Raw genomic sequence first — 72,089 nt, 5'->3', positions numbered from 1 at the left:
CTTATCCCTGTATTTCTGTGCACCAGCCTAGTGTCTGACATTCCTGCTAACGTGGGAACCCAGGGTCTGAGCAATGACCGTGTTTGGCTGAGATCAGTCCCTTGTCCTTGGGTATCCGCCTCTTTTAGGCCAATGCCCTGTTTTGAGGGAAGAGGAGCTCCTTGCAGCCTCCAAAATTCACAGCACAGCTCATGTTGAATGCTCAGAAATCCTCCTAGCTGGAGTTTCCTAGCTAATGCTATTTATATCAGCTTTTCCCTTCTGCTTTAACTGAGACAGGATCAAAGCACTGGGAGCAGAGAGCTGTCATTACACAGGCTAGGAATTCTGTATTGCCACCTCAGATTTCAATTCAATTTGGGGATTGTGTGGAATTCCTCTGAGGCCAAGTGTGTTTGTTAAATCCAAAAAACCAATTTCCCTGTTTCATGTGATGTGGGTGTGTCACAATCCCTTTGGCCTTGCCCCTCTGTTACCTGTGCTCCACCTCAGCTGCACTTCCACTGAACTTGAGCTCAGCCTCAGTTCCTGTAAGGAACACAAAGTCCAGCCAATGCTGCTGCCTTTCAGGTTCCACCAAGAGCACTTCCAGTAGCTCTGCTAGCAAATATTAAAACCTACTTACTGCCAATAAAGCACTGAGGATCTGTGCTTCAAGGGTACTTTTGATGTGATGATCTCAAAGCAAATCAATTCAGGGTTATCCCACGCTGTGGATGGAAACATTGGATGCATGCAGAAATAAATCCTAACTTCACTGTGCCCTAATGGATGGTGCCCTATCCTGAGGGCCCAGAGCCTGGCAGTGATGGAGGTGGGAGAGATCCAAACTAAAAGTGGTGTTATGGCATCTTCAGCAAACCATCTTTGTTACTCTAGTGAGTCCAAGTCAAACACTTCACTTTAGAGTTCCCATATAGAAAAGAGACCCCAAGCAAACTTTTCCTGAAATTTGTCCCAGAACAAAGTCAGCTCCCCTTGCAGGCTGTGAGCAGCAGGCTCCATGTGCAGTGCTGCAAACCTCACAGAAATCAGAAGGTGTTTGCAGCACTCATCTGGAAGGGGGGTAAAGAAAAGGGCTGTACTCACTTTATTTTGGCAGGATCTCATGGCTTATCAGGCCATGTACAGCCCCTGGACACAGGTCCCTCTGCAGGAAGCTGTGGCTCCTCCCACCAGCAGGCAGAGGTGGAAATCCAGCCTGGAGGGACCCCAGTGCTGAGGGGCTTGGTCCACAGGTCTCTGGGAGAAGAGAGGCTACACACAGCTTCAGTTCTGGGGTCTGCAGTGGGTTTTGGCTGGGGGACACTTCAGCCATTTCTGATTAGGCTGAGTGCTCTCGTCCTGTCCCATGTCCCTGAGTGGTTGCATGCACAGGGACAGATGGCTGGAGAAGGGTGAGAGGCAGGGCTGTGAACATGTAAGGTCAGCACCCAATTTTTGGTGCAGTACACGTAAACTCTGCAGGATTACGCAAGAAAAGCCTTCTCTCCCATGTCATGCCTTGTCCTGAGCACTGGTGGCAGTGGGACCTACACCTTGGAGCATATTTGGAAGTATTTAAATGCACAGTTGTGACAGAGGAAGGGGAAAATGGCTTCTCTCCAACCACCCCAGGTGAGGAATATTTTATGCAAATTGCCATAAGATGTGATGCTTTAAGGCTCACACCTCCCTGAACATGTGTCTCTTTCTAAGGGATGGATTTCCCTCCATGGTGAGAGAGTTTCTTGCAGTGCATGATGGAAAATGTAGGCAGTTAATGGGAACAGTCCCTAAAGCTGAGCAGACTGTGCCACTTGTCCAGCTGGGCAAACATCTGCATGTGACCAGAGGCTTCTGCGTTAATCTCACCCTCTTGCAGTTCTGGGTTATCCTTTCATGTGAGTCATAGTTTGTATCTATACAAAGAGAAGCTTTAAACTGCCTCAAGTGAGGTATTTTTCCAGTGCTTTAGCACTAATTAATCATTAAAGTGCCAAGATCAAAGGATGGGGAGCTACAATGTTGGTATGTTCTTATGATCACACTGCAGCCAGTTCCTCATAAATCCTGGTATTTTGTGAGTTTCAAATCAAATCTCCCATGGAGAATGATTTGGCAACAAGATGGTGGGCTGCTTTTCTTTGCATCTTTCAGAAGTGAGGGGAGCTTTGGCCCCATGAGCAATGTAGGGTCAGCCCCACAACAAAAAGACCAACCATTATTTTGGACGTCTTGGCACCCAAACAAGCCAGTGATTTAGGCACGGATATTCAAACCCAATCTTATGGAGAGTCCCTGTCCTGAAGATCTGGTAGCTCAGTCAGAGAAGCAGAGAAATGGTGGGAGCCTGGAGCCTACCCCAGGGGTAACTTAAGGCAGTTAAGGGTGTAAACCTCACTGTGAGCCAGCAAGACTTGCTATTGAAGTGCTTAAGTTACTTCTGAAAGTGAAGCTTTTAAAATAATGCTGCTGCTTTTGAAAGAAATGTAGCCTAAGGCCGTGATTCAGCCAAGCATGAAGCTCCGTGCTCAGCGGCTGCTGCTGCTCACCGGGACACCAGCCCTGGCACCTGGGCACGCTCCAGCTGCAGGCAGAGGCGTGGGCACGGCAGGGGCTGTGCCTCGGCTCGCTCTGATCCCTGCGCCCTGCCAGGGCCGGCTCGGGCTCCTGCCTCCTGCAGCAGCCACAGGGCTCACCGTCCCTCTTTGGTGGGGTTAACTGGTGTGAAATCTGCAGCACCCAAATGCTTGCGATCTGCAGAAAACTGGCTCTAGTGCCCATGGCTTATTACACATTGGGAGAGGAGCACAGGGAGTGCAAACAGGTCCTGCTGCTGGTGCCCAGCCGTGCATGGGAGCACCCGAGTCCTGCTGCTCTGGAGGAGAGGCAGGGGGTGGTTTTGCTTCTGTGGGGACTGAGCAGGCCAAAGGCCTTGGTGTTTTGTGAGACTGGGGAGCAGCAAACCAGAGGTGAGGCTGGGATTGAAGGAGGGGCAGGGTAAGACAAGCACAAACCAGCAGCACAAGTAACAAAGCATCTGTAATATTAACGGCCAGTAATGGCTGTCCTAGAAGATGATGGAATGGAGCAACAGCATTTCTGAAATGTCCTTTTTTCCATAATATGGGATGCTTGCAAAGGCCACTATTCCACCTCTAAAAGAAAAAGAATTCCTTTTTGCTCCCTTTCATTCCTTCTCTTGCAGGACGCCTGGGACTTGACAGCATGGGCTCTTGTCCAACATTTGTTCTGACCTAGATTTTAATCTCTGCTTTTTTCCCCTTACCTTCTGCTTAGCTGGCTACTACCTCTAGAAGACACACATATAATCTATAAAACATTTGTGTTTCCCAATCGTTTTAATTTCTGTTTTCAGGAGATACTCAAGACTGCAACAAAATCTTTTAAATTGCAGTGACCATAGATGTTTTGGGTTGCCAGGGCCACCTTAATAAGTATAATTGTCAAGGGATGTGCAGAGCTTTATTTTATAACCCACTGGCTGGGACAGATCAAAAGCAAAGACAAAAGGAGAGAACAAACTTACACCTGTCAGTGATGCAGGGCAGGTTCCTGGAAGAGCAAAGGTGCTATGCGAAGTCACAGGTCCTGATAACCTGTGCAGTTTATTAAAAAAAAATTTTGGTGGGAAGCTGGAAACACTGTTTTTCATAGGGAAAGGCAGAGCAGGCCATGCCCTGCTGGGGGTTAGAACCACCTGGTTGGCACATCTTGTTGCTGCCAAGGAGCACAGCCTTCCCCAGCAAGGAGGGGAGGGCTGAGGGAGAGCTGAGCTTTCCCAAGGCATGGAGCTCCGTCCTGCTAGCTCACCTGGCCCTTCTGCAGCCAGGCAGGCCCATGGGGACAGGTGCTGGGGAGGATTTCCCAGAGAGTGCCATGCTCATGGCAGCCCTGGTCACACAGAGCAGCCCCAGCACTCGGGGCTTTGTCCCTGTGCCTCCCCTCCAAACCCACACCCTGCATTCTGTGGTGACTCCTTGCAGAGAACCAGGTGATGGTGCAGCCCCACGGCCCCTCTGCTTTAGGTGTGCACCACCCAGTGCAATTCATCCGCTAATCCTGGTTGATGAGCCAGAAAGAATGTTTCAAGAATGTTTCATCCCTCGGTAATTTTGTTAACCTCTCCTGGCAACAAAAAAAAGGGCAGGTAATGAAGTTGTTTGAAAGAGTGTAAAACCTAGAGAGCGTTTGGGAAGGGTTGGGAGGCGGACACAGGACTTCTCCACATGGCTCCTCACTTCATCTGGGACATGGAAAAAAACCCCAAACAACCTTGTGGGATACTAATTCAGTCCTTGGTTTCTTTCTTGTATCAATTCCGCTAACTGTGCCTTACATTTGGGCCAGATGCACGATGGTTTTGTGATGTGGTACTGTGGGGAAGTCTGGGCCGGATGTAACAGAGGCTCTGCTAACAGGGCTGTTCCTTCAGGGAGCTTGGCATGTTCCAGCTATTCCCAGGGGAATGCCTTCAGCAGGAATGAAAGGTTGGGGGTGCCAGGTGGGTGAGGTGACTGGGGCTCTGTCAGCCTGGTGAGGGGAGCAGAATACTTCGTGACACACTGGCTTTTGCAGGCCTTCCCTTGTCTGGGCAGAAACCAGCAGGTTTAGTTCAGGCTCACTCCTGAGTCTGCTGTGTGCTGCTGCAGCACCATCCATCCATTGCCAGGGCACGTGCTGCTCCTTGTCCGATGGACAGAACAGGCCAGGGGGATCCTGCCCATGCCGGGGCTCATCCCCCAGCACAGCTCACCAGCCCAGCAGTGCTCAGCACCATCTCACAATCAAAACCTCATCACGAGACCGTCCTGCTCCTTTCTGATCATGTCACATCCCTAAAGCTTTGAGGAGGATCAACCAAATCTCCTGTGTTTTCATTTGCTAAGCTCAGTCAAGTGATACAAAGCCCAGAGTGCTTTTTCTGCCAATCTGAATTTGCAGTGATTAAATTGCATTCTTGTGAGGGTTAATTTTCATGGACAGATATGAATAATTATCTGTTAATATGCTTAAGAATCATAAGGAATATTTGGTAGTCTTTACAGCTACTTAGCTAACTGAAATTGGCATAATTCTTTTGAATTTAGGCTCTGTAATTCAGTGTTGTCTCTTTTTTGTTCTCTCCTAATAATCTGATCCCTGTCTTCAGATCTTTTCACTGCTTTACCCATTTTTTTCTTAGCTCAAATTGTTTTGTCATCACCTTTCTTAAATCTGCCAGATGATACAGAGATTGAGAATGTTGAGATGACTGAAAACAAGGACCCTGTGAGTGTATTTATAGGTATAATTTAAAAACAAAATTCAAAAATACCCCCCTAAGGCAGTGAGTTCCTCACAGTATAAAATTCCTACCCTTGCTGCCACTGTGCAGGAATTTGGGGCTGTGAGTGAGCAAAGCCACCTGAACACCAGCCTGTTGCACTACATGTGCTTCATGTAATAAATAAATGCATCTTTATTTATTATATATTTAAAAGGCAAGTTATTGGGGTTTGCACAGGACTAAATGACTGAATTCTGCAGCTACTGCAATACAGGGTGGCAAATTGGGATGCAACAGTTTTTGTACTGTGCACAAACCATTCCAGTGGAACACAGAGTTTGCCCATTTTTCCTGTGCTTTTGATAAATGCAAATAACTTGAAGAAGCACAAATTGCTGTGCTTCTGTCTCGATACAAGACAGAAGGACAGCAATTTCACTAAATTTACTAAAAATTAAGGCAAATACAGTAAAATATCCTCAAAGAGTAGCATAAACCCATTTTTCTCTTTATTAGAAAAATCTATTTCTGCCTAGGATTCATCTAGGGAAAAAGTTCTTTTATAGGAGAAACAGCTTAAAATACAATTTAGCCCCTATTTTTATCTGTCTTGAGGCCATGTTAGCTGAGCAGCTGTGGTGCTGATGAGCTCAAATTTCTGTGCTCACAGGGGCATCAGCCATCGCTGTGTTGATGTGCCTGAGGTGGTACCAGGTGAGACCATTACCCACAGCTCATTTCTTCTCCCCAATTGCTTGGTCCTTGAGTCCCTCAAGGAGGCCACCAGTAACTGGTCCCTGAGAGGCTGACACCCATGCTTCCCTTTGGGATGTGATGATTCCAGCAGGGTCTCACTGAAGCCCTGCCCACACAGCCCTCTGTGCTGTGGCAGATGGGAGATGCTTCCCAGCTGCTTTCCAAAGCCTGGCTCAGGAAGATGTGGAGAGGCTGTATTATCATTTCCCTGGCCACTGCAGGTGCAAAGAATTCCGTAACAATATTTGTTCTGGAGCCAAATTGCTCTCAGACTGCCTCTGATGTTCATTCAGTTGAGGAGAATTACCCAGCTCTTGGGCTGTGCAAGTCTCTGGGTAAGAATTCCCAGACAGGGTATTTTTCTTCCTTTTATTTCATTCCCTTTTGAAACATGTGTCTAGACAAGTGACAGGCAAACGTCAATGGTTTGGTTGCATAGTTGAATCCTACCTGAATATTTCGTCCCTCTGAAGGAAAATCCATCCCCTTGAATGCACTGGACCTGCCCCAGTTCCTGGAAATTGGGCTGGGAGCCTCAGGAGAACTGCCTGTCTTGGGAGCTTTTCACCTCCTCCTGGTGTTGGGAGTGCAAAGACCCTGAAGCCACAGAGCTTTTGCAAATACTTTGCTCTTTGGATTACAGATTCTGTTGCAAACCAAGAAACAACCAGTAAGCACAAAATGGTAAAAAATTAAATACGTATGTGTATGACTGGCCAGCCCTCCAAACTTTAACATAACAGAAAGCTGTTCTTATTTCAAATTAAAAATGCAGCTTGATAACAGGAGAAGTGTTTGAATCCCCTTTAAGGCTCATTTAGACTTGGAGCTTACTGCCAGTAGCAACCTGCTCTGGTGCCTGTGGCACAGAGCAGTGCAGACATTGCAAATTCCCACGGAATGGGCCATGCAGGACATTTTACTGGAAAAGCTCATGGTCATGGTCCCAGGCTCTTTGCTGAGCTGGACAGATGCAGTTTGACAAATCCATTTGATTCCAGTAGGATTTCACATGGGTGAAGTCTGTGGCTGGGCTGATGGCAATATTTGCAGTACTGGATCACTACCTACCTGCTCTAAAATAATGGCAGAGTCAGGGCTATTTACTGGACACCGTTAATTAAGGGTGAGTGAAGGCATCAGGAGTCTGTTAGATTGTCTGTCCATCCATTTGGTTACTTATTTGTCCAGCCAGTGCTGCAGCTGCTCCTACCCCCTGGGCAATGGACAACCAAGTGTTTGGTAGAGTCTGTCTTATTTGTACTATGTCATAATTAAAAAAATTATTTTGGATGCAGGTTTTACTTTAGTAAGTCCTCCTAGGAACATGCTCCACCTCAGCTGGGGCACTTCCCTCGGGTTTTGTTCTGCCATGGAGGTAGAAGGGGCTGGGAGAGGTCTGGTTCAAAAGGCAGAGCTTTGGCGTGGCTCTGGGCTCTCCACCTCACGCTGGCTCAGTGCTGACACACTGCAAGTACCTGGGCTGAGCCAAAGCACCTAACTCAGTGTGGGAGCGGAGCTTCACTGCCATAAATCAGGTAGGAAAAGGGAAAACCACTGATTTCTGCCATCCAGCAGCTCATTGCTGTTCTTATTCTCCAGCTAACAATCTATAAAAAAACTATAAAAAAACTGGCTCTCCAGAGCCAGCAACATCCCCTGTGCCAGGCAGAGCAATAATTCAAAATAGGGCAGACCTAGGAGAGAGTTAGATGGAGTTAGGAAGCAAATTCCAGAACTCCAGCTCCACTGCACCTGGCTCCTTACTGTTAAAGGCTGAGTAAGGAGAAACTCAATATTGCTGCTCTGCAGCAACACTGGAAGATTGTAATTTCCATTCCATTCAAATTTTAACATGAAAAAAAGTATTTATGTGGCTTGATAAGTTCCACGCGTCCTTCCCACCTGTTTCATTTTAATGCAAAAATAGAAACTCTTTAGTTCATCTCTTGTTTCCAAGTTGGCAGAAGTCCCTGGGTCGCTCAGTGCTATAACTTAGAGTGTGATGTAGCTCTGTGTCTTGAATAAAGAATGAAAGAGGAACTCTTTAGGCAAAGGGGTGCAGTGGTGCAGGACTGATAATAGATGCCATAGATGGGCTTAGGCTGGAATGAGAGCCAGGTTCCCAGCTACTGTTTGGAAAGGACAACAGAAAATCTGTTTTTCAGGGAAAAAAAGATAATATAAAAATTATGTTTCTGCCTAAGAAATGAATGCTTAGCCCAAAAGAATGCACGTAACCACAAAGACCCTCCCAAAAAACCTGTCCTTAGCTGAGTGTTACACATCCAAGGGAAGCCACTGAGCTGCCCCATCCTGACAGCTTGTCAACATGGAGAAAAGTTTTTTCTAAACTGTGGGGGGATGTCAGGAATAAAAGACTTCAGTGAATAATCCTGAATAAGGAGCAAGCATTCAAACAAAGAGGCACTGTGGGATTTACAGACAAATGCATTAATTGGTTTGTTGTAAAATGGATGGCATTTTACTCAAGGGTGCAGTAGACACTTCCAGCCTTTCAAATTTCCACCAGGTGTTAGAGGCTAAGTGCTAAAGAAGATAAAAAAAGGAGATGCTAATCAGTGATGGGATTGGATCTGTCCTGAGAGTTTTGATAGGTTCAGGCTGGACATCAGGAGGAGTTTCTTCAGTGGCAAGGTTGGTAAACATTGCAATGAGCTGCCCAGGGAGCTGGTGGAGTCAGGGTCCTTGGAATTGTTGAAGAAATGATGGAATGTGGCACTCAGTGCCACTGTCTGGTTGACAGGGTGGTGATCAAGGTTGGCTCAATGATCTCAGAGGTCTTTTTGAACCTCAGTGATTCTGTGATAGGGTGTGTGATAATTGATGCAGCACACCTGCACTGGCTTCAGTGCCCTGCAGCTGGTGAAAGGCACAGCAGCAGGATGGGGAGATTCAGCTGGACAGTCTGGAAGCCCCTGCACCTCCATCCCTTCCCACCCAGCCACGTTAGACCTCCCTCTCTGTGCACAGGAATAACAGCTCCAGCATGGCAGGCTGCTGATGTCACATGCAGTTCCTACTGCACTGCAGGAACACTGATTGCTTTTATGCTTTGGAGTCAATGAGGAGGGGAAAAAAAAAGTAAAAAAGAACTCATTCTGCCTCAGCTCTTTGGCAGAAGAGCAATAATTTCAGTTCACACCCCCCACCAGTGCTGTGCTGGGTTACAGCAGTGCTGTTGCCTGCCATGAAACACCACAGCTGTGCTCTGCTCCGCCTGAGACAGGAATGAAATGTTCTCTCCTCCTCTTCTGTTTGCAATACGGGCAACAGGATTTTGGATTACATTACCTGAGTGGTCAACATCCAAATTATTTGTCCAGACATAGTGCAGCAGGGCAAAGAATCCCACCCAAAAAAACTGTGGTGTTACTTCAAATATGTATCTGAGTATTTCCATGCTTGCAGCTCTCCTGTGTAGGTGTCTAGTGATTCCCACTGATTACATAACCAGATGTTTTATTTTGCTCTTAAAATAAAAGAGATTCAACACATTTTTGTGACATGTTAGATCAGCTAAAATAACACATACAATAACCCTGCCCTGATTGAATTTAATGCCATCATTCCCTGATTCAGGATTAGGACCCTGTGAGGAAAAGTGGAAGTGTATGGAAGTAGTTGGGGCTGTAAATGCAGTCCCTCTACACTGGGGACACACTGATCTCATTTAGTACAGAAATAATATTTTTCCATGACCTGGATGTACACAGATGGTCCAGTCCTGCACAGTACAGGAAAAGCTCCTGCTGAACTAAGAAGAGGAAAATCAGGTTGAAGATTTGGGATTGTAATTGAGGTCACTACAGCAGGATCAGTGTGGTTGGAAATATGCAGATATTGTAGTTTTTCTTTGGAAAAAGTTGTGGTCCAAACATGGTGCTCAACTCTGAAGAGTCACAACAAGAACTGTACAATTCCTGCAGTAAATCTTGGCTCCCCTTCCACTGAGGCTCTCTGCAAGCACCAGGGTCATGTTTGTGATACAATTCTGCAGTGGATTATCTGCATGTCCAGCAAACAGGTTCTGCAGGTGCAGAGTGGTGCACGGAGCAACACCCAGAGAGGGAACACTCAGAAACTCCTGATAACTCCACATGGCACCACAACAGAGCCAGGGCAGGGTCACAGCGCTCAGGGATGCTTCCTAAACACAGGGCTTTCAAGGATGAGGCACAAGCTGAGGTGAAGTTTATCACAAGTTTGGCCCTTCCTGCCAAACCCTGGGGCAGCAGACTGACGGGGAAGTGAGAATGACATGGGGTAACAGAGCAGAGGTGACATTTAGTGACATAAGGAAATGGCCTGGCAATGCTAACTGCCCTGTGGGGTTTCACACTGCCATGAGGGATAAGCCTCCAGGAGAACTGGCAAAGGGAAAAATCTCTTCAGCCAGAGTGTGCAAGCAGGGCAGTTTCAGGTGAGCTCACTTCCAGTGCAGCTGAGAATTCCATGACAGGAGGGATCTGAGAGCAGCACTGGGCATTTTCCAGCAGCACCCCAAGCCAAGTCCACCTCTCAGCTCTCCTGCAATTGGGCATTCAGGACACATTCTGGGGGTTTGGCTGGTGAACTTCAGCAGTTCAGTGCCAAAGGTGTGCAGGTCACCTGTAAACAGGAGGGATTCTGTACCTGGTGGAGCTGAGTCTTTCTTACCGACCTGTGCCCATGGTCTGCACAGCCAACAGGGACAGACTGCGAGTTATTAAACATAATAAACCAACAAATGACACATCCCTGCCTAGGGAATGAAATACTTGACACACCAGATGGGCCTTCTTATCACTGATTTCTCCTGCTTACCCACGCAATATTGATAACATGCTCAGAGGAGTTCAGAGACTTGTGCCAATAAACATAAATGCCTAAAAACTGTCTGCAACAAGGCTTCATGATAGGAGATGACAAAAGAAAGTTCTTTCCTGCAGCTATAAGGGGTTAAAAGCTCCTTTTTGGAGGATGGGTATAAATCTCTGAACCTTCACAGTCACTGGAGGTCACTGGTGGGTCCCCTCAAGGCCTTGGCTGGTGTCTGCCACACGTCTTTGTGTGAGAGAGGTTCCATGCGTTACTTAGAACTGAGCTGTTGTTGAAATACTAATTTGATAGTCTTCATATATATTCATAAACAATAAATAGTCTGGTAAAAGGATGAACAGAGAGAAGAGAAATTCTGCAGATGATGCAAATGTGGCCACAAAGCACGGCTGAAAGGGTCCCTGGTGCGGAGTGGCTGGGCAGTGAAATGGCTGATGCAGGGCAGGGTCAACACAGGCAGAGCACGTGCACAACACTCACCCTCTCTGTACTTCCACACACAGAGCCCTAAAAATAACACTGAGCAAAGAGAGCTCTGCAAATATCATTTAAAGTCCATCAGAAGAGACAACAATCATGTTAGGAATGACCTGGCAAAGAGGCAGGAACAAATCAGAAAACATCATTACAACACTCCTCAGTGAAACTGCATCTCCATGCTGGAGTTTTCTGGCCACGGAACTCCAGGAGAGTTGGGCTGAACTGGAAAGCACAGGAAGGAAAGCATTCAACATGAGGAGAGATGGGTAACAGCTTCCACAAAGATGGAAAAATAAGCAGATGAGGAGCCTTCAGGCTGGAAAGGGGTGACAGAAGCAGGAGGTTCAGTAAAGGTCTGTCAGATCATGACCGACACAGAAAGAAGCAAATAGGAGCTGGCTGTTCACTGGTTCTCCTAAGAATTAGAGGGACCTGGTGGTGCTGTCACACAAGAAGGTTTAAACCAACAGAAGGAAGTACTTTTTCATACAAAGCATAATTAAATTGTGGAACTCATTGCCACAGGATGTTGCGGAGGCCAAAAGTTATAAATGGCTTGAGAAAGGGATCAAAAACATTTGAGGAGGATGGATCCATGGGTGGCTGTTAAAACACACTGGTCTGGAGGCAGCCTCTGCCTCGGGAAGTCCATAAACCACGGATTGCCTGGAGCAAGGAGGGTACAGCAGGGGAGGGATGGATTCTGCTCTGCCTGCATCGCCTCCTGGCTATGCTGGGAGATGGATACTGGGAGATGGATACTGGGAGATGGGATACTGGCCCATGTGGCCTTTTGCTGTGACACTGGTCAGGTCCCAGCTCTGCTGTCTCTTCTTACCTTAATTCTAAAAAAACCCCAAAAGTAACCAAAACACAACGTGAAACAGAAGAGGGGGAAGAGGCAGCCCCAGCCCTCCACACACTGTTAGTAGGCAGCCTGGTAGTTGTTTTATTTTCTTTAGAGTGGACTTTGTGTTGCAAGTGGCAGGAAGCCATGAACCACAAAAATAAAATAATTCTAACCCTAGTGCTAAGTAAGGAAAACAAAGATGGCTCAGCAATTAGCAGCATTATATATGTTAGTACTAAGTAACAACAGATGTCAGGACTCGAGCCCTTCGCATTCCTCGCAATCCTTCGGAAACCAAAGCCTTTTGACGTCGCTATACATTATTGCAGTTATTTTGGGGCTGGGAGAGCAGCAGAGGCTCTTTGAGTGCAGAAATGTGACGGTTGCTAAGACTGGTTGGGTCTTACCTGCATGTCCCTCCCCATGCCGAGTCCCTGTGCTGCCTTCCCGGGCTGGTGTGTGCTGTAAACCCTGCTCTGTAAAGACATGCGCTGGCCATGAGTCATTAGCAAGCATGCGAAGCTAATTGGCAAAATACTCATAAAAGATTTTGAAGGTGGGTTAATTACAATTCATTACACTGTAAACTGTCCCCAGGCTATTGTTAAAAAATGCAGGAGTTTCAAGGTCCAGTATTTTATGATTCATTTTGCCATGCAGTGAAAAACAGACTCTATATCAAACTACATTCATTATAGTTAAGACCACAAAATCTTTATTGGTTTTCCCAACATTCCCTCCTTGTTATATGCATTCATATGGACTGCACATTTCTAGCAATTGGCAAGAAGGCATGAAATAAAATTTATTATATTTTCTTACCTTCTACTTGGTGCAACCTTAAAAACTGCCTGTTGTCTTTGCTTTACCTCTTCCCAACTCAATTTGAGCTGATAGGATGGGACACTGAAAATAAACAGAGCAATGACTGGGAGCAGCTTTGCCACACTGATGATTTAGTGTGACAAACCTGAATGCTGCACTCAGGAGCCTCAGCTCCAAAAGGATACTGCCAATGAAATGGAAATAGTTTCTAGTATAATAGATAATTTTTTAAAAATTCAGAATAGACACATTTTTACCAGTCACTGGTATTTCCAGATGGAGGCTCTTGTAGCTAAACCCAGGATGCACCTTCAGAGAGACAAAGGTACCACTTTACTTACATGAGTGATACTCCCCACATGCTCTGCTGGACCTTTGTCTCCTCAGAGCCAAATTCTCCAGCTTATAAAAAAAGATAACAGAGCCTTTGACTGTCTTTGCCGATGCCAGGACTGTCAAACACTAATGAGTAACTTGGTATAATTCTCAATACTGCTGTGTTAAGAAAAATTTAATAGAGGACCCAGCTGTGACCCCTGTGGGAGCAAAGCCAAGCGCTGCTCATCAGTGCCACCTTTGTGCCCTTCTCCAGGGTGCTCCTTATCTCCTTGTGCTGGCTGGCACTTGGGCTCTCCTTTCAGGCCTAAATGGTGCCATTCAGCTTTGCTGAGCTCTGCTTCTGCAAATCCAGGGCACTCTCTCTCTGGGACTGGCCCTGCCTGTGTGTGACTGCACCCAGTCCTGCTCTGCAGGTACAAATCTGTCCCTCAGAGACTCCTTGTGGGCATTCCTGGCTCAGCCAAGCTAATTCTGGGGTTAACACGTAAACATATCATTATTGCAAATAAATGATGGAGGTAGCCAGGGACTGTGGCTCTCCCCAGTGAAAAACGTTGATGACATGGATGGATTTGGTTCTTTCAGTTAATATTTTACTTTTTGACTTTTTTGAGGTGATGGGGAGAGGGGGGAACACTGAAGAAATCTCTCACTCAGGCAATCATTGAATTGCTGGTGTTCGTTTTTTCTTGTTGAAACCTCTAAATCTTTCAATGAAACAGGACATTTTTGGAGGCAAAGTTTTTCATTCAATTGAAAAATGCCTTCTCCATTACGAAAGAATATTAATAGCAAAAACCAACCCAAACCCTTCCAGCTTGAAATTGGCCCCATGGGAATATCAGTTTGTTCTGGTAAGACTCCATAATGAATTTATTGCAGCGTGCAATGTTTTTGTTTGCATTAATGTAGTGTGAAGTGATAAATATCTTGGGTTGGCTCTTTTGTCTGAGGTTTCTCTAGGAAACTGAATTTTCTTAAATGACAGTCAGAACTGCCATATTTATTAGCACCAGGACTCTGGTTCCCAGCAGAGACGTGCAGATAAGAGAGAAGACTGACCTGAGCACTTGTGACACTTGGCCTGGGTGCTTTGCCAGGCTTTGCCAGACATATGCTCTGTCACCCTGGGGCTGATCCCTTCCACTGATGCCACTGGAAGCTGTGACATCGGGAATGGAGCTCGAGGGGTCACCTGCAGGATTTACACTGGGGGCATTTTCCTACTGGGAGATGCACCACATGGATGTGCCTCTTGCTTCCCCTCCTGAAATGGTCTGGTGGGGACCAAGAGCCGGGCAAATCCCAGTTCTTGGGATTGGTTTTCCCAGTGCAGCAGCCAGAGCTCAGCTGGGTTTCAAAGCTGGCGGGTGTTGGGAGCCAAGAACTTGGAAATCAGAGTTTCAGTGACAGTGATATTTATGGGTACTCTGAGTAATCCCTGCGCCTGGGACCTAACAACTATATCCAAAAACATTAGCAAATATTCTTTTGCCTTGTTTTGTTTTGTAAGAATTATAGCTGTTCCTGTTGCCTTCTCACCTGGGAGCAGCACATGGAGCAACTGTGGCAGCTTCACTTTGTGACATTTAGCAATGTCAGTGCTGTCACTGGACAGATGGAGCAGTGACTGAAATGGAAACAAAGGAGGAACAAATGAGTGACCAAACTTTTCCAAACTCTCCCAGATATTTGTTTCTAGTGGTGGAGATATTTTGCAAGTGGCAGGTGTCAGTATATTAAGTACTGAATTCTTCATTCTCCCTTTGGCCTCATTATAAATGTGGTATTTGTTTTTAAACTAGGCTGACCTTTTTCATCACTCCTTTTTAGGGTCATACCTCTGTAAGGCTCACAGATGCTGAATTTGGGCAGGCCTTTTTAGCCACAATATAATCTATAGTATATAATACATAATACATGAAGCTCCAAAATTTCAGAGGTTCCATTAACAGTACTGTGCAGAAATTGGGATTTTTGCCATTGGCTTGACTGGCTCCAAAATTATACCCTTGCTGCTCCTTGGAAGTCATCTCTGATTTGGAAATGATCTTGACAAGTGCTGTGATCCATTGCTCTCCAAGGAGATTCCTGCTACTTCATTGTTTCGACAAGGCTGTAAATAAGAGAAGAGCTTTACTCATCCAGTGCTCCTCTGGTCCCAGCTCAACTCAGAGTACTCAGCAATGGGCAACAACAAAATGTTAATCAAATTCCTTTGAATCTCAAAACAAAAGTCGAGTAGAGCTTCTTCAAGGCTGCAGAAAACTCTCCATGGGAAACTGTCAACATTTCTATTTAATATATTGTCTCAACATTTGGCATCTGTGAATCAACTGGTGAAAGGTTCAGGAAAATAAAAATTTTGTAGATATTAGGAATGTATCTATGTGAGTTTATACACATAAAATGTAAACATCCTTCTATCTCAGACAGACATACCACCTAGATACGGTTTTTCCTTGCCAACTATGTGTGTGTATATGTGACATTTATATATGATAAGATGAAAGTTTTCAGCCAGCTCCAGCTGGGAGCCAGTCACCTTGAAGGCAGAGCTGCTTTTCACTTGTTTGTTTAACAAAGTGCATTTTGACAAATGGGCTCTCCTCACCAGGAGCTGGACTCCCAAAATCTGCTCTGGGATTTTCTGCCTTTGGGCTTGGCCATCCCTGTAGGTGCTTCCAGTCTCTGCCACGCCTTAAGGTCTCTGGACTTTTCCATGCAGGTGTTTAGGGAGAGAGCTGCGCCCACCTGGCCATCTGGGGCAAAAATCCCATTGACCTCAGCAAACCTGGGTTTCACTCCCAGTCCCTGAAGATTTTTACAGATATGCCAATAAACATTGTTTATTCCATCTCCCTTAATTAAAGCCTCCCCCTTTTGCACTGTCCATGGTATTTAACCTCCAGTTCTTGCAATCCCTGCTCTCATTCCAGGCCCAGTGGAAGGACCCCCTTTCTTTGCTTCCACTGAAATTCATCCAGGTTGGTGGAAGTACCTCACTGAAGGTCCCACATATAAAGTGCTTCCTCCAGTAAATTCAAAGGGATATGACATCTCACAATTGGCTTTTATGACCTTACAAAGAGAAAAGTCTGACTTTTTCTCCAGCAGAGAGAGCTGCTCAGGGATGTACAGCACCTCCCCTCAGAGAGCCAAACCCTGCAACTCAGAGCAGGGAAAAGTGTCAGAAATGGCTGCACACACGAGGCACCGCTGTCCAGCTGTGTGTGACAGCACAGCCACCACGTTTGGGCCCAACAGCTTGCCAGCAGAGATGCCATCTTTGTCTTCTTTGACAGCCTTGATGGGATCACGCCATGAAGGTGCCTGGAGCCCTTCAGTGAATTCAGGTGTGACCCTTCCCACTGAGGAGAAGGAGCAGCAACACTGGATTTGCTCACCATGTTTATGTCTTGAGGAGCGCCTCCAGGCAGGGCACTCTTACAGCACTGCTGTACAAAGTGACAGAAGGCCCTTGCCTCAGCTCAGCCAGTGATGCATGGAGGCAAATAGCAGTGCTTGGCAGGCTGCAGATTTCCAGCTAGAAATCTAACACCAAATAGTTCTCATTCTCTCCTGCTCTTGACACTTGGCCTTATTCAGGACTGTTTTGTTTTGGTTTGTTTTTCTAAAGAAGGTACAAGAGCAGATCCTGAGGGGCCTCTATCTCCGATTCCCATTACGGTTTACATTTCACTCACTGGCAGACTGTCTCACAAGTGTCCCAGGGTTTCCCCTTCAGATTTTAAACCAGCAGAAAGCAAGACAGCATGACCTCTCTCTGGTCCTGGAGCTGCAGCTGTAATCAGAAGCTTTATGATGAAGTTCAGCTGGAAGAGCAAAGGAGAAGCAAAAAAAAAAAAAAGCCAAAAAAAAAAAACCAAAAACCAAACCCAAAATGCAAACCAAAACAGGGGAATGCCATCAAAGTCTTTCAAAGTCAGAAGTCAGAAATTCATCTTACCTTTGTCAGTGGCTGTGGTTTTCAAGGATAAAGATCAAAGTGCTGACCGTGGGCAGAGCTCTGAGGAATGCCAAGCTCAGCCTGTGGAAGCCTGGCATTAGTGCCACAGTTAGGCTGTGTCTAGACGGGCACAGGCTGCTCGTGCCAGCTTTGGCAAACTCGGCACCCCAGCGCTTGCATCAGAGCTGGAGCTCCAAGAGTGAGGCATCCAAACTGCAGGGGAGAGAGCAATCAGGCTCCAGCAGACTGCAACTGGACAAAGGACGTTTAGGCAAAAAAATGGACAAAACCAAAAGAAACCCCACCCCCAGAAAGACAGCTGAGATGCACCCCATCTTCCAGGCTTTTGCCTTGTGATTAATGTACCCAGAAAGCTTAGATAACTGAGGGAAAGTAATGCCGAATTTTTATCAATACAGATGAGCTGGCTTCATATTTCTCCAGCCCTTTCATGTGGAAATGAGACTGCATTTGATGGGGCCAAGCCCATGTTTGAAATAGCTCAGCTGGGATGTGCTTGTGGTGAGGGTTCAGGTGCCTGTGCAGAGAATCCTACAGGTGGACCCTTCGTGGGGGCAGAGAGTGCCTCCAGCTTCCTGCCCTTTCCTCTTCCTCCTGAGGAGGACAAAAGCTCTTGCCCCGTGGGATAAACACCCAGCAAGCCTGAGCTGATGGACTGTGCAAGGGACAAGGTGGGTTTGGCCACTGAGTTCCTCCACATTCCCTGGCACATTCCCTTACAGATACCCCACTGCCATGCGCCAAAGGAGCAGGTGGGTAAATGGGGCAGGACACACACACAGGTTCAGCAGCTCAGCTTATTGCACCTGGGGCCCTGCACGTGGCACCCTGTGCCTGGCTTAGCCCGAGGCTGTGCTGGCCCGAGCATGGCACGCAGGCTGGCACGGGGATGAGCTCGAGAAGCGCTGTGTGCTGCTGTACAGCCCCACACCATCTCAGAGCTCCCCAGGGCCTTCAAACCAAACACTGCTCCTCCAGCTTCCACCAGCCACAACAAGTTCAAAAGGAACTGCAGATTGATGTGGGCAAACATGCTCTCCAATGGATGGAGACAGAGCAGAGGAGATATTTTCACAAAGCAGCCGGTTTCAGCTGTGCTTCACACCAGGGAATGTGCTGCCCATCCAGGAATACGGGGCAGGACTTGCTGGAAACAATGAGCTCAGAGCCTGCGCATTGCTATTCTCAGGGCTGCTCTTGACTCACCTGCATGGCCTCGGGTCAGTTACTCCAGATTTGTGCCTTAGTTTACCCAGTGGTAGTGGCAGAGATAGTAACAGTCTCACAGAGTGCTGAGAATTAGTTAATTAATATTTGGAAAACAGTTTGTGCCTTGACGTCTTTGTGCCTTTGCTTACCCATCAGTAACATCAGAGATAATAACTGTCTCATGGAGAGGTACGAGCATTAATTAATTATTTGAAAAGCAGTGTGAGATTCTTGGATGAAAGGTCCTATGTGAGTAAAACATATCATTAAAAACATCTCCTGCTCCTCTGTGAAGTAAAAATAAAGCTGTAGCTTCTTAGTCATTCAAATAATTAAACCATAAATACTGTTTATTTTAATCTTCCCTTTAAAAAAATAATCTAATCTAGGCAGTGATACCAGCCAAATAATGAAAAATGTTTCAAATTCAGGAGACCTATCAATTTGAAGAGCTTGATTCTTAATTGCTTTTTGATGTCTATCAATGGAAAGTGAGAGCAATTGTATTTACTGATGCTGGGGCAGCTGGAAGGATGCCCACAGCTCCTCTGCCTCACTCTCTCCTGGGCACAGCAGCTGTAGCTACGCAGGGTTTCTCACACTCTCCTATTTGACTTGCTAACAACAGGGAGGAGCGGAGCAGCCCATCTTACAGGCATATGCCAAAGGCAGCTTCCCCCAAAACCAGGGGTGCACTGAAGCAGGGCTGCAGGAACAACTTCTCCTCCCAGGAATGGTGGCAAGGGGACAACTGGACCAGGAAACGGCACCATCAGCCCTCGATCCAGTCAGCCCTTTGCACCTCACACTGCTTGTCTCTCCTAAAGCTCAGCACTGAGTGGGTCCTGCACAGGTCCACAGGGAGAGAGACCCCCTGCAGTACTGACCAACACTGCACAGGAACTGCAGGGCAGGGGATGGGGTCTATATTGAAAATAATCTTTATTTAGAGAGGTACGTGCTAAATGTGAAAAGCCGTCTGGGGACTTACTGTAAATTGGGGCATAAAATACTTGCATTTGGCCCATGTACCTCTCTTTGTCTCTAGTTTTTGTGCCTGCTTTTGTTTTACAAAGTGCATAGGTGAAGCAGAGGCTTGAAGGATCAAGTTTTTAGTTGAAAGGAGCCTCTTTTAAGGTGTAACTACTGCTGGGAACCTGCTGTGCTGGTCACCCCAACCACCACACCACAGAGCCTTCCCCAAGCTCCGAGGGCCTTGTCTCACCCTTTCCATGGCCTCCCACTCCTCTCTGCCCCTGGAAGATTTTGCAGCAATCACCAGTAGCCTGTGTGGGAATAGCAGGAGAAAGAAAGGATGTAATTGCCTTCCTGAGCCCCAGCGCTTTCATTAGTTAAATGTCCTCCCATCTTTCCACGCTAGTCCAACTTCTACTGAATTTTCATCAGGCCAGAAGAGGCCTTCAGGGCCCTTTGAGAGCAGCCATCAGATAAAAGCGATTGGCACCCTCCTTATGCGGCAGGCAGGGAAGCAGACACGGGCAGACTGGTCCCACAGGAAGGAGAGAGAGGAGGGACCCGGTGACTCAGAGGTTTTGACTCCCGGCTGTCAGCTTGAGACGCTGCTCCAGCCAAACCTAAAAGCACATGGTTATCTCTCAGCTCATGAATAATCCCACTGATTTAAGCCATAAACTCCAGCATCCAGGTCTTCACTGTCTGACTACACTTACAAAGAGTGGATAAACAGGAGTACAGGCCCAGATATTCCTGTTGATGTAGAGGAATTGCAGCAAATAGTAGTTTCCCTGGTTCAGGTTTCTAAGAGAACCAACAATGGGGATGAAGAAGTGGCTTGGTCCCTGACGGAGGTCTCTCCACACTGGACATGAGTGGGCTCCGCACCTCCCTCAGAATCATACTGGATGTGTGTGTGTGTGTGTGTGTGGTGCTGTTTGGTGACATTGGCCTCAGTTGTGATTCCCCAGGCACGATGCCCAGGTGATGTGATCCCAGTCCCCAGGTTTTGCTGGAGGTGAAAGTGGCATTTGCACATAGGACAGTACCCAGTGTCTTCTCCCAACTGGGGTTATTGAGTTCTTCATCCCTGTGCCCATGGGAAATGTCCTAATTGTGAAGGAATCTCACTCACAATCAGAGATGTCTCTCAAAACTCAAAAAGCCAGTTCAGGGTACAGTTCACTCCCCCACAATCCTTCTGGCTTTGTCTTTCTAGCACAGGGCTGAGAGATCAAGGGAAATGAAGGAAGTTCTGTTCCTGTTGCTGATGGGAGAGTGAGTGAAGCAACCTAAATTATGGTGGTGTTGCTACCAGATGGTCGAGCATTGTTCCCTTCTATCAGGCAAAGTAATAACTTCACAGACAAAGTAGAGAGGACCAGAGATACCAGAGCTTTTGGGAAACACATCCCATAGCTGACTGAAAAGCGTGTTTTACCTTCATCTGTTGACACAGGATTTTAGCTGGATGTCTGCTGTTCAGCCCTTCCCCAGAGAGGAAAGGTGGAAACTCTGAGAAAGACACTGAACCCAATGAAAATGGGGTAATTCTGCTAGCAATTTAAAGGCCATGGTGTGGGGTTATGCAGACTGGGACAGGAGCTGGTGGTTTAAATAAAATGTTCAATAAACCTGGGCAAAGCCCATTTTGCTTCTATCTATGAGAAGCTTTCAGTTTGGTCCTTTGCCGCCTTGTGATCTCTCAGCTGGAGCTGTGTGAGCTGAATGGACCAATCCTCATTGCCTAATATGTCCAAATATTCTTCCTGCTCTGCATCCATCTGCAGCCTCATGTCATTATGGCATGCTGACATGAAAGCAGAAGGTGTGAATGGAAAGCTCCTTCTGCTGGCTTTAGCTCACGACAGCTCCGATATGGGTGCAGTGCTCCCCTGGACACTGTGAGGCTCAGCATGTGCTGCAACACATTTCTGGGGCTGAGCTTCCAGGGGGACTCCAAGGTATAAAAATAGGCCAGGCTTCCCTTGTGGCTTCCCAATAACTGGCATTGAACTCGTCAAACCTCAGTTAGGAAGGGTGGGCCTCGTCCTCACTCACAGCTCTGGGGTCTCAGCTCCTGGCTGGTTTCTGAACCAGTTCCCTCTGACACAAGAAGTTCTTTAAGAATCAGTGGCCAGTACTGGATCAAATTCATCCACCTGCATTTGGCTGCAGATTCCCCTAGCACAGATGCTGGAGTTTATAATCTGCATTTCATTTCCCCCTCTTTCATTTTCCCCCCTAGGAATACAAGGGGAAACAAAACCAGGAAAGGACAGAAAGGATGGAGGAGCCCCACTTGTGCCTGGCAGCTGGGGACTTGGCAGTCTGACTCCTGCTCCAAGCCCTTCCTTCAGAGTTCTGCCTGACCTCAGGTAAACTGCACCACAGCTTCCCCATTGCTTAGAAATAGTTAAATACACCACTCATTCCAGAGCATTTACAAACCAACAGGTGGGAAGCATCACCTTGGAGCCACGCATCTGTAAAATTGCTTGCTAAGGTATGTGCTCCCAAATTCAAGGCATGGAAAACCCAAGGGTTTCATAACAAAATGTGGAAAACCCCCTACAAATATTCCAACACTCCCTTTTTCAGGCCACACCCCAAAAGCAAGTGAGACTGTAATGGACAAATCCTCCTCTGGCAAGGGGCCAGAGCCAGAGCACCCTTTGCCCACGCAAGATCCCTGTGGGAAGAGGCTGGCAGGGCCCAGCACTCCATGGCCCTGTCCCTTTGCTCATGGCAGCAGTGCCAGCTCACAGTCTCGCTGTCTGCCCATGGCAGACGGCTGTCTGAACCTGGGACCTGGGAAAGCGGGGATAACATCAGGAAAAAACAACACCACCTTACGTAGCTGCTGCTCCATCTCACCCTGTGCTGGGAGATCCTCCTTGCCATGGACTGAGTCAGCTCCTGTCCTGTGCTCCTCAGCTCTCCATGGAGCTGCTGCTGCTCCACGCTCAGGGCTCCTGGCATGTGGCATCCCACGTGCTGTGTCCCATCCGCTGCCACAGGCAGCACTGGGCCAGTGGCTGTTTGCACCCTGTTTGGGCTCTTTGGCCCCTGTGTGGGTGTGAATGCAGCTCCCCAATGGGTCAGGATGGAGCAACAGCCTCTGCCCAGGAGGATTCACTGCCTCCTTTGAAAAATCTCCCCAGATGTTCATCGCATCTTAGGTTACCACAAAGTATCTGCCTGGATCTGGGCTTTGATTCTCCAGCTTTATTCCAGGCTGGCTGGGGCAGTGCCTTTCCCTCAGAGACCACAACTGACAGTTCTCCTCTCAGGGAGAGGGAGGAATGGGGCAGCGGTTGCATTTTGGGGGAGAGGGAAAGGCTGTTTGAGGCCATGAGGCAGCTGTAGAGCTGGTGAGGATGATCAGGAATTACCTTTTTCCTTCTCTGGGTGGGATGGTGAGGTGGATGTCTCACCTCTGCCAGCTGTAACAAACATGGGGGGCTGAGCTCCAGCAGTAGATGTGCCACCTCCCCCATCTGCTCTGCTGGTGAGAGTGGCTCCACACTGCAAAATAAGCAGAGAGAGAGAAGCTGAAATTGCCAAGTGGGAATTCAGTTTGTATTAACTCTGAGAGCTGGCCAAAGAAGGAGAAAACATCCATCTCAGGAGGGTTTTCAAGATTTGGACACTTGGCTTCGCGTTTTGGTATGTTCAAACATGATCTGTCAACTCCCATCAGGGGAAACAAGGAAGAACAAACAGCTCAGTCTGCTAAAGTCAGGGCTGCCATGGTTAGAAAGTTCATGATGCACATGGCTAAAAATAGGTTAGTCTGAACCCATGATGTGAACACAACTCCACAACTGGATATTGTGGAGTTCCTTTCTCTCTTGTTGTGCTAAATCCTGGAACATCAGGAAGTGAAATGCAAAAACAGGTCTTAAAAGTAATAATAACTGTCCTACCAAAATTAAAGCTCAGCTGTGCAACTTCCACATTCCTCAGCCATGCACTTGTGTTTGAGAAAATTCATGGTAAAGATCTTACTTACCTGAGCTTTGGGTGCCTCCATTATTAGTAGGCCACAAACGAATTGAGTGGATGATGCAAAAATGAGTGCCAATAAAATATTTACACCAATTCTTCATCCTGTGTGAAACTTCTTTTATATATATGTATATATGTAATATTATAAATAATAGGAATTATGCTCATATTTTGTACTGGGGATGTAAACACTGGTCCCAACAGCAGTGGCAAATGAACCACTCACATTTTGTGATTGCATAATTTGCCTAGAGGATGGATACATAATTACACTATAATTAAGTATAATAAACAGAGAAAATGATTTGAGAAGGAAAAATTATCACAGCCTCAACCACATCAGCCAGAAGCTCTCTTCTAATTAAGTTATTTTATTAAACAAAATGTTTTTAAGGTGGGTCTGCTTTGAAATTGTACTTTATAGCCCATGTAATGCAATTTACTTTATAAGTAAAGCACAGCTTGTGTATGGACAGATGATACCTGATAGGACTCATGAAACACAGAGCCATTGGGTCCAGCCCAGCCAGGTGCTGAGTCTCTCAGACCCCTGGTCCAGGGAGCAGACCCTGGGTGCTGCTCTGGGAAATTGCAGCCTTTCATGTGCACTCACTCACTCATGGGCTCTTGGTATGGTACCTGTTTGTTTGGGTTTCTTTCTGATTTAAGGGAGAGATGAGAGCGCCAGGTAATTCTGATGCTGTCATCCTGTAATGAAACAGTGGAGGCAAAGGAGAAGAGGCAGCTCAAGCTGGCCCAGGTAACTGATGGTGTTTGGAGTTGAGCCTTGAAGCACTATTCCATCTCAAAAGCTTTAACCCCCACTGGTGGGGCTCAGCACTTGATGGTATGAGAACATCAAGTTGGCTTTAATGCTGCTGCGGCAGAAGAAATCCAAATCATTGGATCCTGAACTGCAGGACTTGGAGGATCCCCTCATCTGCTCCTGTTCATGGCAAAGGCCACCACACACCTCCAGCTCATTCCTCTTACAACTACAGCCTATTTTTGCAAACACTTGCCCCATGCCACTCAGGGACTACAGGAGCCTTGGGGCATTACTCTGCAGGAAGCTACTGCTCCTGATCCCCACCACCACAAAAAATAAAAAATGTTCACCTTCAAGTTTCAGCCAGAAGATGTCTGCCTCATTTCCCTTCCTCCTGTGAGATTGTGATCAAGCTTCTCTTCAAGCCTCTCTCCTGTAAGCTCATTGCCACCTGATACCCATCTCTGCTGGTTTCCTGGCTCTTCAAGGCTCCTCCAGCCTTGCAATGTTCTTTGGGAAGATCTCTGTGTAGCAGCAATCTGACTTCTTAGCTATTCCCTCCCTTCTTCAAGGTTTACTTGCAATAATTTAGGTTTTCTTTCAAGCCATTGCAAGAAATAGTGTAACTTCAGCAGCACATACTGTTGGTACCTGCTTGGGATGAGATTTAAGAATGGATTTGCATTCCAGCATAGGAGAAATTCCCTGGACAAGGCCAGGTTGGATGGGTCCTGACCAGCCTGATCTAGTGGGTGACATCCCTGCTCATGGCAGGGGTGGTGTTGGAACCAGATGATCTTTAAGGCCCCTTCCAACCCAACCCGTTCTACTTTGTGATTCCAAGGACAATCAAGGAAAGAAGTAACTGTGTCCTAAAATATCAGAAGTGCACAACAGCACAAGGTCTTTGAATTCCAGCTGTTGAACATCATGTTATGAGAACATCTCCACATGCCCAGTGAAGATCTTTGTCCAGGTCTGCCTGCTGCTCACCAGGATAACAGAGCAGTGTGGTGGTCAAGAGGAATCTTCTCTTGTTTGGAGTTTTCCACTCTTAGGTATTTGCAGAGCTTTGAACCACAAAGTGCTGTGGGTTATTGATGGATTGTTGATGTGTGTGGCTACAGGATGCCCCGGGGTCTGTATCCTCCTGGTGCCCACTGCAGCTCCTCTGCACATCTCAAGCACTCCCAGGTGAGTGGTGACCTGGTTTCCAGGAGGAGCTGCCATGACACGTCACGTGGCAGTCCCAGACATTGCAAACTCCAGCCAAAGAGTCATTCTCAGCTGCTTGGCAAACGCCAGACCACAGAAACTCAATGTGTCGTAAGATTCTACTTGGTCCCATAATGATGGGTGGGAAAAAGGAGGAGGATTATCCGTAGACCTCAAAGTGTTTTACAAAGGGAGACAAATGCTGCTATTCCCATTTATTGGATAGGGCAATGGCAAGCTGAGACTTGCACAAAGTCGCCCAATTAATCAGCCAGAAAACTGCCACTGAAACCCATGTTCTGGTCTAAACAGGTTCTCAGACTGCCCTCATCACTGGAATATCTGAGTACCCTCCAGTAGCACATGAGGAGAATTTGGGCATGTCCATGCTGGCCGAGGTGAACAGCTGCCTGTCCATCCAGCCCCCTTCCCAGCCAGCTGGACAGCAGCCATCTCCAGGTGGAATGTAGCCACATTCCCACCATCCTGAGCCTGGACATACGAACCCCACCACAAGGCACCCCACCTAACTCAGCTCTGTGGCTTCCAGGCTGCAGCTCGGCTATGGGGCACAGACAGAGCAGATGTGAGACTATCTCTGAGAGCAGACAGATATTTCCTTATTCTAAATCCAGTTTCATCATCTGCAGTGCCCTTCAGAATACTTCCTCATGCTTTAGTTCCTACTGAGACATGGAGACAGAGCACAAATGTTTTGTTATCTGGTAGTGGCTCATTGGAAGACAGATTTGGAAGATGACACCTAAATAGGGATATTTGGATGCACTGCCATAAAAAAAAGAAGAAAACATCCCAAATATATGTAGCAAGTCAGGAAAAAGGAAGGAGAAAGGAGGGCATCTCTATACTCAAGATCTATTTGTCATGAGCAAGAGTACTAAAAAATAGGTAACTTAATGACCTGAAGGAAGACTAGGTGTTATTACAGGACATTATACTGGCAAAGTTCCTGTACACCACAACAATAACTCTCTCCAGACTTCTATTCCCTTCCAAAGCATGAGGAAACAGCAGTGCATTTAGCCTCAATTCCCTGGCAGGCAGCATCACTTCCTTGTGAGAGCTGACACAGCCATGGGAAGGCTGTTCTTTGCAGCAGTCACAAAAGCCCTGTGTGACCCAGCAGGCCTGACATAGTGCTGAAGAAATGAGTCCTGCTCCAAGGAAGCTAAAAATCCCAAGGTGCCCTGAGAGCTCATCCTGGACTACTCATGCTCCTGGGTTTAGAAATCCTTTGAGGATTGCTGAGTTCACACGAACCACTCCCAACTCTGGAAGTCCAGCTCTGCTCACCTTGACTTTGTTTTCTTCCTTGGGCATCATCTGCCAGCAATGGGCCACTGGGCAAGGTGGGCTTTGCTGTGACACTCTCCCACATTTCTGGATCCAATCCCTGCTCTCAGGGATCCAGTGGCTTCACAAACTCATCCCATTTTCCTGGATAAAGCAGGACAGCACACGGCTCTCTGCAGTTTTGCATTTGCTGGACTTTTGTGCAAAGCCCTGAGTGAACACACAACTTGTGCCTGTGCAGAGAGGGCACAGGGGCTGCTGGAACAACAGACCTGGTTCACTTGGCCACAATCATCCAGGAAGTTGGTGGCAGGGCTGCAAATAAAATCCAGACATTTTGCCTTTTGGGGCTGTGTCTTCACACCAACACTGCTCTTCCTCTGGGCATTTGTGCTCGTTGTAATATCGGCTCAGCAAGTCCTCTTAAAGGGAAAGAGCCATACTTTCATTCTTTAGACCTACATAGGAAAACCCCATAGATTCTTGCAATTATTGCCCCTTTGTGATCTTTACCACTTCCTCACCATATGGAAAAGGCCTGATCCTGATGGAAATAGTCATGGTTCCAGAAGCACCACCCAGACAATGTTGATTTACCTCCACAAAGGATGTGGCCCAGTGCCTTTGGCCAGACTTTCCTGCAGGCAGCCAGTCCCATCCCTGCCTCCTCCACCCAGAAGGCTGGGGAAGTCAAGGGACAATAATTCTGCTCAGCTTCACCTGGCCCACCCAGGGAACAGCTATTTCTGTACAGACACAGAAAACCCAAGCCTTGTCCCTTTAATCTAACATCTCATGCATGTTGCTAAACCTAATTCGAAAAAAACCCAACCTGAAAATAGAATTAAAGGAAGCAGAGGATTTGAACTGCACTATATTTTAAAGATAGTCTTTCTGGAAAACACTGTATTTAAAAAATGCCCCTTTTACCATGAAGTTTCTGAAACTATAGAGCCATCCCAAGCTCCTGTGAGATAACACTTGTAATTGGGAATTGAATAATAGAGTAAACACAGTTAGCTTTGCATTAAGAGGCAACGTGTCTGTCTCACAGTGCCCCCACTCCAGAGGGGATTGGGACTAGTTGTGCTGGAAATTAAAGCTAAGAGCAATGATGATGGTGGCAGCTCATCCTCCATGCCTGACAGAGGGATGGTATCTCAGGATACAAATCTCCCAGGGGCTTTGGAGGAATAATGCCCACCACTTTCGAGAACTAAAGCTCCGCTGTCTCCCACACCTGCAGGACTGTTGATTTAAGGTGTGAGCCTGCAGCCTGGCATGTTTGGGAGGGCAGCTGTTGAGCTGCAGTGGGCAGAGCTGAACACTGCACTCTCCTCTTAAGGGAAGTTACACCAACTCAAGACTATCCTAACAATAACATCTCATTCCTTCATATTCAGTTGACATATTCCTACTAAAGGCATGGCAAAACCAGTGAAACAATGAGTTTCTGTGGTGGTTTTATGCCAGGCACAAATATCTATGTAGGAGCCTTTCAGGCCTCTTTGCATTCCTAGAGTAAGGACCAGATCTGACTTTCAATTTTTAATTTTCTTCCATTTTGCTGGTGTGAAATCTGACAGCCAGGCAGAGAGGTGTCTACCTTGTCTTTGGTGTGGATCTCCTGTTGCACTCCCCTCTGTCTACCCTCAATAAGGGGAAAGTAAAATTGCTGTCCATTATCACAGCATCTCAGGTCGTAAATTCTCAGGAGTTTCCTCTTGGAGCTCTGGAATAGTTTGACCCAATTTCAAAACTGGGTATAAAGCATAAATCCATAAGGGGAGCACAAACACTTGGAGCATCTGCAGCAACATATGGCAGCTTCACGTCCCACTCAGCAGTTTCCTGGGTTGAGCACACAGAAGTGCAGGCTGTGTGAGGACCAGCAGTTGCTGAGGCCTGGGTTTCTGTCTCTCTTCCCTGAACCACAATCTTTCCTTGGCTCTCTGAGAGATACCACTGCCCTCCTAACCTGGCACTTCTTGCACTGTCTTTCTCAATCCTTACTCTTCCATGGCCTTTTTCACAGGTGAAGCTCCTCTGTGGCTGCCCTGAAAATCTCTGTCCTCACCTTCCCATTGCAAGCAGAGGTGTTGTGTTATCTCTGCTTAATCCCAAATGGCAAAAAGAACCATTACTAGGATCAGTAACTACACTTAGATATCTTGGGATTGTGCTGGGCTGCTGATCTGCAGAGCTCATTGCAAATTTTTCCAGCTAAATCTTTTGTTTAATGAAAGATGTTTTGCCACAGGAGCAGTTTTCCTTAAATATACTTCTTTGAAGCAGAACTTCTAAAACTTTTGGCTGTTGTTTCTGATGACGATATCATTTTTCCCGTCTTATCAACATTTTCTGTGCAAACATACCCACCTCTCAGCATGTTTTCCACGTCAGCAACCAAACTTGAGTCCAACATTCCTTCTACTACTGCCAAGAAAACAACAAATCCCACAACAAGGATTTAAACAAATCATGTAGGTGTGGGGAAACCCTTCTATGTTATTCTGTGTCTATGCCACTCATGGGACATATCAGTTTAAACTCTTAGAAACTCCCAGAGATGGAGATCTCTGCATCACCAGCTCTTTAAGGCAATAGCTTTCCTAAATTCTCACCTGCTCTTGTCCTCCCCCATGCAAATAGACCTATGACCACTGCACTCGTTTACCAGACCTCTTTCAGCTACTGTCTTTTCAAGTGAAGCCTCTCACAGCTGTCCTCAGTCTTCTCTAGACTAAACAAATCCAATTTAAAGAATAATTCCTTACAGGTGGTGTTTTGTGAAACCTCTTATCAGTCCTGTTGCCCTGCTCCAGACTTCCTCTTAAGTTTACATCTTTATTTGAAGTCTGGAGTGTGGGTCTGAGCCTGGGCCTCTCCAGCACCACGATGACCTCCACACACAGGGTGCTCTTAATATCCCTTCCAACACCAAGTATCTGTCTGGCCACAGCATCACATGGTAGACTTAGACTGGAGCTTGTGCCCTACCAGCTCCCCTGGCATAGTGCCAGGACCTTGACCTGATTCCTTATGTGTATTTTTATTATGCACTTCCTTTTTTTCACCTCAGATTATTTCTGAAGTGTGTTCATGAACATTTAAGAACATTTAAGACCAATCTTCCTCCCAAAGTCTTCCAGCCTGTTTTGTTTAACCTACTACTCCACCATCCAGACAGTTAAAAGAGGTTTAAGTGAACTCTGAGCAGCACAGACTTCTGTGGATGGTCCTCTCATTTTGATAGTGAATCATGCTTGCCTAATCCTCAAGGGTGTTATTCCAACTGATGGCTGAAAAATAGCAATTATGCTGATAGGTATCATTTCTGATACCAAGAGCAGTATTTCTGCTGAAGACTGAAGCCAAGAGTGATACCAGTGAATAACAGGTGAATCCCTGTTCATCCCCTGGACTGAGAAACAGGCTTGAGCACCAAGCCTGAAACTACACTCTCTTTTTTTTCACAGCAGCAAAGCTGGATTATTCATGGCTCTGAAAGCAGGATGGGCACATCAGAATGCCCCTAAAGCCAAGATGATGAGCTAACCAACTCTGTATTGTTAGAAGAGTCCCCACCTACACTTTCACACAAAGGGCCGATTAGCTCATGCAAAACTGGGAGGATGCCATCTTTCATCGTTACCAGAAGATGTTTAATATATGTTAAGTTGCCAACAATTAAGTGTTTGTGTGTGTGTACACACAGTCCAGGAGCTGCACGCTGTGCCAGGGCAGAGCCATGTGCTGGGCACAGAGTCCACAGTGCCTGGGGTCCCTCCACCACCCCTGCAGTGTCTTGCTGCAAGGGAGCCATGAGCACTCCATGGTCCGAGTCACTGATGGGAACACTGAGTGTCTGAGGGCACTACAACACACAGAAATAAGGATGTGAAGCATCACTGCCCCATGGCACAGAACTTCTCTCTATACCACTGGCTTTACATTGCTGCCAGCATCACCTCTATGAGAAGTGCTGCATGGCCCAAAAGGAAAGTGAGCAGGTGGGAGGAATGGAAAAAAATCATTTTTTTCCCAAGTAACACATTCCCCTGTTCTTGCAGTGGTGAGCCATGCTGTTCAGAGGAACAGGTTCAGTGAGGGTGCACACAGCCCATTGTCTGTGGACCACCAAACATCTATTGTTCACTTTCAATGGCCACCAGGAGTTCTCAGTGGCCAGTTCTCAGTCCAGCCAGCTAGAACAATCTCTTTACATCATGGATTTTATGCCACAGAAGGACACAAATGAGAATCAAAGGAAGAAATCCTCTCCAGCATGAGAAAACAAGAAAGTCAGTGATACATTTGCCATGTTCCAATGGCATACCTTATCCTCAGCTAAGATAGGAAGGAATGTCTTCTCACTGTCTTTTTCTGCACTCTTCTGTGGCCCTTGCTGAAGAATTGCAGGATGTCAGGAATGCTCTATGCTTCCCATTAGCTTAACAGCTACCCAGAAAACAAAGTGACCAAAAAAGCCATGCATAGAAATGTGCTTTTGACAAACATATAACAATGGATGTCTCCCTGACATATATTCTGATTACAGCCTGAAAGCAGTAGCAGACACAGGAGTGCATCACAAAAATGTTTGTCTGCAAATAGGAGAGCTTTCTTACCTCTTGCTTATACAGTGAGACAGCAGTTATTGTATACAGAGGGTCCTTCCACCTGGACCACCTGTATTCAAAGCAGTGGGTGCTGAGGCTGTGTCACCTGCATCTCCCCTTCCCAGGGATGTTGGGCAAATCAAGCGCCTACGGAGCTGCCTGTGAACTCATACCTTACAGCTGTGGGAGGAATTATCCCAGAATAACTTTGGTCTGTTTCTGACAAAGAGTAACTGGCTGGATCCCAAATGGTTACATCCCTGTAGAACCCTGCAGCAGTTATGGCTCTGGGAGCTGGGCTCCAGCACAGCCCATTCACCCAGTGGGATCTCCCAGTTCTGACCCCAACACGATTCCCCTTTCATACTGACCAGGACCTCTCCATCACTGTGTGCTCACAGCAGATGCACCGAGTGAGGCAGACGGGAGTTTGTGGAAGCAGGCAGCTCCCTCTGCTTCCTCAGGGCAGTGCTTGCACTTAGTAGAGAGCATTTTTACTCTGTGGAAGTCTTTGCACAAATGACTTTGTCCTAATCACAGCACTGCCTCCGTTATCGCCCGCACAAACATTCCCTTCGGATCAACATACCGGCTGGGCCAGGAATCACACAATTGATGTTTTGCCTTCTACTGCCTTATCTAAATCCAGTTACTGCTCAAAATGAGACTAAGTCAACAGACTTAATTGAATGAAAAGGCTGTGAGACAACCTGGAGATTTGTGGCTGTCTGTGTCCGTGCAGGAGTTAATCACTGCACAAACACTTTGCCACAAACGGAGCTGGGCTGAGCGGGGTGGGTTTCTCCCAGCCTGGAAGCTCCCGACACGCCAGAGTTGTGTGAGGTATTGTTGGGGCTGGCAGGAGGATTTAGACAGCACCACAAACAATGTACCACCATGGAGAAAAGCTGGGATGGACAATGGAGCAGCCCATCAGCAAACACTTCTGCTTGCTGCCTAGATTAGGAGATAGCAGAGATCCCAGAGTAATGGGCAAAAATAATTGCTCCCCTGTAATTGCTGCTGTCCAGATATCAGAAACAGCCCTGGGAAACCCGCTGGGAGCAGCTGCTTGCCTGATGTTCTCAGCTCCTTCCGGGGAGGCAGCTGCCAGACCCCGGATGTCCCCAGTGGTCAGGATTTTCCAGGCTGTATAGCCAGGCATTCCTTCTGCAGATCAAGAGGGAAAGGTCTAAATGAAACATGTGGGAACAGCCACACTGGGACAGATCCTTGCTCCACCCCACCTCTCCTCCTGTCTTTAACAGAGACCATGAACAGACTCTATGGAAAGACCATTAAACTTAACAGGACCCCAGCCAGGATCTAGTCCCCACTGTGACAGTGCTACACAAAGCTTCTCCAGGGCTGCAAGGGAAAAGGACACAGCCTTACCCTGCAGTTACAGCCTGTCCTGGCAAAATCTGTGCCTCTCCTTTTCCTTCCACCTGCTCGGCTCAGAGGCCCCATGTTGGCATCCAGTGCTGCTGCTGCTGCTCAGGGAGGCTGCAGTGGGAATGTCCATGTTCACAGCAATGGTTCATCTTGGCCACTGCCTGAAGGGAGGCTGAGGCTGCAAACCTCCTAAAATAGACATTAAATATCTTCTAATACAACATGACTCACGACTTTCCTGGCTGGGAGGACTCTCTCGGGTGATGGAGAACCTGAATCAGGTTCTTCAGTAGGCAGTGACAGCCTGAGGTGATGACAGGCCAAGGTGATGATGATGACGACATCTCAAGGTGACTTTGCCATGAGCCATGTAGAGACAGAGCCGTTTTAGCTGGGGGGCTGAACATGGATTTTGGCCAGAAGAGCTCATCCCCTGGTACAGAGAGACACCATGCCTTGCACAGGCCACCCACTTGTCACTAAACACTGGCCTGGGGCCAGGACATTTGGCTGTAAAACTGCAGCTGTGTTGGTGCCCCTTAAAAAAAAGAGGGCACTGACCCAGCCAGATCCTTCTTCCAACAGGAGTTCCTGCCCTTTGGCATGCCACACGAGCAGACAGCACAACTTTTCCAGCAAAGTCAGAAAGGATGGGAAAGCTGATGAGCTTTGTGTTCAGGTGCATGTGGCCAGAGTGCTATGCAATGTCAAAAGAAACTGCTGCAGTTTGGGATACAACAATAACACACAGCACTATATTTCATTCTTTTAACAAGTGCTGAATATGCAAAGGCTCCTTTCCCAGCTTCTGTCTTCATCTTGGAAGCTGGAGAAGAGCTGTGCGTATAATTATTTTCAGATGCCATCCACTTTTACTGATTATCTGAGTAGGATGCACAAATAATGGCAGCTAATGCCAGATCAGAGGTCAAGTGAAGCTCACTCTCTTTTGGGAAAAGCTGAAAAAATCCCACCACGTGAATGGGTCATTGAAAACAGCCTGGGATGTATTCCCTATAGTCATTCTGAAAGTTCAAGGGCAGGGGAAAAAAGAGGGGAAAAAAAAAGGAAGCTGTCTCTGTATTCACTAAACTTCTAATATCTGAAAGTGCTTAAAAAAACACTCACACTTTTTTCATACACTCATGGAAAAACACACTAAGCTTTTGACTCGCTGGTTTTGTTTTTCCAGCGAGTCCCGTCCAGGTTCCACGCGCCCTCTCACCGTCACGTCTGCCGGGTGAGCTGGGAGCTGACAGCCTCGAGAGGAGCTCTCTGTGATTTTGCCACATCGGGTTTCAAGTATCAGCTTGCTGCAAGTGCGGCAGAGAGGGAGGAGGGAGGGAGGGAAGTGGTGAGAGCTTTGCCAGCACACCTGCACAAGCTTTGGGCTCTCCTGGACACTCTGTGTGCTAATGATGTATAACCTGCAGAGCCTGGCAACTCACTCACTGAAGACTCTACCAGACAGGCTCTGCATGCCTCTGATTCCTCATTTCTTAAAACAAGTAAGAAACTGCCCCCCACTCCCAGCCCCGTGCTGTAGGTAAATGCCCAGGGTGGAAATTGAGATGTGCTCAGCTGGGCAGAGCTTCTACCAAGGCAAGGAACAAATGACAATTTAATTATGGTGCTTTAGGTCTATGTAATTCCTCTTACAAAGCAAAAGGGAGGAAAAAAGCTGAAAGAGAGACAGAGTTCATTTCAGCTCCAATGTTCTGCTAATTTTTCTTTTCACTATTAGAGATGCATCTGGATCCTATTTCTAATCCACTCTCAAAGTTGCTTGAATTAAAATCCCAGATCACTGCTGTGTTTTCAAGTTGAAGTGTGCATAGTAGCCAAGGTTTATATTGCAATTTCTGGAGTTATGGAATGATGAGATCCAAAAGTGGAAAGTGTGTTGTATGCCTGAATCCTGGGGAGAAAAAACCTGGTTGGCATCAGTGTTATTTGGAATTGGAGCCCATTTGCAGAATAAACAGCCCTGAAGTTCAAACACGGCTGCATTTTACATGTGGTTCTGCCCACTGGAGCTACTCGGTGTGCAAGAGCAAAGGCTGCCATGCTGGAGATGTAGGAATGGGAAGTGCTACTTAATTAGAAAGCCTGGATACTTTTCAACTTTTCCCCGACATTTAAAAGTTCCCCCATTAGTTTGGGGCTTATTTTAATGAGAAATTCACTTTCTGATTAAACCAGAACTTGCTTTGAAATACCAGCACTTTCTCTATTGCTCCCCGAATCCTAGTCCAGCACCCTGCTTATGAATAAATCCAACAGTCTTGTTAGACTGGAAAACACCACAGCTCTCATGGAGTTACGAATCCCCATATTCTCTGGGCTTTCATCTCTGCCATGACAATTCCCAGCCTCTGCCAGGTGAAGCCAGCCAGCCAATATTTATGGAAAATGAGCAGACTAATCATTTCCAATAGCAGCCACGATTATTAATTACATCAGTTTACATTGACATCCAAATGGACAGATATAAGCCAAAAAATTGGAGTAATGGCTCCACCCATCTACCACCCAAATGTAAACAAGCCAGCATGGTTAAAAAGAGGACTGGAAGTCAGGGCTAGGGCGTTCTCCTTCTGCTGTGCTATGGTGGGATAGCCAAACTTCCACACAACCTTCCTGCCAGGCAATTTATCCAGCCCTAAACTGACCTTACCTCACTCAGGAAGTTCAGCGGCTTCTCTCGGAATCAGCTTCTTTTTAAAAAGGGCTAGAAATGCACTACTGTCAATAAGAGCAAGAGGTTCTGTTTTGGAGATTGGGTGTTGCAGGGTCATGATTGAAACCTGTTAAGTACCTAAAATACAGCTCAGCCCAAGCCATGGTTGGTCCTGGTGTTGTGCATACATGTGTGGGTAGGGAAATAGCTGCAGAGGGGAAGGGAGTCCTGAAAAGAGCCCTGCACTTACCCTTAAAATTTTCTTCCTTGCCCCTCTCCAAGTTGGCCTAAATTCAACTACATTGAAGTATTCCCCAAATTACATTTCCAGTAAATTCCCAACCCTGCACAAAACAGCACCTGCTGTTTGTTGAGGTATCTTTGCATGCCATGGTTGATCCATTCCTCCTGGTACCATCACCTGGAGAAAAAGGATTCTGCTCAGCTTCCAGTTCCCACTCCTGACCATGAGAGCAGCTTGGCCTCAGCATGGCCTGTGCCTGCACCTCTGCACACCACAGGCCTGCTCAGATGGGCTGGCTCAGAGGAGGGAGCTCTCCTGGAGCCCGGGGCAGCTCATACCAGGGAGGGTCTGGCCTGCGAACACTCGCACCTGCAGGGTGAGGACAAACAAAGGCCCATGCTCCAAAGTGTGGTGAGCTCCAGCCTCCTAAGCCCTACAAAATCCCACTTCCTCTCCACTCGTGCTAAATGTAAAAACAGAAACAAAGACACACACCTAAATAAACAGAAAAGCAGAGAGCAGAGGGGAGGGAGGCCCTGGTGCACGCCAGCTAGTACAGAGAGATGTTTTCTATTTGCGGTCCTCTGTGTCAGACCTTGCCATGTCACGTGGACCAGAATGTGAGTGGGAGACTTGTTGGACACATTGGCTTTACAAATGCCTCACAATTGCAGAAACACCTGCTTTACATTATTTTTTTTGCTGGTCCACAACAAAATTCCTCCCTGGTCAACAGTTTTCAGCAGACCTCCTTTCCTCCTTCTCTGTTGATGGCTCAAATCACTGGTTTCTAAATCCTGGGCCACCACGAGATCACTCAGGAACCTGCTTCAGTAGGAGGGTGCACCAGAAGGCAGAAAGTCCAGCTCTGTTCAGAATTATGCCAAAGTGTTGGCCAGAGGACCAAACCCACGTGAGGCTGCTCATGGCTGGGTGTGGGGAGCAGCAGAGGGGTGACCCAGCCCAAGGGGACCGGTCTGTCAGACCCATCTGTTTTCAGCATGAACCCCCCTGGCCACACCTCTGCAGCTCACAGCGCTCCAGCCACCACGAGTTATTGCTCTTGGTCTCCACTGCTTCCTGTGAAGCTGGAATGGGTCTGAGGCAGCGTCCAATGAAACCAAAGGGAGCCTTTCCATTAACTCAACGGGCTCTGGATCAGGCCCAACATCTGTTTGGCCCTCTCTGTACACAGCACAGCCAATTTATTCTTTATCCATTCCTGGGCCTCTTTCTCCACTAGCATCCATATTTTCCTACTTATGGTTGTCATTAGCCCCACTAAGCACCACCCCAAGAAGGAGACAGCCCGTGCCCCTTTGGCAGCCAATCCCCTGGTGTGGCACAGTGGTGTGGGCTGCCCCAACCCCTTACCATTTCAGCAAGGCTCTCCTGTCTCCTTGCTCAGGTTTCCAGCAAATCCCTTTGAGCTGCCAAGCTCTTCTTACCCTCCCCTTCCCATCAAGTAATGGGCTGGTTGTGCCTTCTCTTCTATTGAAAACCTGATCAAGAATCAGTGCTGACACCAAACAACAAGATCCAAAAGCCTGTAAGATCCCTGAAGAGCACTGCCAGGCAAGGACAGGCTCTCTGAACAGACATTTCCACCTTGGTTGATGACAGCCCAAGCAATGGGTTCCCTAGAGATCTGCAGTCTGAGGGAGAACAGCCAACACTCAGGTCCTTTGTCATGCATTGGAGTTCAGGGCCACGGTAAGAGACCAGGCAACAATTACTCAAGCTGGCTGTATCAGACCACAGAATATCTTATGTTGGGCAGGGCCCATAAAGTGCATTGAGTCCAAGTCCCACCTCCTCACAGGACTATTTAAAATGAAACCATACAACTACAAGCATCATCCAGACACTCCTTGAACTCTGACAGGCTTGGTGTGGTTACAACTTCCCTGGGGTTCTTTCCCCACCATCCCCAAATCTCCTCAAGTGTGAATTTGTGTTGTGCCAGTTCACAGCACTTCAGTTTCCATCTGTTCCCACCAAATTTGTGACTCACATTGCAGAGACAATTATGGGACTGGGCACAAGTCTTCTCTTGGGCCCACAGTGACGGCCACAGTCCACAAGACACCATCCATTCACTGAGCCATATTCAGGAGTAATTTTTATGACTTTGCCGAGCCCTTGGATTCCAGGATCTTGTTTTCAACCAGCACACATGGATTCCCATGCTGTGACATGCATGTCATTGCTAAGCAGAGCCACAGCCTTTGCTTACCAGCCAAGCTGCTTCTTATAGCAGGAAAACAAGTCTCCAGTGCTGAGTGTAGATAATCTTCCAGGCATGGAGCTGTGGATTCATTCTGCGCACTGCCATTGCCCAAGTGAGAACCCCACACAAAAATTCCTCCCCAGCATAGCCCCAAATCACACGGGTTTGGAAATGGGAGCGTGTTGCCTGAGGCCAGATGTGGGGACTGGCAGGCTGCTGGCACTGTGCAGAGGCACATCTGCATGTCAGGCAGTTACTCATTCCTGCATACTTCCCTGATAAAATCTGGATTGCCTAAAGCTGGTATTTTCACTCCAGTTTCCTTATCAAGGTATTTACCACCTCCTGTCTGTGTCTTGCAGACTGAGGGTGTTAAATGCTCCCTTATTCTCTCCCTGTGCAGGGAGCTGGAGCATGTAGGAGCTGGAGCTGCCAACCAGGATGGGATTTCTAACCCCACCAGAGCAGGGCTGGCTGTGTGGCTGCTGGCCTGGGCTCCGGGATCTCACCCTCTTTGTACCTGGGATGTGTCTCTGTTGATCCTCATGCTGCATTCCTGCAGCTGCTGGGCTCCTTCCTGTGTTTGGGGCATTTGTTGTGGTGTTTCCTGGTAGTCCCCAATCACATTTTAGAAGCTGTTTTGTCCCGTGCAGGGTTCTCTCCTGGTGTAGCTGTTGCACAGCTGTAGGAAGAGAAGGAGAGTTTGGAATAAAGTTGTCTCAGGAAGAGCAGATTTGTATATGGCAACTCAGTAATGCACATAACATCCTTTCCTCTCTAAAGCAAAAAGCAGGTCTCTGTCTCTTAAATATCAACACTGAGATAGGCCCCTGATCACAAAGGTAAGGTGTACTTGGAATTTTGAGCAGTTCCTTTTCCAAGAGAGCACCCCACTCCTCTTTCACTGCTGACATCAATCACCTATTTTAGCCAATGGCTCACACAACCCTCTCCTCCTTTGGGAGAGCATCACCCTGAACCCTTCACAGGGGGTCCTTGAGGGCTCTGCTCTTCCCCCCTGAGCTTCTTAAAAGGGTAAAAAGAGAGACATGTTCTGAAACACAGTATCCTGAAAAAATATTCATTTCCTTGAGGAAAAACACTACTGGATTACTCACTGGGAAAACCTAAGCAACAGATCTGTTTCAGTTTGGTTTCATAAACATGGGAAATATTTCATCAGTTTAAGAACAACATTTGTGGAGATTGATCAGCTGGGTTCACACTGCCTTGAGGGAGCTGAAGTTTATTTTGGGATGCTGATTCTACAGACAAGGCTGTCCTCAGCATTATGCTGTAGGCATATAGCTTGTGCTCATCAGACTTAAAAGAATGCTTTTCAGCTAAATTCAAAAAGAATGAAACTTGATTTCAGAAATGCCACCAAGTAATTTTAGCTTAAGAAAACCCCCAATGTGTAGACCCCCTTTAGTATAGAAAGATTTTCTTCTGACATTTTTGCTCCATTTTTGAATTGGTGTTTGGGATACAGAAAAACAATCAGAATTATCACATGGGGTAGATTTCTAATTTGAAACTTCTGTCTTGACATAGGCTGGCTGAAGAAAGTGAGACCCCTTCAGGTGTTCCTGCAGAGCTGTTGCCAACTTGAGCAAATGTGTTTGAATCTCACCACTACACCTGCCCACACATGAAGGGCTCTTGGGATGCTGGGCAGTGCTCAAAGAGAGCCAGGGAACAGACCTGTGCTGTTGTGTAGAACCCATGTGCTGGCAGATGCCAGACTTGGATCTGAGGCTGTTGTCTCACTTGGCAGTGCCCACCCTGCTGAGAGCCCTCTGCACCAGATGGGCAAAGCAAGCTCTGTCAGTCACTGGCAGCAGTCCAGAGGAGCCAGGCAGGGCCCACAAGTTGGTTTTTTCCCTCCCTCCGGTGTTTGGACAAGCCAACATTGAAATCAGAGACGAGGCTGCTATCAGTGGTGGTGTTAATTGGGTGCCAATTGCAAGGAAGACAGGATGCCAACGACACTGCTTGGGACTGTATCCTGCATCCAAGCTCTAACTTCCTTTGCATCCTCCCTCCCCTGGTATTCAGTCTAGCCAGGCTAAAACCAACTCCAGACATGGCCACTCTTGCTGCAATTTCTCCTCAAACTCTCTCAGCAGCTGCAATATTTTGGAGGTGTTGTGCACCTGCTGCAGCCCCTGCCCAGGTGCCCAGAGGTGGGGAGGAGCAGCCCAGAGACCCCTGGAGGCAGAAGCACAGGAAAGCAGACGCTTTTGCCCAGCCCTGCAACCTCCAGAGACAGTGCCTGAGAATAAAACACAGGGAACCATGTAGTGTGAGAGAGTAACTCAAAAATTACGCCTGTAGTGAAGAAACCACATAATATATTCAAGATGTCAGAGGTTAGCCATGGTGCATGTGAATCACGCTGCAAATACCTCACCTTTAACTCTGCCGTCGTAATTAGATTACAAAGTTTTTATTACGGTTTTAAATTCTGCCTTTATAGGTTGCTGTCCAGCTGTGCACTTAAATCTGGTTTTATCACACTTTCTGAGCTCATCACATTTAATTCTGCCCCTACAATGCTGGATTAACTTTAAGGGTCGCTGAAGTCAGAAGTCACTCACCCTTGCCCTACTAATGGATTCCCAGAGCCCCGCACGGCCGAGCAGTGCCGTGTACAGTAACCCAAATTCATCATCGGGCTGAGGGGAAGGCAGAGGGGGTCTTTGTTTATTTACTGCTCTGCTGGGTTCGCTCTGGGGACATTTGCAGAGATGACAGCATCAGGAGGTGTTGTTTACCTCCTCCTGGGCAATGCAGCCTGCCCAGCACTGCCCTGAGAGCTGGCAGGGAGGACAGCTGGGCCTGCCTGGGAGAAGCCATGGCTGATCCATGAGACTCATGGACCTGAGCAAATGCTCAGCTCTCTCCATCCAGAAATCACACCCTGCTGCCCCACTCGCTCCTGCCTTAACTCCCGCCCCTGGTATTTTGTGGGCCCCATCTCTGATATTTGAAGCAGTCCCAGAAGACTGAAAAAGCCCTTTTCTTTTTTTATTCTAAGGATGACTTCTTTGTTGTTACCTATCATCAAGAAAGCAGGACAGGGCACAAATGAAACTTCATCTAAACAACGTTCATCCCCAGGTTTTTATCTCAATCTGTTTTTATTCTCTGATGAGCAAAGGTCAGAGAGGTTGGTGTTAGATACTACCAAAATAAGATGATTCATTGCCTTGAAAAAAATCATCCTGCAAACAAGCAAATAAAGGGGAAATCATATTCTATTAAAAGAAACCCCTAAATCATCAAGAAATAAGGTACCGAAGGGTCCAAGTGATTTACATGAAGTCACAGGGAGTCTGAAGGATCTAGGGAATCACACTTGCTCCAGTGGAAAAGACATTTCTTTCTTGCTGAGGAATACTTTATTAGGGCAGACCTGAGCCAGAGATGGACAGCATGGAATTGAGTGGAAAGTGGAGGGCAAACTGGCAGAATAATGCCATGACAATTTTTGACCTTTGCCTTTCAATGACTAGACACATTTTTGGAATCAAGGTTAATAATCTTCAGCAATATACAACCTTCTGCCTAGGAATGTGTGGTGATTAGGGCAAAGAATTTCACATGGTCACAAAATATCTATCTCAGAGTCCTGGGCTTATAAAATACTCTATTTCCTCCATTAATTGTGTCCACGTGGAGCTGTAACTAAGTAGCTGAAACAAATAAAACCAAAGTAATATTGTTTCCTTTTAAAATATTTCACTTAATTTGTGGAAGAGGTTTGGGCTCATTAAAAATAGGCCATCTCCCACGAGGGCTTTTTCCTTTTCTCCTGCGAGCCCCTGGCCCAGGGCTCAGTAACATGTAGAGCAGCACATTGTCCTTGGCACAGCCCTGGCTGGAGCCGCTCTCCTGCTCAGCTCTGCAGCCCTGGGCAGGCAGAGCTCGCTTGGCCAAGCAGCTCCTGATGTGCCACTGCCCTGGGAGAACAGTCCCTGACTGAAATGTCCTCCTTCCCTCTCCAGCTCATTAGGAAACTCCACTCCTTGCTCCCATGGAAAGCTGTCGCTGTCACAATCCCTCTGGGGAAGTGACAATATGTTCACTGCATCCAGAGGTGCAAGCAAAGCCCAGCCCTGAGTCTCTCTGAAGGCACCGTGCAGGCACTTGGTTGCTTCTGGTGGATCTCAGACTGTTCCCTGCTCCTCCAGAGCAAGCTGTGAGTCAGCTGCATCAGGGTGACACCAGGAACTGCTGTCACACTGTGACAGCTCCTTCCCCTGAGCTGATGTCAGTCACAAAATGGGCAGAAAACACACAAGATGGAAGGAAAGAGCAACCTGGAGCAAGGGTGCCAGGCTGCCAGCAAAACCTCCAGAAGACAACAAATGACTGCACATTCCTTCCCTGGGGAATGTCATTTTTCCTCCTTCACTGGGCTATCTTTTCCAAGTGCTCTCCTCCAAAAGGTCGCAGCCTCAACCACAGTTAGAGTTTGTGAGAGACACTACTCTGTCTAAGCAAAACCAGAAGATCTGGTGATTCCACAGTCCCTTGTGACCTCTGTGCTGCTGAGTGCTCTGACCTGGAAGGTGCTTGTGCTGCAGTGGGACAGGGGCAGTGCCCCAAGGCTAGGGGAGGGAAGGATCTGACCAAAGGAGGCCAAACAAGCACGTGTTTGCTAAGTTAGAGAAAAGTCAGGGCAGAACCTGAGACCGTGATCTCTGCACTGGCACCTTTCAGAAGGTGCCCTGTTGGCACCAAACACCCCTCCCTTGCCCCCCACTACTGATGTGGCTCCAAATGCTCACTGGGTATCTGGGACAGATGTTATGGTATGCACGCTTCAGCTCTGTTTCATGAGGACATTTCCATAAAATTAGAACCTATGATCCCTCTCCCAGTTTCTCCTTCTCTCTTGTGGGCTCTGTCACACTGGAGAAAAATTAATGCCAATGTAACCAGGCAACAACCCAACCATTCATGAGAGCATCCCAGTCTAAAGGAGTTCAGAGGTTCCCCCAGTGCTGGGTCACTCTAGTTCTTCTCACTGGTTTTGTTGTCCTTCTAGGGGGGAAGCCACATCTGGAAAATTACTGATGTCCTGCTGTTCACTATGGACACCACTGGGAACTGGCATATGGTCTTGTAAAGTGTGATTAGATCTACAAACTAAACTCTCATTATGACCTCTCTCAAGGTCTTTAAAAACACGTTTCCCTAACTGCTATGATTATATCTAAATTCTTTTGTTTTGGTAATAACAACATCACCCACATTTTCCTCTCTCCCTCCTCTTTTTTCTGACCATAATTTTGTTACTCACAACAGAAAAATCATTCCACAACTCTCTCCCTGTGGACTTGATCTCTGGGTAGGAACAGAACTCCTCCCCCCAGAAATGAGTATAAACATAAACATCTCTGCTCTGGAGGAGCTGAACCTGAGGCATGGAGTCTCTGGACCATATGAAAAAATCTCAGTTATCAGACTCTCATTAGCGTCATCATCACCACTGGTGTTATTATTGCCTATGTTAGAGCCCCCCTCAGAGATGAGAGCCAAGACCAAGGCCTGCTGAGGGTTCAGATGCTGTACAAACACACCTTGAGGGCAGCCTCAAGGACCCAGCTCAATGAACCCCCTGTCACTGCCATTCCTCTGCTGCCTCTCTGTAGATCTGAATTCTTCCTTTTGCAGCTTCTGTGATCACCAGCTCAGCTGTACCAAATTTTTCTTCTCAACACCCAGCAAAAGTCCAGAATTGCCATCACTCAGCTCCACCAAACACTCCCAGCAAATGACTGGGATGGCAGTGAGGTTATGCTCAAAATCTTATCCCCACCATAAAAGCCATGGGAGAACTGGAGTGGGAAGGAGATTTCTGCCCCAAGTATGTTTATTCCAGAGTATAACGTTCTGCTCCAGGCAGGAAGGTACTAGTCCCAGGTGACTTCAAAAGAATTAATTCAGGATCACCTCTGAGCCCAGAGGGGGAGCTGGACCTGCCAATTCTGCAAGGACCAGTTTAGGAACTGCAGCACCTGGGAAAAGGCATCTGACCACAGCAGGAGGATTCAGTCATTCCGGCATTTGCTGAGGAACAATGTGCAAAACTCACATACCTGGCTAGCAGCTGTGCTTTGCTTCTATCAGATCTCTAAAGAATCGTGTGATGGTTTTAAATATTTAAAACCTTGTGATTGCAACAGAATATCCCAGTTGGATGAATCATGGGAAGCAAAGAGGTAAAAATATCCAGCAGCAGTTCCCTGTGCAGTGGGGCTGTGTGTGCAGCTCCCATCTGTCTGTACAGGCATTTCTGGAGCATGTTCTCCAGGGCTGTTAAATGGAGACATGAATGAACACTTGGTTTGAAGGCCTGAACCATTTGACTTTGATAAGATTTTATCTTGATGAACACAGAATTGATTGACATCTCATATTTCTTGGGTTTAATGAGCTCATAACTGCACTTTAATTGGTTTAATTACCAGGGCATAATATTGCAGGTATGTAATGCAGACCTGTAATATTGAGTTATACAATATATTATATTTGCTGTACATCACAAATTACAACATGCACTGTAACACAGTTTTTCATGAGAATTATTACCAGGATTATCAGTGGTGAATATTCAGCGACATGAATAGAAATTTCCTTTAAGTAATGTCTTCAGGATTCGCCCTCCTTGTATAAGCTTCTAAGAACAACGTTCATCTGAGGAAAATGTGAAGGCTGTGAAATATGAAATTATTTCTAGGCTAGGGTGGGATTTGGCTCCAGAAAGCTCAGGGTCTAAGTTCCTCCAAGATGTTTAGACACCTCACTCCCATTTCAAATTTCCATGTTTGCGTCAGAAATACAGATTTTCCTCTAGCTTTTTCCAAGGCTGGCTCAAGGCTCACAGCGTTTTCTCAATCTATTTATTGTCCACACTTTGGAAATGACTGTTAACAGTCCCCCAGTGTTTTCCTGCTATAATTGTTTGGATCTCTGGGGTGACACAATTAGCAGCTGGGAGAAGCACCTGAGAGTGGAATTGCGTCTTTAATTATCTTTGCATTGTGAGGAAAGATGCCGTGTGCCCAGGCAGTTATTACACCTGACAAGGACAATGTATTTACAATGGGTGTTTACACAGGCTAATTCCTTACAAAAATACCTTGACAGAAAGTGCTCCACCTGCCTCATGTTCCCTATCACAATTGCTAATTAATATTATTCTGCTGAAAACGATCCTATCAAGCAAAGCCTCTTCTGTCATAACTGCTGCTCCCTGCCCAGCTATGCCTAATTAAACTGCTGCTGACTCACTCAGCAGGAAGGATGTTCAGCAGACCTGGTCTCACTGCTGTTTTACAGAGTCCCTGCTCTGCTCAGCCTCCCTCAAGCTGCCCTGGCTGCCTCTACTCGACTCCTGCTGCTGACTCAGGGTCTAAAGCCATAATCAGGTTCCTGGTGTAGTTCTGGGTTTAACTGCTCATAGAGCTGCCCATACACCTGCACTCAAAGCTAAGCACCATCTGATTCCCTTTTCCAGTCACATTGGTTAAAATCTAGCTGTGAGGGCAAGATTACTCTGCAGGGCACTGCACACAACAACTGCAGCTGTTGTGACCTTTCTGTGTATTTGTCAGACTAAAATGATGTTTACATTGGTGGCATAAATAAGACCTGAGCCTTCAAAGTGAATCAGAGTGGAACTGCTCTGCAGTTTTTGGGAGTTGCGCTGGGACTGGGGTGAAAGGCTGCCCACAGTGCCAGAGTCAGGCTCAGTGATTTGGGCTTGTCTCTAGGTGTGTGAGGATACAAGCAGGAGTCTAATGGGATTGACAAAAGGACATTACTCACCCCTCAGGAGGCTGCCTCCTCTGCAAAGAGCTGCTGAGTGGCCCAGCTCAAATTGCAAACCTGCATGTTCTTCTGTGTCTCATCTGCTACAGACAGATAATTACAGAGGTGCTAAGAGGATAAACGTAGTAAAGTCTGGAAGGAGAAAAGAGAGGAGAGATGGGCATGGCCAGCTGCTCTTGTCCTGGGCACGCCTGGGCTCTGCAGTGGCACAGACAGGGCTTCTGGCCAGCAGGAACATCAGTCATGACATCCCCATGGCTCAGGGGGCTGGCTGAGGGCTTTGGGGTACAGGGCTGTCCCCACCAGCTCTGCTTTAGCTCAGCTGCTGATGCAGGACTCAGCCTTTGCTCCTGGGAGCAGCTCTGCAGTGCACGTTACAGATAAACTCTAGGGGAATGTAACAAAATCCTGGGGAGAGATGGCAAAGTTAGAAACCCACATTTTGGGCAGATAAAGCTCCCAGACTGCTCCTTCTGGAGCTAACCAATAACAACAAAAAGAAACAGAAAAAGGGAAAAAAATTAAGCTTAAAAATTGAATGCAACTTCCAGTGCATGAAATGAATCAGTGAATCAAACAGGCTAAAGGAATAAGAAAGATAAAGAAAAATCAAGACTTTTTTACCCCCATGAAATCAAGGGGTTCCTGTGAAGAGCAGGAGAGGAAATATTTATTCCCCAAGAAATGCAGCAGTGCTGCTGTGAAATGAAGCAGGTGGTCAGCACACTGTGCCTGGCCATCTTCAGCACTGACCAGGATTAGGGCACTGCAGAAAATGTTCCCAAAGCACCTGGGACCCCTGCCCATGAGGAGCACCTTAACCCCAGAATCCTCCTCTGTGGCAATGCCCTTCTTCCTGCTGCACTTGGAGAAGGGCTGCAGGGTGGCCAGGACTGACCACAGTGCCTGTGCATCACAGACATGAATCCTTCATGGAGCCAGGGACTCCCGTGGGAGCTGAAGATGTGCAGCACCATTGCACAGCACTTGCTACTGCCACTAATAATGATGATAATAACAAAGGGCAGGGAAAAAATAATACTGAAGCTTTCTTCCAACTTTGAGCTCTGTGTGTTGGGATAGCCAGGATCCCAAAAGGCACTGGGGTCCTGCTTTGTCTGCAGCAGTAGTGAATAGAAATGGTTGGGGAAGCTGCAGAATAACCATATATGGATGTGGTTAACAGGCTAAATAAAAGGAATACACACCTCTTTCTTTGAAATATGCCAAAAGGGAATCTCTTAGCAAAAAAAGATTGGGTTTTTTTTGACTGCACTTTGCTTTGGAGGGAAAACATCCAGAAGAAAAACAAAAATGCCAAGAGTGCTGCAATTGTGCCATTTCAAAATTTACAGCATGAAGCTTTTGGCTTTTTCACCCTCAAGTTTTCATGCAGATTGTTTTATACAAGACCATGGAAAGCAGGAATGGAGACAACTGACCTCAGCTCACTTTTCAGGAGGGAAGGTAGAAGAAGAATTTTTCTTCTGGGGTTATTCTTGAACTCAAGTCAGGCTTCAAAATTCCTTCTTGTCAGGGATTCCATTTGGAATATTGCTCATATGTCTCTCTCTGTGTCACCACAGTAGCCACCCAAGAAATCTCCTGGTGTGCCAATTCTCACAGAGCCCACGGCCACAGCTGTGGAAAGGGAGGCAAGGAGCAAGGAGATGACTTTATAGCTTAGCCCAGAGCATCACTGGCAGCAGTAGGTGATGAGCTGTATATTGTGTGCAATCTGCAGCCCTGCCAAAAAAATCCCCTTTTCTACTGCACTTTGAGCCAGCCTGGCTAATGGCAAGGAGTCTTTTGCTGCCATCTGAGGAGCTGGCTGTTGGTCCAAGCTCTCACACTCTCATGGAGGAGGCAGCAAGGCGGGGCAGAGCGCCCATCCCAGCAGGAAAACGTGTCCTAGGCTGGCCCATCTGCAAAATAATTCTGAGTGTCAGCCAGGCCAAAAGCTGGCTCTGGGATCAGGCAGGGCTAAGCATGGTGACAGCTCCAGGGAAGGAAATGGAAGTGGTCTGGGGAGTTGTGGCACAGAGAGTGACACCTGTGGCAATGGGCTCATCAGCTGAAGGATTTGGTGCAATACACATTGCAACATGGTTGTATTCTCAGAAATCCATGGCTTGCCAGAAAAACAAATTAAATCAGACAGGCTTATGATTTGGTTTGATTGCTTCCAAACTCATCTTTAATCTGAGTTCTTTTCATGGTCATCACAACAGGGCTTGCTTGAATCTCAGGGCCTAATCCTCCTGGTGCAAGCTGGAGTGAATCCATTTAACTAAGGGAATTTTGCCAGTTTACATCAGATTGTGGCTATATTTAAGTGTAAGTCATTTAGAAATATGCAAGTACTTACTTGCAGCTCTACTTTATGAATAAAGCAAATAAATCTGAAATCTACCAGAATACAGAGTATCCCAGTTTATCCCAGTTAATATTTCCTTCTTGAAGGTACAAATGTGATTAATGACTCACACTGTGATGCAGGAAACCCATCAAATGGCATCAAGGTCCCCCCAGCCCATCTTTTTCCAAAAAGGGATATCCAGAAAATTGCTCACTGTGCTTACAATGGTGGCAGTCCAATGTGCCACCTGGAGAGAAACTGTAGGGGAGCAAAGGGGACCCTGCCCACCTGCAGCCTCTAGAACCTTCCACATCCCAGCCCTGCTGCTCCACCCTCACCATCCCTGCATTCCCACTGGCTCCTTCCAGGGAACCCCACAAACTGAGGGGTGCAGATCCCTTGAAATAAACGGGGCCCTTTCAGATTTTACAGATGAGGATTTGACCATGGGATTCAGACAAGCTCTGCTCTGACAGTTCTCATGAAAGAACTCAGATGAAATTGTATCTGGGAAGGAACAAAACCTTGAACAAACACTGGCTCCTTCCTCACATTTCAGAACTGGTCAGCTCAGCTCCCAGAACCCCAGACAATTTTGCAGTGTCAGGGAAGAACAACAACCATCATTTGTCTCACTGCTCTGATGGGCTGGTTCTGAAGAGGCCCCTCATTTATCTCTAGGGACAATTCCACTTCCCACACTCTAATTTCCAGCCCTGGAGGACTGCTCTGACCTCAGCCCCACAGCCCTGTATCCACAGGAACATTCCCCAGTCACAGGGACAGTCACAATGTAATGAGTAAATGCATTTCCCCAGGAAGGGGAGACTGTTCATAACTTTAAGAAGAAAAAGGGTGATTACCTGGATTGAATGTAGTTCAGCAGGTTGGAAGAAGTAGCAGCAGCTCCCTGAAAGAGAAAGAAAAGGGAAATAAGTTTTCAGAGCCAGGGATCAGCAGCTCTTTCACTGCCTTTTGGCAGTAGCCTCTATAAACCTCAGTGCAATGGTGTCCAAACAGACTGAAACCTCCAGGTAATATCTGAACATCAACAAACCAAACAGTGTCACCTAATGAAGTCCTGAGTAAGAGAAATACTGATTTTGTTCTATGTTTTGTTGTTATTTTGGGGTTTTTTAACATCCTTTGCACTTGATAATTGTTTCCCTTAGCAAAAGCAGTCACGTAATATAAGGTGGAGGCAAAAGAGCTACATTAAAAGCCATAATTACTGCTGTTTCACAATTAGTAGTTCTATTTGAAGATGTTTTGAGTAAGATTTATGGTATGTTCTCTAATTTTTAATCTCTAATTAAGAGGAAGAAACTTAGCCTTGAGTATTTCTTCTCTAAAAAGTTTAAAATAACACATAGCACAGTTTTAGTCCATAGAGACGGATACAAAACCAGGAAAAAACATGTAGGAAGAAAAGAATAAGTTTTTTTTTGTGTGTGTATAAGCAAGGTTTAAATAGAATAATTAAATTTACCATAATCAATAAAATGTGGGAGTCAAGTTTATTGAAGTGGCTATTTCCCATTGCATAATTTCCCTGGGGAACTTTCATTTTTAATTCAAAAATAAAAAAATAATAATTAAAAAAACAAGCCCCTGAGCACTTACTGTAAATATGCCAGCATATGTGTGAGGTTAAGAAAAGCACGAGCCTACACCCAGGAATCAAAGAGGGGCTTACCACTGCTTTGACACTAATTGTAAAAGCTGAACATTTTCTAGAACCATAATCAAACCTTAACTGCCATGGGGGACTCGTTCAGCAGCTCACAGTAATTCTAATAAGATGCAGAGCCTTTCACCTTTAGGTCACCAGTTCAAACCCACTTTGGGTTGGGTAGTAAACAGGAGGCAAATCCTGAGCCCTGGGAAGTGCCAGAGCATCCAGAGGAGATGCCAGAGCAGCTTTGGGGCAGGAGCTGGGAAGAGTTTTCCCATGTCATCCATGACTTCTCTGGGATTGATGCCCCCACCTCCGTGGAGGGCCCATCCCATCTCTCTAGGCCTCAGCCCCTCCCTTCTGGAAGGGGGATGGGGAACCCTTCTGGCTCCTCTTCCTCCATTTCAGCCAGAGTCTCCCCAGGTGCCCCAACGCTTCTACTCCAGAGACCCTGGAACTGCCACGGGGTTTTCCAACACTTCTGTAATGCCCCTCCCAAGAAAGCAGCAATCACAGAATCATCTCTGTCCCTCTTCCACAATTCCTTTTCATTAAGGGTTCATTTCCTTGAGCACCTCATGGAAAGCAGACAGATCAACAGGAGCTGGAACTGCCAGGCCCTGCCCCTGCTGACCTGGGACACACCACAAAAAGCTCTTGAGACCCAAAGCTGAGCCCTCACCTCAGCATTTGCAGGTACAACTCCTTGGGTCACTCTGAGCTGCTCCTACAGGAATTCCCAGCTCCAGCTGAGGCCCTGGCGCTGCCTACAGCCCCACAGAAGCTGAAGTTCTGGGACAAGCACCCACTGCCACCCCTGCTGCACGAGGCCTGGATTGGTGCTGGTGTCCTCCTGAGGAAGCCATGGACCTTGGTGCTCCAGGCTGTGAGAGCACCAAACAGCAGCCTGCAGACAGATGTCCCTCAGACACAGTCCAGGGGTGGCTGCTGTGTGGCTGCAGGATGCAGCCCCAGCTCCCAGGCTGCCATGGTGTGTGCAGCTCTGTGCATGTGTGTGAGGGAACAGAATCATCTGAGGCTTTAATTGTGTCTCGTGTTACTACAGCAGAGAAGTCGAGGAGTCCAAGGAACAATTCATTCATTGTCCTCTACACATCTGGGTTAGTGTTTCCTCCTTGGATTAGGCTGTACCAGCGTGTTCCCTCTCCACTCACCACAAGCCAGCAGTGCCAATTTCCCTCTGTGGCAGCTCCAGTGACAGCTGTTTACTTGGAAGCTCATGAATTTGATATATGGGTGCTAGCCACAAATGAATGGAATACTTTCCAGATGCAACATCTTTAAATATTCAAACAATAAGCCAAAAGCACTAAGCTGTCTTGGCCATTTTTTTTCCTCTCCACTCTGGATGTCTCTCAGAGAAGATGTAAACACAATTCCTTGCACCACTGGCCAGAATGCTTCAGATGTTTGAAAGGCCATCAGTGGCATGAGGTGCTGGGTGGGATATGGCTGATGGTCTTCGTGAAGCCAAACCCAAAATGGCCAAGAAAGAGCAAAATGAACCAAAAGGAATCCTTGAGACTGAGCCACAGGAGGTTGTGTCATCAGCCTGAGGGGCTGCATGTGTCACCCTGGACCCCAAGCTCCAAGGAGTGGCTCCCCAAAACATCTGCAGAGCCTCATCTGGAATGGTTTAAAGCAACAACAGCAGTCTGCTGAGGTTGTTTAGTGGGCAGTGAACCAGGACCACCAAAATGCCTTGAACCTCTCCTGGGCAGGTGTTACCTGGAAACCCTTCTGGGCACAGGAGTGGAGACCCAGCTCAGAACTGGAGACAAGACATTCCCAGGTGTGCCTTTCTGTCCAGCCCAGCTTTCAACAACGGCATCATCTCATCCTCAGTTTGCATCCATAGCCACCCTAGTGCCAGGGGCTGGGACAGAAACAGCTCAGAGGGCAAAGCTCAGCATTCAGAATGAGCAAACTTGCCCTGGGAGTGGTGGAGCTTTGCCTGTTACCTTTCCAGCTGGAGGCACTGGAGAGGTGGAGTGGCTGGGCTGAAGCTGTGTGGGGATGATTGATACCACCAGAGCTGCGCCAGCGAGCGGATCTCGCTTCCTGGCCAACTTACATCACTTTTGCTTCCCTCCTTGCATTTTCTTTGGCATTTTCTTCTTTGCATTTACTTATTTCCTTCCACTGAAGTTTAACATGATCCGGACAGTTGAGCTACCAGGATTTGGATTTTCTATCCAGTAATTAAAGGGAGGAACTTTCTTACATATTTTATCTACTTAAAAATACCAACAAACCTGGGCTGTGTGGCCTTAGATTGGAGGAGGGCAGGGGAGAGCTCCAAGAAACCTTGTCTGGATCTGAAACCAGTTCAAGCCTGAAATACTGCCTGTTTGAAGGTTTCCCCTTTATTCCCTCCAATGCTGTTATTAATCAGAGAAAGAATAGCCATTACAATTATCAGCAACTTCATGGAACTGAAAAATTCAAGTTCATTATCTTATGGGAAGAAAATAAACATCATTTTACAAGGTTTTTAAAGCAACAACAGTAATAACAAACCACACCAAACTCCAGTCCACAGGCAGAATGGACATCTGCTAGAAAAAAATTATTATATCCCCACCCACCACCCTCAAATTTAGGGATTTGTGGAATATGGGCCTTGCCTAAAGTTGCTTGGCAGAAATCCCCATCTTAAGTTCTTATTTAATGAAATCATGTGGTAGTAAATCAAGCACAGAAACAGGAATAAGTAAATCCACCACATCCTTTGAAAAAAGTATGGTTTGACTCCATCAGCTCAAGTTGCCTGGGCAGGGAATTATCTGTATTTGTCAACCAAAAAGCAATGACCCAGCAGTGACTGCCCACCTTTTGTGCTCACTCTGAACACCACATGAAAGGTGGCAAGGCAGTGTCCAGCACCAAGAGGTGAAGCAGGCAAAGAAAGGGAGAGCAACACCAACATCATGTTATAAAACCCAGGAGGCTGTGGTGATTTAGTACCTACTAAAGCCAACAGAAATCTTTGCCAGATCCTCTCTCTGTGGTTTTCTCCATGCCCTCGGTGCACTCATGAGCTCCAGAGCCTGAGAGAGGTCCTGGGTAAACTGTCACCTGAGAAATTCATTATTTGGTCCTACAGAAATCCTCTCTTTTGAACTGACAATATTTACAATGACTGATCCCTGCTAAATTACATTTCCATTTTCTGTCCCATCTTCCTCCAGCATAGAGAGAGTTGAATTTTGGTGCCCAAAAAATCTATGGATAAAGCAAGGTCAGTGAAATTTTCAGCTTTTTTTGAAGGAAACTTAAATGTCACCTGGAAAGTCATGAAAAAAATACACTTTTCTTGTCAACATTTACCTTAGGGGTATGAAAACATGGATTTCATTCACTGATATGTCCAAGAAAGCAATTGCAGAAGAGAGATCATCAAGCAATACGTACAAAGGGAGTGATCTTGTAGAAAGCAGTTGAAAAGTGCATTGTACCAGATGCTGCCAGGTCCCATTTTGATCCCAATCCACTGGAATTGCTGCTTTACTCATGGCTGCCACTTGGAATTAACTTGGTCACTCAACCACGTGTGGAACCCCTCATCTCTCCAGCTTTTAAAGTAACTTCAACAACAAATACACAAAACTTGGTATCCTACCTCATCTCCTGACATTGCCAACTTCTAATTTAAGGGTTTTATTTTTATAGCTTGGACATACTAAGATCATGGTGCCATGCCTGTTGTGTGTCCTGGATCCATAATTGTTTTGGAGTTGTGATTCATGACTGTGAAATCCACGTGAAAGGAACTTCCCAGAAATCCCAGGATTTCTCAGAATCCCTCACTGAAGGCCATTTAAGAAGATATGACTCTGTAATTAACATTTTCTGAGGGAGTTAAAAAATATAAACAGCTCAAACGTGGCATTTTTACAACCTTAATAAACCCAAAGGCAGCATTTACCAGGTACACACTTTAAGGACAATAAAAAGGTCACTATGGAGGGCTTCATTTGAACTTTAGTTTCTTTAGTTTGTATTTGAACTATTTTTTGTTTGGGCTGAAATCTTCCCTACATTAAATTCACAGCCCAATTCTAAACAAAAAAACTAAGCAAAACAAAACCAAACCAAACCAAAAATCAAAACCAAAACAAAATACCAAAACAAAACCCCCAGACATTCTGAAATTAGCAAATACTCAAGTATTATCATTCTTACACTAAGAAATGTTCTTGTTTTTTTAAATTCTGTCTGTTTCCAAATGCTTTATCTTTTACTAAAATGGTACATTCCAAACATTGGGTGCTGAACAAGCGATGCTTTTTAATTGTAATTTTTTTTCTCCTTTCTGCCATTTAGTGAGAAACCTCAAAACTGAGGAAAATCACTTGTTCCTGCACTGCCTCCCCTTCAGAGGGTGCCCCGCCGTGACCATGAGCTCCTGTGCCCTGTCAGGCACCGTGCTCTGGGATTACACTCAGGCTCCACGGACCCCACCTCAGAGTGAGGAGGAGATGAATTGGGAAGGAGCCTTCTGAGCTGACTGAGCTCCCCTCCTGTGGCAGCAGGACCTGGTGCAGCCATGGGGCTGGAAGCGGGTCCCGTGTAACCCTACTCGAGCTCCACAGCACCACAAGCATTACCTTTTATGGCTCCTGCAGAATACTGGGGGATACTAATTTTACAGGTGCATTCTAGCAAACTGCAGTCCCTAATATCAGAATGCCATTAAAAATAATGCACTCCTTATGCCCAGGCAGTTAATTTAATATTAAATCAATAAAACATTTACTAGAGCTGGTCAGGGCCCGGGTTGCTGACAGCAGACTCAGCTCACGGCAACAAACGTCTCCTCACCCTCTGCAGACAGCTGCTGGTTTATTGTGGAAGACGTCTTTGGTCCTGACAAATAGCCTCCCTAAGCCCTAATGAGTGCAGAAATTCAAAACATTTGTGGGACATTTATTAGCAGGAAAATGCACCAGCCTTTTGGGAGATTTGGATCGACAGCAGCAATCAGCTGTGGGCCGAGTTCAGTCCAGCATGTGCAGGGAACACAAAATGACTTTCTTGGCTACAGGGAAAGGGATTGGAGCTTTTTCCAGTTGGTTTCATCTCTGGGATATGGAGACTGGGGTGGAAGCTTTTCCCCATGATGAATTTTCATGGGTGGAGTCATTTTACACTCCACCAGGTTCCCAACAAAGTCCTGAGATGGCAGAGGCCACAGGATGGGATCCATCACATCCTAATCTAATGCTGAGCATGAGCATGGCCACCTTCCCCTCCCTGTGCTGGCTTCCAAATTAATTCAAGCACAAAAGACAGGATTTTGCCAGCATGCCTGACAGGCAGTGTGGTACAGTGACATTAAGAGGTAAAATTAGGGAACTGTTTTGTTCTCTATTGGCTCTGGCTTGGTTTTCAGCTTATTTTCATAAAAGAATAGAGGTCAACTTTCTACCAAGAATCTGAGAAGCAAAGCAGAACTTTTAGAGCAACTGCAAGTGACGCATTAAATAAATAACAATGACAAAAAAGATTTAAAAAAGGAACAAAACAAAAAGTACCAAAATGGAGAGAACTGACCAAGCTCCCAGGGAGCAGCAATCTGGCACTCCTCTCAGAAGAATGAGCAGATATCTTCTACCCAAATGGTTTTGTGTGGAAAGTGCAATTATTTGAAAACTCCCTGCAGAAGCTGTTTCCCAGATCCAGCAGGCTGGATCTGCCCTGAGCTGACAGAGCTCCAGGGACCTATGGCCAAGGTCCTTGACTCAAGAAAGGAGATTTGGGACATGATTTCCATGAGAGTGGCAGGAAGCAGTGCTTTAGGCACAGTGCCCCAAACCCCTCCCACAGCCCTGCAGCACTGAGCACACAGGTACAGCAATGGCTGCGGAGTCTCTGGCCCAGCAGTGCCTGCCTGGGGGCCAAGGTGCTCCCTGGGCCTCCCTGAGCCCCGGGATGAGCAGGGAGTGCCCAGCTCTGCCTGGTCCTGACCCCGCTGATGCTGTCTGTGTGAGGAGTGGCCCTGCCCGCTCACAGAAACGCTTCAGCCGGAACCCACAGAGCCAAGCCTGGCCAGAATCAATGCCCAGCTCAGTCCCTGGGAGCTTCCCTTGGACATCAGCATGCCAGCACATCTAATAGGATGAAAACAAATTTCATGCCATGAAAGCAGAAATCTGGGTGAGGTCTGGGAGCATCGTTAGGATGTGGTTTCCATAAGCTCCCAGTGCTGGCTTAACTGCTCCGATTGCAGTCCAGGGGCAAGAGAGTCCCACTGACTTCAACAGGAGAGGAATTAGGGCAGAACCAAGTGGTTTTGAAAAATCCCACCCTTGGAGTTATATGATGTAGAAAATAAGAATCACATGCCAACCTTCAGAGGGGAAACTGGTCTCTTAAAATGCGTATCATTATTTCAGCTCCCATTTTTAACTGGAGGATTTGTGGCACTGATAGATGAGCCCAGTGGTGGCTGGGGAACAGCCTCTGCCTGGGGAGAGCCAAATTTCACTGGGGACACTCACAAGGATGTCACAAGGCAGCTGAAAGCTGTGTGTGTACCAAATGTGTTGATGATTTCTTTCACTAAAAAAAAAGTATTTAAAAAAACTCCAAACATATTGGTAGAGGGAAAGAACTTTCCATCAAAAGGAAAACAAAATCTCCTATGCCCATCTAACAGCCCATTTCTATGTTCTTGTGTTCTTCCTGATTTATGACAAAAACATCTCTGGAAACCAACCAAACAAACATCTTTATTCCACCTTGCCTTTGGAATGAACTCTACAAAAATTGTACTGGAAAATATAGGCTAAGGCTTTTTTCACCAGTAGCCTTTGACAGGGAGGTGCCAGTGTCCCTGCTGGCCACCATGGTCCTGCTGGGATAGAGGTAGCAGGGGGGACATGGTGTGATGCAGAGCTGAAGGGGCAGGACTCACTGCTCCAATGTGGAACACGTTATTCACCTGCCCACATTGCAGGAGAAAAGGAAGAGTAGGACAAAAATGTTATTTAAAGGCTGAAAACCCCAAGCTGTTTTCCCTGTAGCAGGGCTTTGGAGCACATCACCATTTCCTCAGGAGGTCGCAGTAGGAAGCAGAGAATTAGGTGGTTTCCCAAGGGCCTGCACGCCTGTGCAGGGCTGGGGGTACACAGACAAACACAGAGTCTCTGGTGTTTGTCCCCAGGTGTGTGGGGACCTGGCGTGCCTTCAAGGTGACCATTAGTCAGGAATGGCTCCCACAGAGGACAGACTTGTGGAAGCTCAAAGAGAGGAAGAGGACAAGCAGGACACAATGGCATCCTGGCTGTGCAGGAGGAGATGCTCCTGGCTGTATTCCAGCACCAGCAGGGCAGAAAGCAGGGGCAGTGCACCAATTCAAGGATTTGCCATCACCAGGCCCAGAGGGAAATGGCCACTGACCTGTTCCTTTCCTACCCCAAGTACTGCAGCTGAACGTGGGACCTCCTCACGTGTCTTGACTGCAAAGTGCTGTCACCTTAATCCCACTGCTGTCAGCAGAGCACTCACCAAGCTGATGGATCAGGCTGGGACAGAAACAGCGCCTGAGCTGTGGGGCGCTGCAGTTAAGTCCTCCCATTGCGCCCAGCTCCCTGCTGGTCTCTCTCTGCCCTGCCCTGCTCCCAGACACACTGACTCTGTTTTGCTGGTGCCCTGGCATCTGCCGGGCTCCCTGCTGCCGCTCCTGTCTCCTGAACCCTCAGCCACACCCTCCACGCAGGGCCCTTGTCAGCAGAAATGCTCCATGGGTCAGGCTCAGCTGGTGACAGCTCTGGACAGCCAGGTCTGCTCTGTGCTCCCACCACTGCACAGCCCCTGAGTGGGAAAAGTGTCACCACGAACGAGCCATTAACAGGGCTGGGAGCAGAGATTGGAGCCCCAGGGGGATGCTACCACCCTGCCCAGGCTTGGGCTCCTCACTCACCTCCAAGGGCACAGGGGAGGTTTCTCAGCCCTGCTCTGAAGAGCCCAGCTGAGGCTCCTGGCACCCATGACCCAACCAGGACCTTCATCTGACATGCCAGCCCAGAGGCTTTAGGGGAAAGGATGCTTTCATCAAATGGTTTTGCCCTAGCAGACACAGGGAGCTCTTGGCTAGGTCACTCCACTCTTTCCCCTGCTTTATTTGCACAGATGTTTTTGCCAAGGCTTGTCATCAGCCTGGGGAGGGGGCAGTTGAAAAAAAAATAAAAATAATAAAAATGACCGAACAAGTTGAAGAAATTGCAAACAGTAAATCTGGTGCTCACTAGGCTGAGCCCAATAAGTTGCTGAGGTTGTACTTTTCAGATTCGGTTTTAGGCTCTTGTAAATTTTCAGTTATTTTTAACCCACCTTTCTGAGTGAGCCTAGGAATGAGAAAGTAATTGTTTCATCAACTCAGGCTATATAAATCTCCTTGGGGTTTATTATTTGCTGTTTCATTTTACTGGCACAAGAGCTCCTAGGAAAGTACAATAACCCACTCCTTGATTTACAGCTTGGAGCAGGCGCACGCTGAAAACCTGAGTGCGCAGCACCTGAGGAAAAGTGCTCCAAGTTAATTGAAAAGTTTCAGGAAACTGGAATTCCTTGCAGTGATACTGTCACATGCGTCAGCCACCAGATGTAACTCCAATTTTCTGCCTTCATAATAAGAATCCAATTGATATCCCCAGAAATAAAAACCTGCAGCCAGAATAACAGCACATTTATCACGGGCAGGTTTAAACCCTACAGGAGAGCTGCCCTCAGCACAGGGGTTAGCAAGTGCTGGGGGTGCTTTTTCTTGTAAAAAGGCTTTTTTGTGCATATACCTGTGCATACAGACACACAGCTATCTGGATCTCCAAAGGCAGCCTAGGATGAGAAAAAGGAAGTTGCCTCTGGAGAGGAAACCCAGGGAACAGAATTTTTTGGGGCCAGGTTCAGAGGTTTCCAGCTTAGGCAGGGTTTGCATTTTGTCAGGATGGGGTTTGTTGTGCAGTCTTTAAACTGCAAAACCACCCACCCTTCCTAACCTGAGATTTCCCTGGGACACCAAGACACAGCACCCCTGAAAAGAAAACCCCTTTGGTCCCCATCCTTAAGAGCAGGCTCTGCCTGTGCTGTGCTGAGAGCTCCCCTCAGCTGAGAGGCTCAGGGGCATCCCATGGCCCCAGTGGGATTTGCTGTCCATGGCACTGCAGGCACTGCTCTAATGGGAACATTCCCATGGAGATTTTACACACATTAGGGTGAAACACCCCTTTGGTTGTTTTCCCTTCCAGGCAATGTCTGACTTCACTCAGACTGGGTGCAGTTGGTTTAAGGATCTTTGTTTTCATGATGACAGCTCTGCCTCAGGATGAAGCACAAGTGCCCCTTGCCCCATTCCACAGCTGAAATGTGCTGTTTCAGACAGAAACCACAAAATGCAATGAAATTAGTGACCCTACTGGAGTTTAAACTCTTCTGTGTATTTCCACAGTCAATAATCTTAATATATTGCACTCACACGTGTGCACAAAAGTATATGTGTAATATATATATGTGTGTAATAAATATGTAAAAAAAGCATTACAATAATATTGTCACCTAAGCAGCACGTTTGCAATGCCAGTCCCTTCCACATCAGAGCAGGTTGTTCTGCTGCTCCCACCTCCTCTCTGCATCTCCTCCAAGACTGTTGCAAGCTGAGGTTTTTTAAAAAAACCCTAAACCACCAAAATTGCAGCAGTTTAATTACACCGGCTAACTTTTGTCCTGTCACCTTATTTAACAGTCTCCCCTTGGTTAGCAGCACGCAGGTTGTGCTCAGGAGTAATTCAGCTCAAATATAAGAGGCCAAATGGCTTTTCAGGTTTGTCAGGCTTCTGACAGGGGCTGATTTCTCCCAGCAAACCTGCTCCAAAGCCTCTTGTGGATAATGCCACTGGCATAAAACTCTGCCTTGGAAATTGGCCTCCACTCAGCCCTGCCAAAGGAAGACCAGGACAGGCTGCAGGTCTCCTCCTGGTCGTGAGGGTTTGGTGAGGAACATCACCCTCCTGCTGCCTGCAGGGAGCTGGGAATGTCCCTTCTCACAGCTCCTGGATAACAAAATCCAACTTTATGTTGCGATGAGATGCTTTTCAGTACTTTATGCAAGTGTCCATCTCCCATCTGAGACCTCTATTTTAATTTTTTAATCAATTGCCCAAATCTCACTAGTGCCTGGTTTTCCATGCGATCTGGAAGCAGGTATCTGGCAGGAATGACAGATCCCCAGGAGCAGAATAACGAGGCCATTCCATGGAGGATGGAGAGCACCCATAATGCTCTGCCCTCTCCCAGAAGAGCCATTCCAAGGAGTCAGCCCAAAGTACTCTCATATTAACCTGCCTCTGAAGTTTAGGTAAACTTCCTGAACACTTAGACTTTCCATTTATTTTTAGGGAACTATTTCCAGTAAGTGGTTCAAGATGGATTACAGTTTAACTGGAAGCTTGGGAATAAAAAGATAGTCACAGAAAAGCTGGGTTCAATTCTTGCCTCTGCCACAGACTTCCTGTATAAATCTGGACGCTGCTGGGGGGGAATTCACCCACCTAACTCAAACCATGGAATGTCAATGGCTCTGTTAAAGAGCTCAGGCTCCCATTAGAGCCAGAGCAGAGAGATGGGCTGGGGCATCCAGAGCACTGCCAGGAGAGCTGCACTCCCCAGCTGCACAGGGAGCACAGGCCCCCAGGAAATCACCTCTGCCCTCCTGACGTCCCTGGGGCTCATTTCTCACCCCAGAAATATATTCTGGAATAGTGACAGGAACAAAGTCGTACCAAAACTGAGCTTGAGCTCAGGACAGATGTGGGAGATGCACCAGGCAAAGTCTGGATTTAAGATTTTTCATTGCGGTCTGTGATTTATCAAATTTCAGATATTTTTAAAAAAGTTTTAAAATTAATGTATTTCAGGTGTATTTTTATAAGCTTGCTTCCCCCTGCCTTTTTTTTTTCTCTCCCAATGCTTATCCCTGGGATATTGAGAAACACAGCACCACTTCTGATAACATCGGTGAAAATACTGTCACAAAACCTCAGAGCTTCATGAGTAGACCCCCAAAACCAAACACCATTCCTGTCAGTGTTTTTGAAATTAAAAAAAGTAGACTGTGTATGCTACTGAGGTAAATTCAAATTCTTCTATTCTTATTCTTCCCCAGCCATAAGTTGTAGGGACGTTTTTTGTTCACCTTTAGTTCAGACTGACTGAGACCACTCCTCCCTACATCTCTGGAATGGAATTATTTAAGAACACTGAAATGCCTAAGAAAGGAGAGCAACACCACGGACCCAATATCGGGTAAGGAATTTTAAAATGTGAGGCTTCACGTGTATCAGGTTCAGCTCTTAACAATAAACATGTTGAACATTCCTGGGGCACTCTTTTTTGCTAGGCATTGGTTTTGTTTGGTTTTTTTGTTTTTTTTTTTTTTGAGGACTGTAAGTAAACTCTCCCTTCACAAAATGTCCCATTTGGGACTGATGCTATATCAGTATCTGAAAATTGTGCTACTGAGCAGCTACTCAGAATCCTGCTGGTGATAAATTAAACCAGAGGAAATGGATCATTTCTACTATCAGGGTCACTGTTGTCAGCTCCTAACAGGGCAATTGACTTGTCAAGTTGTCTCTGAAAGCCCCAGCTCAGATTTCATTGCCTTTCACATTTTTTTTTTCAGAATTGTATACAAGGGGTCTCTGAGCCTGTCTTTCACCCGGCATTGGGGAAATTCCAGGCACCAATCCTGCTCATAAATTGCAGAGGAACAGTCTCAGCAGGAGACTCCCCTCCTGAAGCAGCTCTGTGGAAATCTGAAGTACAAGAAAGGATCCAATAGGGATGTGCATGGGAACAGATGGGGATTTGCTTGTGTGTCATTATCAGACACGAGCAAGAAGTTAAATGGTGAAAGGTCACTTGGAAACGCCACAGGACACCTCCAGCAGCCCGAGGAGAAGAAAAAGAAAGCTGTGGCATGGAGGCTCGCTGTATTACTATGAAGAACAACCAAATCCACCTGCTGGAGACCCACCAATAACATTTCCTAGTTCCACTTTTACAACTTATGTAACAAACTTATAAATAACCCTGGTAGTTAGAAACCAAAACAAGACCAGCTCTGTATAACATTCATTCACAAGGAAAGAAATCCTCTGTTTCAACCAAATTCCAGGCTAAAGAAATAGGTACAGCAGGAAAAGCATCACAGAGAGCAATGAGAGAAAGCAGAGGCAAAGCCATTCCAAGTGCTTTGCCAAAATGTTTGGGTCATGCTGCTACCCAAATTAGAGTTTCAGTTTTCCAATAATACTCGGGAGTAATGCAGAAACTCAAGTGATTACTTAAGGGAAATGTCACCATTATACAAAATGCTCTTGTTCCAAACCCAAAATTGGTCAGTGGTCAACTAAAAAAATTTCTTTTGTTGCTAAATTTCTTTTGGTGGTGGTAACGCTGCTGCTGCAACTAAATTGAAAGGGTTCTATTATGATAATTAACATGCTTGGTCTTATTACTGATTAAATAAATAGTTCAACTTGGTTTTTTCTCCCCAGAACTAAGCCACGTCAATTCTTCCATAGAAGACCTCAGCTTCAATGCAAATCATTCCTGGAGGAAAAATGTTCTGCTGAAAAATAGTGACCAAGTCTTATAACTATGGTTGAAAATCCAAACACACCCAAAGGTACCATAAACCCTTGTTGTCTTTGGGATGCCTGAGTTTCTCTGGCATCTTCACATACAGCCATGGCACCTCAAACGGAGGAGGTGAAGCACAAATATGTGCAGGGGGCTCCTCTGCTTGGCCCTGTGGGAATTCCTCTTCCCTCCAGCCCCAAAAGCTGCTTTCCCTCCCAATTCCACGCTCTTTCCAGCTCACCCCCAGTTTACCCTCTTGTCATTTCCTCTTGCCCTCTTCCCGCCATATCACATTTCCAGTTCAGAATCTGTAGATCCACAATTGTTTAAAAAGCAGCTCAAACTTCCAACTTATAAACATCGCTTCCTCTGTCTCCTGAATTTATTTTAATAGCTGATATTTGAGCCCAGGGGATTGTTTTAACTAACACTATATAGTCAGAAGGAATCACTTTCCTCCAGGCTACCTCTGGGTCAACAGCATAAGGCAAGACCCCCTCACATTTCATTACCCAGGGATCAGATCCCCTTTCCCAATCCATCACTCTGAAGCTCATTCCTCCTATTCCTCTCAGATTTGCCTGCATGATTCATGCGGTGCCAAATCAACAGTATATTTGCTTTTTTCTCAGTTCATTGTTTTTATTTGCTTACATGTTCCCTGTCATAGTTCAACTCATAAATCAAGGCTGGTTTATTTTTTACAAACCCGTTGAAAGTTGGAGCCAGTTTCCACTGTTATGAAAGACTCCCAATTCTACACGTCCTCTAACAGGTGGAAAATGTCTGTGGAGGCTGTTTGGATGGGAACCATTTTCTAACTTAAAGACAAAGTAGTGTTTATTTATGGCTTAATCTCATTCCAAAACAAAGTAACAGTTCCCTGCACCAAATTATCTCCTTGTGATGCTATCCCACTCCGTATGGCTTTATTATTTAAATAAAAAACATAATATTGAAACAACTTCTGCCTATTAAACTCATGTAACTGATGACAGCAAAACAATGTTCCTCAGATATTTTAACAGACCATTTTCCCTTAAGACAAGCACTAAGTGCCTGTCCTAACTAAAGTTGGCATTAAAAAAGCAAGCAGACATCCCAAACACACTCTCCCCTCCAATGCTTTTATTTAACCTTTACATTTTTAGGCTGAGATCAAGAGCTGTTGATTTAGCAGGTTATCAGTGGAACACAAACCCCCCTTTCCTGGGGATGCAGCCATGGAGAGACAGAGCCTGCAAAGAGCCCCCCCCAAGCTGAGCTTTGCGCAGATCCAGGCAGTCCCTGCTGGGAAGCAGAGTCACCCACCCCACCAGGGCCAGCAGGAGCAATTGCTCTGGAGCTCCAGCCTGCCTCAATCCCACTCACCAGTCTGGAGGGCAATCGGCTGCTGTGAGAGACAGCTCCACCCCCACCTTGGCCATTCTGTGTGCTGTGGAAGGTTAAGAAATAATTGAGAATAATGGAAGCGTTTCATTTCTGTAATGTTTCCTTCAGATTTGAACACATAGCCACTTCCCAATATTATTATTACAGTGAGAATTAATGTTCTATACACCACATTGCTTTTAGACAGAAAAGCCATAATATTTATCTAAAAAATGCAAGAAAATGTTGTTTAACAATTATGAGCTTTGCTACCTTGCTTTTTCTTCAGATGAAGAATTGGCTGAAACTGGTCTTATAAGATATTTCAGATTTGAGACATCAGCATTTTCCAGCCACAGCATACTTTGAAAAAATCTCACCCAGCTTGGACTGTCCCTGTGAACTTGTACTTTGTGCTTGCTCCCTTCCAGCTCTGAGATCACTAGGGATGGATCCAATACCAGGTTTCCATATGCCAGCTATCCCTTTGTCCCACACACAAGCTGCCATCTCACAGAAAAACCACTTCCAACTCTCCTACTTGGTGGAGTCAGCAACCTGTCCTTCAAGTCTTTGCAAAAATCCTGAATTACTCTGCTGTAGAGCCATTAGGAATAGCTCCTTCTTGCTAAGCACTGATACTGTTTTTAATCAATATCAGCCCTGAGTTCAGATCAGGTGTTTGTGAAGCCATGGTAAGTTTATACCATTTGATAAAAATGACAAGAAACATCCAGGAAGATTAAGAAAGCAGCTAAGATTTCAGAGACCTATTATCCCCCCCCAGAAAAGCAGCACACACATTTTGTGGTAAGTGTTCACAGCTCTCCCCAGATGAAGATGGCATTGCACTAATCCCTGTCAGTGGGACAGGGGAGAGGCAATGTTTGGAGTGGAGAGCAACACACTGAGATGGAGATGGGAAATTCAGTGATGAGAACAAGCAGCCAATGGTCCCAGATTCCCTGCCACAGGCTGATAAATTCCCATCTGGAAGAAAGACCAGGGAGGTGATTTCTGGAAGGGGCTTCATAGTCAAACAACACCTAACAAAATTCTGTAAGCCAGAAATATGGATTGTCCAGCTAAGTACTTCCTAATGTTTTAAGAATGTATTATTTGCTCCTTCTTTCTGTTTGCCAGAGCAAGAAGGTAACTCTGCCCACAAACCTTAATTACACGAGCTGTAACGGCTGGAAGAAAAAATCCCATTTTCAGGCACACAAACCTTTTCTGTGTGGCTCTGGGTGCCCAAAACTGTTCCAGCTGTACCTAACAAAGAAGATTACCTGTACCTGAGAGCCTTGTCTGCCTTATGTCCACAGACAGTCCAGGCTCCTGCAGCACCACTGCTTTAACTGTGCTTTCCAACATTCCTGGCACAGCGAGACTTTAAGCTTGGGTTTTACCTCTGGAAGTAACAACATACTGGAGGCAATTAAAAATATTAAAAAAAAAAGGGTGCTTGGCTTTCTATTTGTCCCTTTCAAAACCTCCCCCACTGAAACTAAAATTATATAAATCCAATTAGGAAGGGAACTAAAAAGGTTTAGATTTTTACACACTGCTCTAAAAGACTGGATTAGCTGCTGCAGCCCCAGTGGCACACGGCAGGACGCCGCTGGTGGACATGGACCCGGCCTGGAGAATTCCTGCTCGCTGCCATGAAAACAATGCACACAGACCCACTAGGATTAATCTCCTCCAGCTTCTGGGACATTTCTGAGTTGTCCCTCCATTTTTAAAAAAGTGATTTATGGGTTATAGGCAGAGAAAAAAGCAGGGGCTTTGCAAATAGCCCCTCCTTCTCATTCCATTTGAGGGCATTAATTGCTCATTGTCTGTAATTAGAAACAAAGTGCATTCCTGCTCGGATCACAGGCAGACAGCTGCCCTGATGTGACTCCCTGTGCAATAAACCTCCAGCGTGGGCCTGCAGACTTCTTGCATTAAAGGTTTGAAATACATGGAATTATGTCTAAAGGGCACCTCTGGGTGAAGAGATCATTCAGGTTGCTGCTTTGAGAATGTTCCTCCACTTTGGAAGTGTGCAGGTTAAGGCAATGATCTGAGATACCATGAGCATTCCCAACATCTTCTCCTTCTAGTTTAAAGTCAAAGTCTTGGGTAGGATTTTGTCTTTCCTACATTGAGGAAGGCCTCAGAAAATTCCCTTAGAAAGGAAGGGAAGAAAGAAAAATAACAAGACATAAATGGCAGTTTTCAAAACACAGAGTTTTCAATTTCTTCTGGTTTATCTCTGCTTCTAAGCGTGGTAAATGCAAAAAGGTGAAATGCAACCACATGATTTTATTTGCTTGACAGCCAATTTCCCAGGCTATAACTTGCCTTTAGGAAATGTGGCTGACAAAGCCAGTCCATTAACTTTCCTGCTGCTGGAAGCAAGCAGGAGAGCAATGGTTTCCACAGACAGCAGGGAGGGGAATGATTCCCCACTCCACACCTTGCTCCAGTTTTAAGGAGACTCCCATTGGACTAAACATCTCTTACAGTGGGAACTATTTATAAAGCCACAGCTAAACCAAACTCCTCCTGTAGCTTCTGAGGAAGTCAGATAAGAACAAGTTGTTTTGAGTCAGTGTTTCTGGAGAGAAGTAGGTAAAGAGGAGGCTCCGCAACGAGGGCTGATGACAGGAACTGAATGCCTGGAAGGATCCTGGGCACACTTGGAAAGCCTCTTCATACAGGGGGAGTCACTCAGGAGTCTTCAATCTGTCCTTGTTTACCACTCAAGTTAAGCTTGAGGATTCTGCCTGAATCAGGGCAGGAAAAACCCATCTCATTTATTCTGTGAGCAGATTTGGGGGCTGCAAAGCTCTGTGTGAGCCAGTCTGGAAGGAGGAAGAGGTGCTGGGTGGGTGCTGGGACCCGAGGGCAGCAGGTGACAGAGAAAACTGAGCCCCTGAAATCCTGACTGGGCCAGGCATGGTGACCCACGGGATGTGCCACAGCCACAAGCCCAGAGAACATGAAATAGTTAACATTCCCAGGGACAGTTGTGTTTATTTTAAATTCACAGCAGCCCTTTAAATGAAGAAAGAAAAACCTTCATCTCCAACTGCAGATAGACCTAAGCATGAAAGTGTTGTGGGGAAACTCATTATTAAAATACAGACCACACAGTAAAGGCTGAAACAGCTGAGAAGGTATTTTTGTTTCCAATGCTAAATTCACTGGAGATATTTGTTTCACTTACAGGAATATCACTCTTGCTAGGCACTGTACAGAAAAATAGCAACAGGCAGCCCCTCCTCAGCCCCTCAACCAGCCATACCTGCATGAAACATCTTCTGAAAACCAATCCCCCTTTAAAAAAACAAAACCAAAACCAACAAATTCATTCATGCCCCTTATCACATCCCGATTATTGCAGACTTAGACAGAATATTTTTTGTTTAAAAAGTAAACAAAAACTGGCATGCTGCAAGAAAAGCGATTGCCTCAATAGAGAAGTGCCCATTTATGTCATCCCACAATTATTCTGAGCACTATAGTTGAGGTTAGTCCCTCCAAGGCATGTACAAATTGCAAATACACACAAATAATAAAGCTCATACTTTTGGAAAATGTGAAACCCTTTGTTTTGGAAAGGTTGTTCCTATTATTTGTGGCTTGCAACTGTCATCATTATTCAAGCCTTGTCTTCTTTCATGATTGTTCTGCAGCTACTGGGTGCTTGAGAACTTCCCCAAAATTAATATACTTCAAAGAACCAGACATTTTGTATATAGCTTAATTACAGCCTATATAATTAAGTTTTAAAATGATAAAAACTCTTCTGTGCCATAAGTGTACTCAGACTTCTGCTCACAGGCAAGCCACTGCATATCACCCGACTGAGCAAAGGGCCAAGAAATTCCATTTCATTAATTGTTTCCTCCAAATCCAAAATGTAATTACATATTTTCCAGGGACCTTTGACATTTTCACACTGTGGCTTGGAATCTGATCATACCCTGAAGTAAACTGCCCGGCTGGTCACAGACTGCACTAAAATCACTGTCAGAGAGGTAGCCTTGGCCTTCTGCAGACTGCAGAGAGGAGGGAGCTGCACAGCTCGGGGTCAGGTTTTGTTACCAGAAGCTTGCAAGGAATGAGGAAGGGATAATGAGCAGAGCTGTTGCATCAAGCAATCACTTTCAGAGGCTCAGAAAAGGCTCTGGGACAGAGGAGAGCTTACCTTTGCCACAGCCGGGGCTGGCTCACACAGAAGCCAGAAGGGGGTTTTGAGCTTTGCCTTTCCCTGAGGTTTGGCCCTGCTGTGGGTTTGGACTCTCTTTTTGAGCACCAAACCCAGCTCAGGTGAACAGACAAGCCTGATCCACATGGATGCAATGTTCCAACACTGATGCCTCCAGGAAACATCCCAGCAGGGAAGTGCTGCCAGGAGCTGGCCCCAGGAAGCAGGGCTGCCATCCTCATTCCGAGGATCTACCAGCTCTGTCAGAAGGTGCAGAGACTTTATTAATGAATAACCCCCTGCTAATGAATAAACCATGAGTGAACTCATGGGCTGAGTACCCCCTGAGTCCCCTCAGTGGGCCTGGCCCTCTGTTAGTGTCAGGTGAGTGTGCTCTGTACACACACACGTTAGCAAATAGTTGCTTCGTCTACTTTCATTCAGAGCACATTAGACCTCAGTGCAATCAGCCCTAAACTTCTGCAAATGCTAAATTCACATTAAAATTCCATTTTTAACATAACACCACATGGGGGTTTTTAATCTCAAAATGCTTTTCTTGTGTTTTTTTGGATGCCTCAGCTCCTAGACAAAACATATTTCTTCAAAACGTCGCTCTGTTTCCCCTCAGTTTCACGTACCCGAGAACAGCACCTTATTAGAAACAAAACCGATGGGTCTCCATGAATCATTACGTGGAGTTTGGAAAGGAAAAAAGAAATTTGGCAAGCCTTTAGTCAGTAATATGTGCTTCTAAAACCTACTCTTTGAAAGGGCCAAGTTATTACATTGTGAAAAGTAGTTACTCAGCACGTGCTGTAACTTTTCATAGGGATTTTTAGGCCAAATTTAAAGAGTGCTAATGATTTTGAATGCCAGACTTGAGACCCTACAGCAGGATGAGGTTTTAACAAAACTTGAACAACTGCCTTCCCTCTCTCAGGTCATGCCTCTTTCAAGAGCTGGATTTTTGGTGCCCTAAAGTACCCCACATCTCCAGGCATGGAAAGTCTTGGCCCTCATATCCCTTTCCATGCACTGAGAGAAAGCTCCCACTCAAGGCAGTGGGAAAGCTCCCAGCATCCACCAAAATATGCTGGCACCCTGGGAACATCACTTATGATTAGAAATAAGGAAAACCACAACTGGAAGTGCCTGGTTCAGCAATGTGAGCAGTAATGGGGCACATCAGCTCCTTTCAGACTGCCTGGTTCTGGGGGCAGTCTGGCCATGGAAACTTGGAGCTGATTCATCCTGCTCCTCCATTCCTTCCCTGAGCTCACCTACCACTCCAGGGAAGCCTGGCAGAAGGTTCTCTGACAGAGGCTTGCACTGAATGCTTTAGAAGATGGCACAACCCGAGGGAGATGTGGGGTGAGGGCCAGCACCTACTACTTACTTACTCCTCTTGTTCATTTATTTTAATAAATAAATAAAAACCCTTGTGAAAGCAGCCTAGAGATAACATGTAATTAATTAATTAGATCACAGTTCTTGGAGCCTCCTGAACATCACAGACAGGTGCTGTTGCGGGGAGAGCAAGGGAGTTGAACCTGACTCCTCTACTCCCAGAGCTCTGGCTCAGGGGAGGCCTGCAAAGCTGGAGCCCTGCAGTGAAGAGGGCAGGCAAGAAATCCTGATTTTATGAAGCCCAGTGCACATCCAGCCAGGCATCAGCTCCCAGCCCCTGAATTGCCTGCAGGTCCCCCATCCACCATCTGGTTCCCCACGATGATGCAGCTGCACTGCAATCCGAGCCCTTCTTTAACATTTCCCAAAGAAAGGGGAGATGAAAACAAAAGGATCATTTACTTCCTCTAATTGAGAAACAAGATAGGAAGACAGATAAGCCAAGGAAAATTGGCACAATTCCACGGACTTCAACTGATCCTAGAGAGCAGGGTGATGAGCATGGCATAAAGAAGGAGAGCTTGCTACTCTCACTGCCCTGTGACAGCAATACCAGGCTGTCACCCTACACATCTCATCTGGGCACAGAAAACCTCTTACAAGGGAGTTCAGTGCCACCAAAATGAAGTTCCTTCATTTACCCAGAAGGAGCTGTCCCAACACTTTTTCCCCTTGTCATTCACAATCTGATTCTTTCCTTGCTAGGACGAAAATAATACAGTGCTAGTTGTTGCCAAATATCCACTTTTGAAACTCAGGCCCAGTCATTTTTAGCTAAGCAAACTTGGCACAAAACGAGTGTTGCCTATGGACAGAGTTTATAACATGGGAAGTTTGCCAGGATCCTATTGCAGCCTACTTTGAGGTCTGGTGCTTCACCTTCTCACCCTACAACAAAGATTAAATAGTCTTCTAACAAGGGAAAAAAAAAAAGAACACCTGATACTATTTTTCTTTTCCCTCCCTAGGAATTACAGTCCACAGGAGATGAATTTCAATAATGCCATGAGCAAAACCATGGCTTTGCCTGAAGGCAGCAGGACCTCTCCAGGCTGGGATTATTTATGTGCAACACACATGTAAACACACATGCACACACAGCCAGCTTTAACAGGAACCTGGGAGAAGAACTCTGCTCTCACTGGGTTAAGGACACAAAGAAAAATATGCTGTTAAAAATACAAGATAAATAACTGCTGTGAAATAGCTCAAAGCCACAGGAACTTTCCTTTAGAAAGATACTGGACAGCCCCAGGGTGCTGCAGAGGAAGGATGAAACACACCAGAGCTCACACATCAGGGCAGAATGGATCCCAAACACATCTCCTGAGGAGCAGACATGACACATTCCTCTGGGCATTGTTCAGATCCCTTTGCTGACAAGGGAGATGCAAGATGCAGCACCATCTTCCCCCACCTCTCCTCACTTGCAGCATCAGCAAGAATTCAACAGATTCCCTGCTTTCCTCTCTGCAGAGAGGAACTGAAAAGGGCCCAAACCAGCTGTGACATCCACCAGGAGGGAGAGTCTCCACTCTGTCAGAGTCTGTGCACAGCTCTCACCTCAACACCCTCAGGAAAGCATCTGGCATTTTGTGGTGTGACACTGGAGACAGAAAAAGAGCAGGATGGGGACGTTCCCTGCACCAACTCTGCTTCACCTCTCTGCAAGAACAGCTGAGACAGGAGGAGAGGGTGTGGGTGGGAGGGAGCCACGGAAAGATTGATGCAGATTCATTTTTAAAAGCCAAACAGATGAAAATAATTTTCACAGCCCCACAGCTGTTCTGTGCATTTTTCAGACCAAGCCTGAGTAAAATGTGGTGCAGATAACAACAGAACTTGGGGCAGATCTGGGCTGTGGAATCAAGGGCCCTCTGCTCCTGCTGGCACAGTGAGCTCTGGGGGAGATGAGCCTCTCCTCTCTCCCAGCCACTGCCAGCTGCTGCCCACTGCCCATCCCTGTCATAGCCACTGTCACAGCCACTGCCAGCTGCTGCCCACTGCCCATCCCTGTCATAGCCACTGTCACAGCCACTGCCAGCTGCTGCCCACTGCCCATCCCTCTCCCCTGGTGTGCTGGACAGGATGGGCAGCCCTTCTCCAGCCCCCTCAGCCCCCTGGCAGCACGTCCCAGCACAAGACATATGGAAGAAGAGAACCCAAGGCAGGGAGCAGGCACAAGGCCTGACAGTGCCCTCCAGGGATCACAGGACTGACAGATGGCCTCCCAGCTGCACCAACCCCGGTTCTTCTCCTACAAACCAGCCCTGGCAGCACCTTCTGCAGCTTCCACTGCACTCTGCAGCAAGAGCTTAGACTGCTTTTAAAGGCTACAAAACTCTCTCTGTTTTGGAGCCAGCCAACACATGTTCAGGAACTCACTGTTGTGCTGCACGTCCTGGTGCCTGCTAGGAGGCAGGAGGGCCCCAGGCACAGCAGCTCCCCGGGAGCTCCTTCTGGCCAAACACGAAGTGCAAAGTGATGGGGCTGCTCTGCACTGGCCCCAAGGATTTTCCCCCTGAAGTCAGACTGAGCCTGTC

This window comes from Melozone crissalis, unplaced genomic scaffold, assembly GCF_028551555.1.
Source record: "Melozone crissalis strain CALT ecotype California unplaced genomic scaffold, PUWL_Pcris_2 ptg000081l_1, whole genome shotgun sequence".
In the NCBI taxonomy this organism is placed as follows: domain Eukaryota; kingdom Metazoa; phylum Chordata; class Aves; order Passeriformes; family Passerellidae; genus Melozone; species Melozone crissalis.
This window is presented reverse-complemented; position numbering follows the sequence as displayed.